At 43.1% G+C, this 72,089-nt stretch overlaps 1 protein-coding gene and 1 long non-coding RNA gene across 2 annotated transcripts; one reads left to right on the top strand and one right to left on the bottom strand.

Moving 5' to 3' along the window:
* Positions 1-18,324: 18,324 nt before the first annotated feature.
* On the bottom strand, positions 18,325-52,885 carry LOC121673434 (MICOS complex subunit MIC19-like; the record flags this gene model as incomplete). The annotated part of the gene is made up of 4 exons (XM_042046728.1): positions 52,706-52,885; positions 51,038-51,110; positions 32,944-33,028; positions 18,325-18,529 (listed from the first exon to the last, which is right to left on the bottom strand). Coding segments are annotated over exons 1-4 (444 nt in total), but the record flags the coding sequence as incomplete, so codon positions are not given.
* Positions 52,886-56,292: 3,407 nt separating this feature from the next.
* On the top strand, positions 56,293-59,169 carry LOC121673432. Its single transcript, XR_006019216.1, has 3 exons — positions 56,293-56,333; positions 56,811-57,057; positions 58,876-59,169. It is a non-coding gene; the product is annotated as an uncharacterized LOC121673432 (long non-coding RNA).
* Positions 59,170-72,089: the final 12,920 nt, after the last annotated feature.

Here is a 72,089-nt window from a genome sequence, read left to right as displayed (position 1 = left end):
AAAAAACTGACCCGGGAAGCAGCAAGCCGGGTGCTTCCTCACTCCCCTGCCACAGCTGGGGAAAAAAAGCCGCTATCTGTGTGTGACCTTGAACAAGCTGCAAACTGCTTTGAAAAAGTTTTGCTCAGTTTTTCCTTCCCCCTCTCAGGCTCAGTTTAGAGGCATAGAAAGGCACAAGAATTAATTTCTGGGCATAGGGCAGCGATATGGGGTACACATCAGAAGGTCACCCCAAGACAATTACCCATCTGTAAATGCATCCTCACACAGAAATGTATGCAGGAGCATTAGCACAGGTGTCCAATCTATCTCACACTTAATATTTTCACTATTATTTCAAGAATTCACACTTACACTGAGGAGTAAGTCTGAAATCTAAACCAAACCGCATTTCATTCTTCGAGTAAATTAAATTTTGTTTCACTTCACCGCTATGAATGTGGGGCTGGGAAGGAGGAAGATGTTTTTGCTGGAACTGAGATTGGTATCAATAATTTGGGCACTAATTGGTATTTTTTGTATTCCCAACACCTTTAACATCCTTTAGACTTCAGCAGAGTTCAGCATGCAGGTGGCAGCTGCTCTCAAAGAGAAAAATACATGAAAAGGCCATGTTTAAAAACATTTACTGTCCAAGGGAAGTGATAGAAGACATGGAAAAAAATCCCATTTTTTCATCTTTATGTCAATGCCTGTTTATTTTACATTGTTACCAATTTGGAAGCAGATCTTTCTGAGGCCAGTATTTGATAAAAACTTCACTACTCTAAGTGGCATTTAAAAAAGTATTTTAGATCAAAGCCTCAGAATAATTCAATTACAGAATCATTGAATCACTTCGGTTGGAAAAGCTTTCTAAGATCATCGAGTCCAACCATTCCCAGCACCACCAGGGCCACCACTGCCCGTGTCCCCAGGTACCACATCCACATGGCTTTAAACCCCTCCAGGAATGGGGACTCCAGCACTGCCCTGGGCAGCTCTGCCAGTGCTGGACAGCCCATTCCATGCAGGAATTTTCCCAGTATCCACCCTCCCCTGGCCCAGCCTGAGGTCGTTCCCTCTCTCCTGTCCCTGTTCCCTGCCAGCAGAGCCCGACCCCCCCGGCTGCCCCCTCCTGTCAGGGACTTGTGCAGAGCCACAAGGTCCCCCCTGAGCCTCCTTTGCTCCAGCCTGAGCCCCTTTCCAGCTCCCTCAGCCACTCCAGCCCCTTCCCAGCTCCGTTCCCTTCCCTGGACACGCTCCAGCCCCTCCATGTCCTTCCTGAGCTGAGGAGCCCAGAACCGGACACAGCACTCGAGGTGTGGCCTCAGCAGTGCCCAGCACAGGGGCAGAATCACTTCCCTAATCCTGCTGGCCACTCTATTCCTGGTAAAATCCAGGTGCCATCGGCCTCTTGCCCACTTAGGCACACCTGGGGATGTCCACCCACTGTCACCAGCACCCCCAGCCCCTCTGCCCCCAGCCTGGAGTGCTCCATGGGGTTGGTGTGACCCAAGTGCAGAAGGAGAAGCAGCCCCAGGCCCCACTTCATTCACTCTCAGATGCTGCTCCAGTCGTGTCCACTGACTCCAAGATAGGAATTTTGTGGCTGCACAAACCAGTATCACAAAGCTGGTCCCAAATAAATGTTGGCTGCTGCACCAGATCAGACATAACCCAAAAACACAACTGCCCAGAGCAGCATTATGGTAAAAAGCAAGAGGCTCACAATTCCCACTTTAGATAGAGCTTTGTCCTTGCCTAGGAGTCATCAAAGCTCCACACAAAGCTGCAGACCACGATGGATGTTAATTCCACATCCTCTGCTCAATCCTCAAAGCAATCCGAGCCTTCCCTACACTCATCCTGCTGATTAATTTTAGGCTGAGCTTATACTGGTATTCCTCTTTCTGTTCTAACACTCAGTCGTCGTGGTACACTGGATTTCAACAATAAGAGGACTGTATTTTTCTCATTTAACAGCAAAATTTCACACAGATCTTCACACCATAAATTGCTACTGTGTTCTACCCCAGGAAAAAGAAGATATTTCTGTGAATAGTGTGAGATAATGTACTTAATTATATATTTAACTTGCAAAAGCCCTTTGAGAGCCCCGGAGATAGAATTCATTCTATGGAAGCTCTCTTTATTAATAAAACTACTTATACCAATTACTTTGAACTTCTATAGACAGTGCCTTATTTCAAACTATTTTAATCAATCCTCACAAAATCTCTTGGCAACGGCCTGTAGAAGTACACAGAGGCAAGGGAGCCGTGGTGCTTCAGTGGAGCTACCAATTCTTTATGTTTATTATTCATCTTTACTATGCTTTTTAATTAATCACACAAAATAAAACCAATGTGGTTTGCCAGCCTCCAAGTTCTCCTTTATTAAAAAAGTGATTACATCTAGTAATCTGGAGTTAATATTAGAAAGACTTAGAGAATTTTCTAGTCTGTACTACTCACAAAGTAACTAATCATTGCAGGAGATTTAAATTAATTTGGGTCAAATGAGATTCAACATCATCTTCCAGGTGCAGCTGCTCCCTCTGCAAAGGTTACTGATCCCACTGCCACTGTTCTGGGGCTGTTCATGTCAATCCAGCAGCGAGGGAATCGGATTAGCTCAAACCATTCATTCCAACTTTTCCAGCAAAGGGATAATGCCCAAAGCAAATCAAGGAAGGGTTTGCATGAATGGCTGCTGGGCCAGTTGGTGAAGGACACTCAGCTCCAGCAAGGGGGAACAGGAGGAGCTGCTGGAGGCCTTCATTTCCTGCTCTGATGTTCCTGGATGGAGAAGGTGCTCACCAGAGCCCGGAGTGTGTGCAGACAGGAAATGATAGGGATGACTCTTCATTTCAGCTTCTGCCCTGTGATGTTTTGCCTGCCAATAATCCTGAAATTATGTGAATGGGATATGATTTCCTATAGAGCCAGGCTGGGAGAGCTGGGGGTTTCCAGCCTGCAGAAGAGAAGGCTCCAAGGAGAGCTCCGAGCCCCTTGCAGGGCCTAAAGGGGCTCCAGGAGAGCTGCAGAGGGACTGGGGCCAAGGCATGGAGGGACAGGAGCCAGGGAATGGCTTCCCAGTGCCAGAGGGCAGGGCTGGATGGGAGATTGGGAATTGCTGGCTGGGAGGGTGGGCAGGCCCTGGCACAGGGTGCCCAGAGAAGCTGTGGCTGCCCCAGCCCTGGAATTATTGAAGGCTTGGAGCAGCCTGGGATAGTGGGAGGTTTCCCTGCCCATGGCATGGGGGAACAAGATGAGCTTTAAAAACCCTTCTCAACCCAAACCATCCTGTGATTCCATGATTTATATTTTATGGAATCATTAATACATTTTACACAATAAATGACAAATGTCTTAAAAGCACCAAGTCATCTCTTCAACAGAAGTTTCATTTGATTACTTATCATAAAAACCAAAAAGAGCTTTATTTTACGAGCACCCGTTTTATCTCCTGCTGAGATCAAGTGATCTCGGCCCAGCCGTAGGGGTTACTCTGACTTGTTTATTCCATCTTTGGAGCCAAACCCAGCTTGAGGACAAGGAGCAGTGCCAGATTCTCTCCAGCTGACAGCTGATGTTAAGCTAAGCCCAGGCTGGTGTCCATTAGCAGGAAAAGTGGGATTGCTCAGGCTGAGCTCTGCTGGTGGTGCCCGTGTGGGAGCTCAGTGATTTAGTGAAATCACCAGCAACTGCTCAGCCAGTAATTAAACCATAAAGGCCAGAGCTGAAAGCTTCAGCCTTTTGAAAGCAATAACCATCAGAATTCCCAGCACCACTGAAACGATTCCCATCTTGGATCATCAGCACTGTCTGTGCTATCATTCACTCCCTTCCCGTGGCTTCAGCCAAATTACCCCCAGCTCTTTTACTGACTGCTCGCTCTAAATACCCATCCCTCAACAGATCTGCAGCTATTTTTTATCATGAGATGGGGATAAAGTTTTAGCAGCTCTGTTTATTCATTCCCAGCCTGGCTGTCACCAGGATACAAAAAAAAACCCATGTGAAGTCAAATAAAACTTGAAAGACTGGCCAATTGTTTTCTTCCCATTTTTTACACCAAAGGCTGCATTAGCTAAATTTCACGATTCCCCTAAGTGCCTTTAAAATTACAAGCAATTTAGACTGTGATTCACTTTCATGCAGACTCTGACTGCATGCAATTTCCCCCCCCCCCAATCTCAATTATATCTTAATAGTATGGGGGCTGAAATGCATTAAATAAATCATATTTCATAGTAAAGCAATAATACTTACATGTATTTCAGAAGAAATCGTCCTGCATTATAAATGTATTTATAATGTCATTACCTTATTTTCCACATTGACTGAAATATTAGACAGCAGCCACTGCTCCGAGCTACGGATGGAAGCTTTTAGCAAACCTTATGTTTATTCTGCTCTGGTAATTAGCTGGTTTAGTTAATATAATACAACGTTTACAAACAGCAATTTATCCAATATACAAACTCGCTCCTGTAATTAGTGAAACATTGTTATTGATTAAGATTTAATATGGCTGCTGCTGTTTCTGCAATGTACTACACAAAGGGAACCATCACTAATTTGTCCGAGGACAGTTCCCCAGTCAAAGTCATCTCCTGGCAGAGGACCATGAATTTCATTATCTATAAAATATTTTCTGTAATATTCTACTCAGGTTTAAGAGGTTTTAAAGGAGCAGGTAACAACAAAAAGAAATTTAATATATAATTACACACCCACTCTCTCACAGAGACCAAAACTACTTGATTATTCCTTTAATGCAAAACAAGTTTAAGGTGATACTTCTATTACTAAGATATTAAACCTACACCAAAATATTTTGAAGAACACACACACAAAACCCAAAAAATCTCTGCCACCATTTAAAATTCAACAGGGATTACACTATAACGATATTAAACACAAATATCAAGTGTTTTATCAGCACTATCAGTGAAATAATGAGCATTGGAACAGGGTGTCCAAATCAGGAGTCCCCATCCCTGGAGGGGCTTAAAGCCATGTGGAGGTGGCATTTGGGGACACTGGGCAGTGGTGGCCTTGGCAATGCTGGGGAATGGTTGGACTGGAGTATCTTAAAGGGCTTTTCCAACCTCAATGATTGTATTTTGTGTAGGAATATAAACATGAAAACTGATTTGTCAAAAAGAAGATTCTCTCAGGAAGTATTTGCAGTCGTCACAGGAAAGTAAAGAGTTGATGTTACCTCAATTCTAAATTAAGGATGAACTCCCACTACCAACACTGGAACCTGAACTGTAATTTCTATTAATGGCACTCTGTATTAATCCTTAAACCCAGCACTGCTACCGCAACTTAAATATAAAAACAGTCCTGGACACTTCCACTGCATCACTCATCTGATTTAAGAGTTCCTTTTTAGGAATATCACATTTTATACTTCCATTAGCAAAAGGAAATCAGACAGCTCAAAGTGAAGCCCCATTTCAGCCCCTTTAGGTTTTCAGAACAGGCACCACACCTCAGGAAAACACAGCACTAACGCACCAAAGCACTGTATAAAATAAATAGAACCAGTTCTCCACTCACACATTTATCTACAATTTTGAAAATTTCAGTCAGCTTTTAAAATTCCACATTTTAAAAAATGCTGTTGTCCACAAGACTTCAGTTTTGTTGTTTAGAATTTTTTTATTTCCAGGCATGTTTTATTTTGAGTGTTTGTAACTAATAAAAAAGAAGTTTTCACTGGCGAAGTAAAGGGTGTACTTAAGAACATAAAACAGTCTAAAAACCTTCCTTCCTGTATGTTTGAGAAAGTGTATGAATTACCTAAAAGTTCAGTGTAAAGTACAAAAATCATCAATATTCTGGTCTGGGAACAGAGACATCCTCGTAACATTACGTGAGGTGTTTAGACACTTCTGGCAATAAAAGAAATAACCAATATAAAATCAGAATATTAATTAAAATGAGAAAAATTATTACATATACCCTGCTCAAGTGGGTGACATCCCTGCCTAAAACAGTGGGGCTGGAATTAAATCATCTTTAAGGTCCCTTCCAACCCAAACCATTTTATAATACATTTTAAATCCATTCCTAGACACTTGTGGAACTCAGAGTAAGACTCAAGGACTCACTTTTAAATGTACTCTTATCATTTAACCCAGTTCCATCCATATAATGACCAGGGGAATACTGCAGGAACGAGGTTTCTGTTACAGGGAAAGTCATGAAAATGATTATATTCATTAAAATGCTCCGAAAATGTCGAGTTTATCATCTTTGCTACAGAACAGAGCAAGCTGATCATAAATTATTTATGATGTGTAACAGTTTAATGGAGTATAAAATAGCTTTTTTTCTTCTCCTGAGTAGTACAAGCCCTGATTTTTTTTGTTGTCAGCTCCACACTCGGCGATGTGCTCGACCCATTTACAGCTGTGACATGCAACAATTTGTAAAATTGTTCTATAGAAACTCTAACTTAAAGGAACGACTTACACAACCTATTTATTACTCTCTTAAAGTGCTATCACAGCATCCTGCCAAGAGCACAGCATGAAATTCCAGGAACGCACAGGCAGCTCGCCCAGAGATTTAGGGAAGCCCTTGCATGAGAACCTGCACCACAACACCAAAACCCCTCTGTGGGAAGGGGCTCTAAGATCCATTCCCTGTAGCCACATCCATAATTAATCCAGCAGGACATGCTCCAATCCCAAGGAATGTAGAAATGAGTAGAAATTTGTGATTACTCACAGGACCAAAGCGATTTTAAGGCCAATGAGCTAAAAATTACAGAACTATGGAGTGTACAACACATCCCAAAGGAAAAAGAGAGCCCAGTGTAAAACCCCTGACTCCCACCAATTCTTCACAAATGATTACAGAGAATAAATACATTCTGACAGAGAATCCTCGAATGGTTTGGGTTGAAGGGACTTTTGGCAGGGACACCTTCCACTGTCCAGGCTGCTCCAAGCCCTGTCCAGCCTGGCCTTGACACTTCCAGGGATCCAGGGGCAGCCACAGCTTCTCTGGGCACCCTGTGCCAGGGCCTCTCCACTCTCATCACATAAAATTTCTTCCTTCTATCCAATCTCAATCCATTCTCTTTCAGTTTCAAACCACTGCTCCTTGTCCTGTCACACAGGATGTTTCTGATTTATAATCCGCAGCTTTTGTGTGCCATGGATGTGGGGCCATGATAATATTTTTATCTTTTGAGTGAAAATCACCTCAGCTGTAAGTTGTCTACACAAGAAGGCAACCAGAACCCTTCAAGCCAGACAGGCATTTACAGAGACACGGACACTTCTTCAGGAAAATCCATTTCATCATAAAATTCACATCTGGAACAGCTCTGATTGCATTCTGAAAGCACCAGTTTTTCTTTAATATTAAAGAGATCTGCAGGTGTAAAGTTCTGGCACAGCTGACTACACCTGTAACCATCTGAAATGTAGGCAGGGAAAACGCTCCTCTGTTTGCCAATGACTGTGCAGGGATACTTTGGATTAAAGCTTTACAGCCAGGCCACTACAGAGAAAAAATCTAAATACTCAACTTTTAAGGCAGCATGAACTGGAGATTCCCCTGATCAGTTCTGTTCCTCCTTTGCGTAATTAACGTCACACCCTTGGAACCAAACATGAACAGTAAAACTGATTTTAAAAGCCCCTCTCTTCCTTCCAATTTATGATCAGGCTTGCACTGAAAACTACTGGGAAAATAGTTGTCTCCTTACTGTTCCACTGGTACAAAAACCTTGTGTCATCCTCTCCATAAAATACAATTACTTTCCATTCATTTTCCACTCCACAGACCCTCGAGCTGCAGTTCCAGAAGCAGGAGAGAGAGTTAAAGATGCTCCACACTTCATCTCCACCTTTTCTGAGGGCCTAAGCCAAATTCATTTCATCAATGTCAAAAGGAGAGAAAACCTTTCACTATAATAAATAGAATTTCAATTTCTTCTGCTGAGAACTTTCAGCATTCATGTAGTTTCCAAGGAATCTGGTTACTACCAGGAGAGAGGTGCCCACCATAACAGTTTTGGGGCACTTCCTCCTTTTACCACCAATAAAGTCAAATTGAACTTCACCATTTCCATAAGATCCTGGGGAAAAATAAAATAAAATAAAATAAAATAAAATAAAATAAAATAAAATAAGGGAGCCCAGAGACCTCCAGAGTTCTGTAGAACACACAAAGTCCTCCCAGGAATGCAGGGATTATAGGGAATTCTGCCTGCAATTATTCCTTCCAGCTCTGGAACACTGCAGCATCAGGCAATAGAGGCCAAGAGGACAAAGAACTCCCAGGCATCAGAGAGAAGAGGCAGAAGTTTGTCCTGAAAATATGGACAGAAGGATGTTGTGGTTCTTCCATAAGGAGAGGAAAAAAAGGGAGAGAGTTGGAGAAAAAGAAAGCAAAAATGAAGAACTGGGATGACCAAGGGCAGGAGGGCACCTCCAGGAGCTGGCAGAGATGGAATGCAGCAGATTCAAGAAAAAAGGGGAGGTATTGGGAAAAGTTTAGACAGAAACATGCCCCAAAAAAACAATTTAAGATCAGAATCTGTGAAAGAAGTAGCCACATTTAAAAAGAAGAATTAAAACTCAGATATGATCCCACACAAAACCAGGACTGATTCACAATTCCCAACTGTCAAAACTACTTTTTGTTCTCAGGACAACTTGGAAAGCTTAAAGAGAATGTCTGGGGTTTGCCTAGCAGTTCACATGGAAGAGAGTTATATCACTCTCCCCAATATCTAAAACATGATATGAACTTATCTGGACTTTGGAAAGATGAAGAGAAGGAAAATCTGATTTTAAAACAGATAAAAATCAGTGAAGCAAGCGACACCAAAACAACAAAACATGACAAAATCACGGTTTCAGGAGTCATTTTATCTGGTATTTCTTTGCTGGTGAACTTCAGTTCTGAACTCTGTGTTTATGTAATCTTTAAATCTCACTTTTTTATCACCTTTACCCATCCTCAGGCACCAGACTGTCAGCACTCTGAACAGATAATTACACACAGCTTTTTCCATGATATTCCACATCCAACTCACCACCCTCACAGGGAAAAATATTTTCCTAATACCTCATCTAAACCCATTCTCTGTCAGTGGGAAGCCATCCCCTCTCGTCCTGTCACTCCAGGCTCTTTTCCAAAGACCCTCTCCATCTTTCTTGTCGGCCCCTTTCAGGACCTGGAAGGCCACAATTAGGTGACCCCAAAGCTTCTCTTCTCCAGTCTGAATAATCCCAATTCTCCCAGCCTTTCCTCATGGAAGAGCTGCTCCATCCCTCTGATCAACTCGCTGGACCTTGGCCTTGATGAACCTCAGGAGATTCCACTTCTGGACCTTGTCCAGTCCCCTCTGGATGGCCCCATCCTGCAGGAATGTCCCTGCACCCTCAGCCTGGTGTCACCTGCAGATGTGCTGAGGGTGAATATCCCTTTATTTTCCTCAAGGTCAAGTCTGTTCATAGAAAAATTTAAAATTAGCTTTTCAGACCTATCAAAGGTTGCTATTTTTGTGCTGTGCATTCCCTCACTCGCAGGTAGTGGGTTCAAAGAATGATTTGCTCAAGTTCAGTATCTTCTTCCTACATCATTGCTTTGAAAAGGAACAACTACAAGGGTTTGGGGTTTTTTTCTCATGCTTCAAACAGGCTGATGAAAGTGAGCAGGAAAATTAAAATATTCCATGAGTTACTACGATGTAAAACAAAGATCCAGCTGACCTCTTTATCTGAGCACTTCTGAGATGTCCCTTTATGAAGGCAGAAATAACCCCCACTAATTATCCTTCCTTCCAGAGCACTACAAGGAAACCTGACAGTTATCCCATAGAAGTGTTTCCTCACACCAAAATATTAAGTACATGAAGCCATTGCTGTGAGTCTGCTGGCACGACTTGAATATTTGAGATATTGGAATATTTCAGTTGTTTTACACACTGAAAATGACTGGTTATTGCTGCACACAGTAACTCTCTTCCCTCCCAGAAGATTTCCAAGCAGCTTTCTGGCTCTGAAGGCAGAAACCACCCAGAAAAAGGGTGCAGAAGTCCCTCACTGGGTTCTTCACAGGCCTAAAGACATAAATAAAGTTTGAAAGTCAACCTGTAACCTCCAAATTACTTTAATTATTTTAATTCACACTCACACTCTTCATGCTACATACTCCAACACTTCGCTCAGCCCAAAACACTCACCTGCACCTCAGACTCCTTTCTCAAAGTCATGGCTTTTTGCCTTTATGGATTTTAAATACCCTGATTTTGGAATGCAAGTGTTCAAGGTGTGTTAATGACTCGGAATTGTGACAGCTGCTGCAGAAACAAGCCCTTGGCTCCAGCACAGCCCCATTAACCATCCATCAGAAACTACTCTGGATTTGCTCATTTATTACTCCTGCATGGCCCAAGGGGGGAAAAGGGGGAACAGCAAGACTTTCTTCCTCTGAAGCAAAATCATAAACCACTTACTTATCTTAATGTCATGATTCCCACTGTTCATCTGCATGATAATTAGGAAAATGAGAAGTAATGAAGTTTATTTATTTATTTATAAGCATGATTTGAATTCAAATATCTCTAAAAAAAGACACTGCAGTATCTTACTGTTATCAGAGGGGTGGATTTTCCAAACTCAACTAAGTTACTAAAAGTAACAAGACAAGAAATATTATCACTCTCTTTTGCCTCAGCTCCCCCAAATTTATGGTGACAAACTTCACCTGTGTGAAAGTTCTGCTTTCAAAATTAAAAGTTTCGTTGGCTACTTGTTGAAATCAGGTATTGTGCAAAATGGAAGGTGCCTCCTTGTCCTTAAATCTTTATATTATTTACACAAAGCAAAGTTTATTTTTGTTCTCCATTCAGATTCCCCAAACACCCAGCTGTACACACAAACACTGTCAGCATCAGGTCCTGGCAGGAGGTTGAATTGCCAGCTCCAAAGCCCCCTGCACTTTGCAGGGCTGAGGTGACTCGCTGTGCAAATAAAGACCCTCAGCCTTCAGAAGACTGGGCTATCAGGAGAATAACTCTTCTTACTCAACTAAGAAGGTGTTCTAACATCCCCAGTTTATTAACCCTCACATTAAACTCTTCCTTTCTTTAAAAAATGGAGGCAGGGTAGTTTTTTGTACAGGCACATTGTGGTACAGCTACCACAGAACAAATCATATGAAAAACACTTGATAGGACTGAAAAATTTCTTTACATTTATATAAAACCCCCCCAAACCTACACACTTCACCATGACATTCCACTTTTTTCCTCATCCTCTCCCTGAAATATCCTTTTCAATTGACTGGAGTACACCTGCTTTAGATGTAATGGCACCTATTGCTACAGCACTTGAGTACATCAACATATTCCAGACAGCCACTGATATGAAAAGATACTAAAAACATATTTTAAAAACCCTTAAAATTACATTAAAAACTCAAAATTACATTTAAAAATGACTTCTCTGAGGCTCTTCTCCAAGCTGAGCAAACCAAGCGACCTCAGCCACTTCTGCAAACAGCAGTAAAACAAACTGCCGATTTCCATCCCCTCTGTCCACCAAAACACGTAAATCTGGTAATTCAACCCAAAATGAGCATAACCAGAGCACTCGAAAGGAGCCACAAGTGAATAGATCCCTACCCAAAATCAGCTTAATCTCAGAGCAAAGAAATATTGAATAAAAGCCAGCCTAAGAGAGACCCAGGCGATTGTTTTGTTGAGTGGAGGAGCCTTGCCTGCGTCGTGCTTCGAGCCTCATGTCAAATGAACACGTTTTAATCCCTTGCATGTATTTGTAGCGTGTCACGTACAAGGACAAGCCTTGACAAGGCTTTGATTTGGTTTTTGTTGTGTCACACAGCTGGCAGGGTGTACATGCTCCGAAGGCCCACAAGTAATCAAAAGGAGCCTGTGCTGGAATATTTATATGCCGGCATCGCGCTCCAAGAACGGTATTTAAAACATGCTTTCCGTGCTACCTCCAGGGCAGAAACAAGACTGCTCCCTGAAAGAGGGAAGGTGTGTGGAAAAAGGGATTATTATCCTTACTTTTTGCCCATGCATGACAAGGAATGATGATATTCATGTGGGGAGATAGCACGGCAATTTTGTTACCATTCAATAAAAAGGGAGTAGCACGAACAAATTGGTTAATGAATGAGGGAGGAGAGAGCAGAGTATTATGCAGTGAATCTATAAAAATGAACTCAATTTGAATTCAACCCAAAGAACAAATTGATGGAGCAGCAGGCTTTGTAAAGCACTAGATCTTCATCTGAATGCCGAAATAACACAGTGATTAATTTTGCTTCAGTCAAATATCTTGGGGTTTGCTATATAAGAATTAAAAAATAACACGCTTTAAATGCTGCTCGACTATCAAAACACATTCACCATTCAAAAAGAAATCTTAAAGAGAATAAATGCTCCTTCTCTGTACTTTGCTTGCCTTCAAAATTCTCATTTTACCGTGTTTTTCCTGTCTGTCAAACTTTGACACGGAGGAAAAAAAAAAGCCATTAACTGTTACATACAAGAATTATAAAAAAAAATACATCTCTAACATGTTGCCAAGTGAAAAGCTGAAGGAAGGAGAAAATTATTTCTATTGTTCCAGTGAAACAAATATTCTGAATGTCAGCATGGACGTTGCAAAGGCAGACAGAAGAGAGACCCGGGTAAAGGCAACTTCTGGTTCCCAGGCCCTTCATGGCAATTTCAGAGAGGAAATAAAACATTTATTTACCATTTTATGTGACAAATCACACTGGGATTCCAACCCCAGCACCGAGGGTACCACCACCCACAAGCCATTTTAAATTCTTTCTACTGTTTACCTCTATCAAGGTAGGGGGGAAACTGTTCACTTATTAATTTTAGACATCAAATGGGTTTCACTTCTTCAAGGCCAGGTAAGAAAATCACTTATGATTTCACATATGTGATAGGCAGCCCCTTTTCTTACTGGGGGGAAAAAAAAACAAACCCAACTTTATTTGCTCAGCAAGAGCTTCTTGCTCACGTGGTAGTTTCACATCATTTGTTTAAGATCCCATAAAAGACCTACCCCAAACACCTTAATTTCTATCCCAAACCCTTCAGTGCTGCAGTAGAAATGCCAAAAAAAAAGAGGGAGAGAAAGAAGGAATGTGTGCCAGGAGAGACATAAACCAAAGGAGCAATATTCTGTTTATTCCAAGGAAAATTGAGCTCAGTCAGTGCAGGGGAGTTGTGTATATTCCAAGTATCAATGTCTTGCTGATTGTATCCCACTTCCTTCTCTAAAAAACAACCAGACCTCTTTACCCAAAACCAAACACACAGAAAAAGATAGATCCCATCCTCAGTATCCCAAAATACCTTCTTCCTCCTGTCTTCTATGACAGGAACGACCAAATCCAGGTTCCTCTTGCCCATAGCAAAAAGAGTTTTTGCTGCAACAGAACTGCTACTTCTAAGCCACAAAAACATCACAAAAATAACCATATACATAGGCCTAAATAAGATTTTATGAGTGAAACTCCCCAAATCTCCACTTTCAACGAGGTTTCATGAAACATTTCTGCTTTGTAAATCATAAAACTGAGGAACAAGAGACAAAACAACTGTCAGTAGATTTAATTTTGTGCCATGTGCTTCCCAAACCTTAAATCTCATGGTCTAAATGAGCCTTTAGTATTTTTACTGCCATAAATTGTGAATTACAGTCTCTGCTCGTGCTGGTACTTCTCTAAAAGCCCTCCCTGCACCAAGCAATCCTGTTTAGCCTCAGGCTGTGTAGTTTACCTCAAATTATTTCAGAATCATCTAAAAAGATTCATTTTTCTATTAAAATGATGAATGAGCTAAATGAGGTATGTAATAAATACCGCAGGTTTGTAAACAGACTTTTCTCCTGAGAATTAATGCCTTAACTCATTTAGTGATTCTTCCCCCCGGTATTTCCTAGTGAAGTCATCCTGAAAATATGGTTTGTCCAGGTCTGGTTGGGAAGAGCAGGAAGGGTCAGGATTTAATCTGTTTATGGAAAATAGGGAATGTCCTCTTGACAACATTAATGAATTGAGGACAGGAGAAATAAAGGCAGCCCCAAAGAGGAGGTCATTGCCCAGCACTGACTGGGACCAGTCACCCCAGGATGATGGGGAAAACACCAAACCAGTTCAGGCACAGAGGAGCAAAAGACTCCATTTTATCAACCTGTATTCAATTATGACAACAGGTCAAATTTCCTCCTCACATAACTCAACACACTTCAGCTCTGATAGGGCCAGGAATGTATTTTGTCTATTGATTTCAGGGCTCAGAGAAGTAAAAGAACTTCACATCTCAAACAGGATTTTGCTAAGGAAAAAATCTGCAATAATCTGATTATCACAGTGACCTAAAGTGCAAAAAAAGTGCTTTTTAATACAAGGATACTTCTACCAATCGATTTTTTTTTTTTTTGAGCAAGGCATTTTTTGATAGAACTTCTTGTGCAGAAAATTATTTACAAAACAACGAGATTCCTCAGCACCAACAGATTCCCCCTCAAACAGGTGCTTCAATGAAAGCCTGGAACAACACACAGGGAAATAGATATAATTGCATTAGTATGGATACAGACTTCTAATGATAGCAATAATCAAATTTTAATGTTCTGGTTACAGCACATGAACAGAACAATATTTCTGTGCCTCTTCAAAGGGAAATGAGACTTTAATGTCATTGGCAGCTCAATAAAACCATTTTCTAACATGCACGCTCCTAATGACAACTCGTTTCAGTCCAGACAGAGGAGCAAATGTGTTCACAGCAAACTCCAGGTCATTATCAGGAGATGGAAATACAACAGGTCCCCTGCACTTTGGATAACTATTGATTTTTTACTCCATATTCTCCTCATCTTACCCTGACTTTCATAGTGACTCAAGTGATGGAACATCAATAAACTATTTATGGCAAAGCCACCACATTGAAAGCCGCTTTACAAGACCGTGCCCAACTCAACTAGGCCCAATTTTTAGATTTGCAGCAAAAATCTCCAATAATTAATGTGGCAAAGAACAGCTCTATGTGATAAAATACAATAAAAGTACTGTTGGAGCCATCGTAAGGACCTGCAACTTCACCCTTTGCTGCAGAGAACCACACCAGCACCAAAATTCTTTATGGCTGGGCTGAAATCAAAGATTTGATTTATTCTGAAGCCCTCTTTCAAGAGGGATGGGCAGAAAAAAACCATCGTATCCATGCTAAGAGTGTGTGGGAAAACAAATAATTATTTTTGACCAGCTGCAGTTCTTGAGGATGACTTCAAGCACTGGATGCACTTTGGTGAAATCACACTGACATCTTTGCAAATGTCACATCTCCGGAGCAAGGAAAGCTAAAGATACAAAACCACCTTGTTTGGTGGCAGGGCCAGTTCAAGCAGTTCTCATTTTTTCCCCCCTGACAATTGCCCTCCACACACACACTGCCATTTCCCCAGTGGAGCTGCTTTTGGAGTTGTTACAAAGCAGATTGGCTGCATTTAGAAAAGGCTCCGGGATGGGTTTGTAAAGCAGATCTGCACTGACACGACAGAAAAGGAGAACTGCAGAGAAGAAAAGAAAGAAATTCTTCATCACCAAAGCACCCCTTGCACCCAGCCCTGATGTACTGGGAGCCCTGAAAACATGCCAGGAAACAGCCCTGCAGACAGGGGGGAAAGCAGAGGGGGCAAAACCCAGGATTATAGAATGGTTTGGGTTGGAAGGGATCTGAAAAATCATCTCATTCCATGGACAGGGACACCTTCCACTATCCAATGGTGCTCTAAGCCCCATCCAGCCTGGCCTTGGACACTTCAGGGATGGGGCATCCAGAGTTTCTCTGGGAAAACTGCCAGGGCCTCCCCACCCTCATTCTTCCCAGGTCTGCTCATTTCAGGATCAAACATCCCACAGGCAGAAATGGGGAGAAGCCAGAGGAGATCCAAGACCTCCCCTAGCTCTCCCAGCACCCAGAGTCTCCCTGGCATCACTTTTCCAAGACACAACCCCAAAGCTGTGGGATAAGGAAAGCCAGGCTGCGTCCAAAACACTCCCAGGCAGTGGCATTTAAAGGATTGCTACAGGAATTGACAGCAGCTGCCTTCATTTCTGCTGAGTTAAGCACCAACAGTTGATTCAGTCCTCCCACTGACTCCACAAGGGATTTCCAGGGTTTGGATTGGGGTCTGGAAATTCAGCTCGTAACAGTAATTCTGAATTTTGCTGGTACAAATGTCAGAATCACTGCTTTGCAAACCTTGGATCGCCCCAAAATACGTTTTTGCAGGAGCTGACATGCCACCAGCCACTCGCCCGTCCCCCTGAAGTGAGGGCACTTCCTGGGACACGTCACAGCACAAAAGTAGCTCAGGTATTAACGCATCATTTCATCCTTTTTTCTTCTCATTTGTATAAAGAGCTAATTCTAACTTTTGGGATGTTAACACTACAAATTTCTTCTTTCTGAGATTATAACCACTACAGTCTTAAAAGTTGTTTAAGAACGGAAAATATGACTTCATTTTATGTCTATTTATTAAAACCTGAATTAGCACCCTTTACGAAGGAAAACTAAAATTCTTCCTTTCTCACCACAATTTCTTTTCCTTTGCACTATTTAAACAATTTAGCAGCAGCAAAGGAATTTATTTTGCTACTGACACTTCAGGAACACTTTTGTTGTTCTCCAAAGAGAGTCTGACAAATCAAATCTGGGCTACACAAAATACAAACCTGATGTAGCAGTTTACCAGAACACAGAATTACTCACAGTACCTGACAAAGGATACACAGAGATACATTTCCCTGTGGTACAGATTTTAAATTCAGCTTGGATACAGGAAATAAATGCACAGGTAGGGTAGGCAATGAAGCCAAAGAAATAAAATCTGACCAATTACAGGAAAATAAGGGAGGTGACTCATAGGATTTGCAAGGAAGGTGAGAATTACTCAATATTTTCATATTTAAGGAAACAAACAAAAGCTTCTTGCTATTTTGATATCTTACAGTAGGCACTTCAAAGAATGAAAAGCTACAGTGGCAATGGCAAATCTGCAGTGGTGATAAATTTGCACCCAAGAACCACCAGGTATTTTCAAATTTCACAGATGGAAACAGGAAAATTGATCAAAACTAAGATGACAACTGCTAACTTTGATATTCTAGAGCAAGTGAAAATTAACCAGAAAAATAACTAAATAAAGCAGTTTCATAGCCATAATAAGGAATTTCTCTTGCATTTGGCTCAGGAGGAACTCATCTTGTGCTTCCCAAAATCACAGAGCTCACCACAGCAGGGAGAAAAAGATGCAAACCCCCAGTAATTATGCAAATAATAGTCCCCATTATAAATCTTCAGCTCCTCATTAGCTCCAGGCCACAAAACCCTTATCTCTCCCACACAATATTAAGAATCCAAGGATTTAAGGCATATAACTGAGGCTGTACCTTGGTCATAATTCCTTTCCATTCTCCTTTGTTCCCATGTTTTACAATGACAAAATATTAAGCATTTGTTTACAACACTGAAATTATTCTTGAACAATAACGTTACCACAGAGGTGGAAAAGCATTGAGAAATGGCTGGAAAAGATACCAAGACTGAGGTGGAATTGGTTTGGGTTTAAATTGGGATTTGGAAAAATAACATGAACATCAGATTTTAACTCCCTCAGCACAGATGAAGATTTGCCTATTGAAGTGATTGATTACTAAATCACCAACCCATAAACTTAAAAAACCTTGGATTTTATTCCAGATTTAAGAGGGCCCAACAAATATTTATCTTGCTGCTGACATAAGTAATTCCCATTAATTTTCATAGCAATGCTCACATAAAGTATTTAAAACGTCTTTTCCTTGTAAATACCAATTTCTTCAGTATTTACACTCAAGTATATTTAGATTTTTAAGGCATATTCCCACCTCAGAGAATAATGATTATTGTTAGAAAGAAGAGTCAATAGAGGCTCACTACAGCAAGCAAACACTCTATAGAAGAAGTTATAAATCTGTCAGATTTTTGAAATGGACTGAAATGTATAATGTCAGTTTTCTGAGGAAAACAGCCAACCATATGTTCCAATTTCCTTGTCAGGAAGGTTTGATACATCAGCTCTAATGAGAGATGATTCTTCTGAACAGAATTTTCCACTGAGCTGGTTCCAAAGTTGGAAACGATCAGCAAAACCCTTTAAAACAGGGAGATTTGACCAAAATAAAATGACACGCTGCTACCTAGTAATGAAAAAATAAAGAATTAATGAGAAGATATCTGCTTTCCTCTTCTACCAACAGGCTTGAGGAGAGAGTTGCTTGGAAAATCGGAGATTTCTGTAAAAGTCTGAGGACTTACAAAGCGCTGAGCCTTCTGCCGCTCCTCCTCCGTGGCCGCTCTCTCCCTGAGGATGGCTCGAGTCAGGTGCTCATTTGAGGAGATCCTCTCCCGTTCCAGGAGTTTGCCAAACTCATCCCGAACGTACATTTGTTCTTGTTTCAACCTACACGAGATGCAGGGAGATCAGATACAGAGATTTAGATAAATTTAGGAATTTACTTTCTGGATGTAGTTTCAAAGTAGAGCAGTCACTTTAAAAGCGGTCGCAGAAATAGTTTACTCTTGGCTTTTTAAGACACAGAAATACAAATATTCACTAAAAGAATCCAGAAGTTTATTTCATATTGAAGTATCAAAATCTGAATACACAAAAGTTACAAGTCTTGCTATCACTATTCATTAAATCATATAAATTACAACTGATGCAAGAACATATATTTCTAACTAACATTTAGAGAACTCTCTTGGTTGGCTGGGTTTTTCTCTGATTTTATGGAACCATTTTTTCCAGGCAAATCCTTTTCCCACCAGCCAGCAGGTACTCAATTTCTACCTAAAAGCTTTCCTGCACTGAGAAAGTGCCTTCCTCCCTCTAAACACACCATAAACTCAAGGACTTCATCTATTTCCCAAGCTCCAAAGAGATCGAAGAACCATAATCAACCTTTCTCCCAGCAATTTGAGAGTAGGAGAGAAAATAGTTATTGAACTTGTTGCAACAGAGTTGATAAAGGCAGCTTCAGGCCCAGAAAATCCTCAATATTTATATGTCACAAGCCATAAATAGATTTGAAACCTTCAGTGGAGTACTTGAGACAAGCACACCGTGTCTCATTTTCATGGAAACGTTCCGAAATCGCTCAGTGCATAAAACTTGTGTTGTGATACCGAGCACGGAACTCAGAGCAGTAATGGAGCTATGAAACACTGGGTTTCAAATGGATTTTTTTTTGAGAGAGAGAGAGAGTGATGGAGAGGAAGCTTCAATATTCTCAGTGCATTTATCTGTTGTCAAGGGAGCTCTGGAGAACAAATCCTAATGAGTCGGGTCACTTTGTAAAAGGTACCAGCATTAGAGTACATTAGATTCTTCCCCAGGGAACACATTTAAGTGAGGTAGGGAGGAAAAAAGACAATTACAAGATGTATTACTTCTGTGCTCAGCTCCAACCCTCTGAAACGCAGCAACCAACTGGGAATCTTTATAAAAGTTTATTAAGCCGCATCTTCAATTACTCCAGCAAAAAAAAAAAAAAGAGTCAGATTATGCAGACATGGACCAAATTCCATTAAGTGATTTCCCAAGGTCCCCCAAATTATTCCAGCAGGATTGATATAACAAATCCTTCATACAATCAATGGCACAGTCAAAACATGCTGGTTGTCTTTTGGATTGGAGAAATCATGTTTTGTCTAAAAAGGAAAGAAGTGTCAAAATAGAAGTCTCAGCAGCTTTTTCTGGTGAGCAACAGAGAGAGCATTTAATGCTTCTTGAGACTGAGGGAAGATCCTTCCTCATCCTTCTTGGATTTGACCTCCTGCAAGTGGTTTTCCCTTAAAAATGTCTCTTATTATGCTGCTGTACATAGCTGAGCAATTAAAGGATATGAAATATACTTTACATAAAGAACAGCTGAAAAATCCAGCTAAAAGTTTCCACATTATAAACCCTGAAAAATTAAAAAAAAAAACAAAACCAAACCTCACAAACAAACAAAAAACACCAAAAAACCCCAAAACAAAACAACCCCACAACACTCAGATGTCTACATTTAATTCTTCTTTTTATTAATTCTTCTTCACATCAAATTAGGTCTTTACACCTTCTTCTTCCTAATCTCTCATTTAAATCTAGCTCAGGACACGCAGGGCACCTCAGTCAAAGAAAACTCTACATCACCCATTTTACTGTTTGGGCTTTTCCTCCCTTCCCTTCCCTTGCAGTCTATTATAAAAGAAAACTAAACTATTTCATTATCAAATTTTATACAATTTAGGCCAAAAAGGAACTTTTTTATGCCCAAGACTGTCTTGCTCCTGGCAGCACCTTCAAGTCTTTTTTCACAACTCTCACCCTCACTTGTGTGACCACGATCACACAACACAACGAGTTACATTCCTAAAGCACCCACCAAACTTTCATTTAAGGCAACTTTTACTCACCAAACAAAATTCCTAAACAGTCATCTCAACTGATTGAAATTCAGCAGAGTTTTTAACAAAATAAGCGGGATTTTGAAGTAATTTTCATTTATTTGAGTTCGTAATTGGGTGGCTTGTAGGAGCTTAATGAAACAAACACTCGGCAGATCCCGCTGATCGCAAACACTCGCCTGCATCAACCTCCAGTAGGTTTTTTTCCTTGGCATTACAAATTCATTTTTCTGGCATTCAGCATGTACTGAATAAAGGCAAACATCAGCTGGATCTACAGTAATGAATGATATTATCTAGGCCAAAAAAAAAAAAAAAAATTAAAAATAAAATAGAGAGAGGCACCTCTGCAATTTGTGAGGAGTTAAACAGCACAATTTGTCACTACTCCAGGAATTCCACAGGAATTCTTCAAGTGACATTTTTAATTACAGCAGATATAAAGGCTCAAGATAACTGTTCTCATGTTTGAGCACAGAACTCCAGACAACAGAGAGTGTTCCACTGATCATTTATACAAAAAAGGATGTTAAAAAAGGTGCTGAAACAGCAGAAAACGCTGCTGGCTATACATTTTCCCACACAATTGATATCTTTTTGAATAAAATCCTTCTAAATAATTATGAAATACTGCTTTATGAAGTGTAGAGTGGCTGATTTAATGAAGTGTGGCATGCAAGGCAATCACTTCTCATGGTGCTATCGGAAAACACACATAAAGCATTAAGAAGCAGCTCCAGTTAAAGTCTGCGTTAACACTTCACAATATTTCATTTCTCAACTGGTTTATAGCACACAACCAACACAAAAAAAGCAACAATTCCTGCCTTTCCCTAGCACTGTCACAGAGAACTTCAACACTTTTAACTTAATGCTGTGAAGAAAATTTATGTATCTGTATTTTTTTGTAAGAGGCTGGGTAAATCCTGATAAACCAACCACCAAGGATTTAGGGATCTCAGAAGATTTATTCCTGTCAGAGGGGCATAACAAGAATGTGGGCATTTTCGTTATCACATTATCATATTTAGGCTCCACTGTAAGACAAATTTTTGACTGTTTTAGTCCTGAAGTCGCTTTAATCAAAACAACATTTGCAGTACATTTCAGCTCTAAATCAGATGAGGCTCACGCTGAACACAAAAGCCACCGTGTCATCTCAAGGAGCAATCACACAGCAAAAAGAATTCTGGAAGATACTCCCAGATATATATAAATATGTAACTATATAAATCTGTAATTACATAAATATATAAATATAGGCCTACTTTTGTTAATTTAGATTTTTTGAGATGTGGGCAGGAGGTACAGAGTGATACGTGTGATCAAACCACCCATTCCAACCACCTCTCAAGCAGAGCTTCAGACTAAAGACAAAATACTTCACCAGAGTAACATTTCTGCCTCTACATTCCACCTTTTTATTCCTATCTTTTCCTTCCATAAAAGCAGGGAATGTGGGATTCTAGTGGCATTTGTTATTAACCAGCTTTTGAAGTAAATATGAATGTCCTACATGCAACATTAAGCAAAAGAGAATCTACCCGTGACTACATCAAATATTTCTGAACATTATCCAAGACAGCCTGAAATGCTTAACCCACATCTCTTAAAAATCAAATAATAACAGCAGCATAATAACACAAAGCAAAGCAACAGGAAAAAGAATTTCTCAATTAAGCAATGACTTACAATTCATAACTGACAACCCTGGTATCAAGTCCAACAAGAGAAGCCAAATATAGACTGGCTCCACTTTCCAAATAGAAATTAGAATTTGAAACATAGAAATAGAAATTTAAGACCCAAACAAGAAAGCATCTCTGAGGGCCAAGAAGTTTTCTCTATCACAAGAAATAGAAAAATACACTCTGATAAAAAAAGACTGATAAAACTGCGCTGCACTCCAAGAAGTCTCCATCTTTTTCACATGCATTTTTAAATTAAGTTGAAGAAAAGCAAATTGTTAATTTTGCCATGTGGATTTATGGCCCAGGACTCTCCTTCTGCCCAGCACGACCCCTGTTAGCCACAATAACAAGATGAGTAATTTAATTCTAAACCCACAAGAATTCCCTTTTGTTTACTTGAAAATATCCATTTCTGTTGTTCTTGAAAAACACCTGCAGATGTTAATTAAGGAAAAAGCACCTTATAATTCAGAGACAACAGCAACACACTGAGAAAAGCTGAAAAATATTAGTTTTGTGCTTTGATGGCCACTTCATGGTTTATTCTACATTAATCAAGAATCCGTAGAAATCCAAAACAGGCAAACAATGCTCTTAGAGAAATATAGTGATTTGTCATTTCCAACCCTTATTTCCAGATATTGGAAATTTATTACACTATCAAAGCCTAAGCATTTTCTTTTTGCTATTTTTTCGGGGCAATGATTACTTGCCAGTTGTTTTATCTTTATTACAGTCTCCCAGCTACACAATCTGATGGATCTGTGGCGTTCCAAGATAAACTCACTCAAGCCTAAAGCATGAACCATGTCATTTTTCTTTACTTCCAACCAAGGTAAAATCAAAATATTCCCTGTTCCAAAGTCCACTATCAGGAAAATCATCCTGTCTTCTATGAATTAGGGAAAAATTTAATGAGGTATCATTCTATACAGAACCCAAAAACTTACTCCAACTGGAGGTAAGACAGAACATAAGGAAGATTCAACAGGTTTTCTGCTTCCCTGGACCCCAACAAGCCATAATTCCTCCTGACAGACTCGCAGAAGATCCCAAAATGTTCCAAACAATGTGTTTAGGCCACGTTGCAATATTAATGACCGAATAATGTTTCTGAGTGCTGAGTTTCAATATTTCATGAGCACAACGCGGGATGTGCCACGAAAAGCCGCCGCTGGAAATCACCGGGGCTGACGACGGATTTGAAAGGATGTGAGAAAAGTCAGGAAAACATCTCCAAGCTGAGCTGAGCTTTGAGAGGTGTGAAATGGAGATTTCTCTGACTCCATTTCACCTGTCTGCAAAGTCACAAAAACTAGCTCAAGTTCATCTGATTTTACAAAAACATAACTAAGGACAGAGGTGGGGAAACAAATTACCTGAAAGGTCAAGTCTCAGACAACACAAAAAATTCTTCAAAACTGAAGTTTCTACCACTGTTCACTCATTAAAACATTATTCTCCACTCACGTAAGACTTTGCACAGCACAGGTGACAGGAGCTGTTCCTAACATTAGTAGCAACCACATTCTGTTCTAAAATTCCACTTTTAAACATTTCAGATCACTCAAATATTAACAGAAAATATAGTTTTTCTTCACCTTAAAGCCATGGTGTCAAAAGGGCATTTTGCCTTCAAACTTTTGGTGCTCCTGTTGCTCAGCCTGGAGCAAAGGAGGCTCCGGGGGGACCTTGTGGCTCTGCACAAGTCCCTGACAGGAGGGGGCAGCCGGGGGGGTCGGGCTCTGCTGCCAGGGAACAGGGACAGGAGAGAGGGAACGGCCTCAGGCTGGGCCAGGGGAGGGGCAGGGTGGATATTGGGAAAAGTCCTTCATGGAAAGGGTTGTCCGGCCCTGGCACAGCTGCCCAGGGAGTGGCGGTGTCCCCATCCCTGAAGGGATTTAAACAGTTTGAAGATGTGGCACTTGGGGACACAGTTTAGTGGTGTCTTGGCAGTGCTGGATTAATGGCTGGATTCAATCTTAAAGGAATTTCCAGCCTAAAAGATTCTCATAGAGATACAGCAAGGCAAACCCCAAATGCTGAAGCTTTAAAATCGTAGGGATATAAACTCAAAATAGATCACTCTGCTCATCAAACCCAGATTTATCATCATTTCATGAGGGCTTAGTGCAAAACCAGTCAAATGTGACGACAGGGACCCAAATTGGCCCTGCTTTACCCACCACAACCAGCACCATTAAAACTCTCTGACAAATTCATCACAACTGACCAAGAGTTCTCATGACTCCAGTGCAGGCAGGAGAGGGAAGGGATCACACTTTTGAGCAATTATGCTTGAACTTCACATTATTAAATTTAATGAGAACTCTGCTGCTTTATTCCATATCCACTTCTTCCTCAGGGTGACTGCTCCTCCTTAACATTTGCCATACATGCATATGAATTAGTCCTTGATTCATTACACATGGTACTGAGAACAGTAAAGTGATTCCAACACTGATCCCTGAGCTGCCAGTGACCTTTTCCCACCACATTAACTCCTCCCTCAGCTTTGGTCCATCCCACACTGTCAGACAACTCCTACAGGAGAGTTTGGGACACGTCCAATAGCAGTGACAAAGAGGGCAAGGGATCAGGGGATTCTGATCTTTCTTTTGGCTGAACTCCCACCTGGAGTTCTGTGTCCACCTCTGGGACCCTCAACATCAGGAGGACGTGGAGCTGCTGGAGAGAGTCCAGAGGAATCCACGGAGCTGCTCCCAGGGATGGAGCCCCTCTGCTCTGGAGCCAGGCTGGGAGAGCTGGGAATGTTCATCTAGAGAGGAGAAGGCTCCAGGGAGAGCTGAGAGCCCCTTGCAGGGCCTAAAGGGGCTCCAGGAGAGCTGCAGAGGGACTGGGGCCAAGGCATGGAGGGACAGGAGCCAGGGAATGGCTTCCCAGTGCCAGAGGGCAGGGCTGGATGGGAGATTGGGAATTGGGAATTGCTGGCTGGGAGGGTGGGGAAGGGCTGGGATGGAATTCCCAGAGCAGCTGGGGCTGCCCCTGGATCCCTGGAATGTCCAAGGCCAGGCTGGACATTGGGGCTTGGAGCAGCCTGGGACAGTGGGAGGTCTCCCTGCCCTTGTGGAATGAGATAATCTTGAAGGTCCTTCCCTCTGGTGGCCAGTGAATCTAAGTTACAAGGGACAGAGAGATTTCAGTAAGAAAAGTCCCCAGTACCACAGGAACCACTTCATGTTAGGGTGGCCAAAAAGGCTTCTCCTGGGATACTTGTTCTGTTCTGTTCGTCTGCCCCAGTTTGGATTCCCCGGCTGCTGTCAGCCTCTACCCCTCGTCACTCCCCAGAGCTCCCCATTGCTCCCCGTTCCCTGCTCCCGCCTTTTCCCTGGATAAAACTGTGAGCTTTGGGATCACGTTGGTATCTGCCTCTGCACCCTTGGACAGTGTAGCAGCAATAAATGCTCCTGGCAGAACGCACACAAACGCCCTTCTGGACTCTTTGGTACCGACTGTAACACTGAACCCACCCGTGCGGCTGTGGGGGCACGCGGGGCCCCGCAGAGCCGGGCAGGGACGGTGTTACACACCTCCCAACCCAAACCATCCCATGATTCTACGATTCAATGATGTCTGTTCTCAAACCCAAGAAAACACTGAAAATACAAATACAATTTTAACAATATTTTCCACCTTGTCCCACACAGCCATCGCTGCCTCAGTTACACCCTGTTTCAAACACCAGACTTGTCACATGACCCGAACACTGAGTCCAAGCAACACCATTCATCCAGCAGAACACCCTCATTGTCTCTTTCCTTTTCCCAGCTGCTTCCCATCCCCAGCATAACATCTGTCAATGGAAAAATCCTTGTGAAAGCCACGTGATTTTATGTGCCAGTCCTTGATCAGAAGATCCAAGACACTCATTTCAAAACTCAGTTATGTACTCAACTTACTCCAACTAATTCAATTTATCAACAGCACTCCATGGACAGCTTGTGAACACTCAGAGTAACAAGGACACTGACTCTCGGCAATGGTTGAGTTTTCCTGGAGATTCCGGAGTTGTGGGGGTGGTTTTGGGGCAGTGTTTGGTGTTGGAAGGAGGAGGGGTAAGGTTGGTTGAGGGGATGTTGTAATTACACTTCATGAAAGTGTAAATTTTAAAATATGTGCATATAGATCAGTATTACAGAGACAAAACCAATGAGCCAATTCCTACCTTTATGCCAGAGGCACGTGGAGAACCTGAGTCAGAACTGTAGAACTGCTTTACATAATTTGTGTATGTTTAGCTATCCACATAACTCCACTTGGAATTACTTTCCAACTTAATATCCTTCCCCTTGGGACCTGCAAAAGCAGTCCTGGAATTATGACAACATTAATTATCCATTAAAATGAAGTGACAGTTAGAAAAATTTTTATTATTATTTTTAAGTGTTTCTCTGCTGTGTCTGCTCATTTGCTGCTTTTCAAAATGAAAAAGATCAGCAGTTTGAAAGCAAAGGTTTGTTTAAAATTGCCGGGGGGGGGAATAGTTTTCGTCCTTCCTACCTGAATCTGAAACTTTGAAGTAGGATTATTTTTGTGGATGCTCTCTTACTGGCTCCAAGTAATTTTCCCATCTCTCCTAGAAATAAACTGATCAAGATGAAGCTCGGTATCCAAGCTGTCAACTGAGATGGCAGGTTTTAAAATCCAAGTGAAAAATAATCCCTTGAAAATTTGGGTTTATAAAGGTAGGAGTGAATTATAGCTCTGCTTTCTCCAATTTCCACCTCCCATCTCCAAGATTCATCTCTCCATATCCTGAGAGCCAGACATAATGATATTAATGGAGAATCAGAGCAGGAAATCTTGGAGAGTAACTCTGCTGTTGCCAAACACCTTTTTTCTTCTGAAAACAATAAAAGTTGAACAGGCTTCTAAGGCAATTTGATACTTCCCAACTTCATAAACATTTTTATGCCTCCTTGGCATTTTGCAGGTAAAATTCACACACTAAACTTTCCTGGTTTTAAGAGCTGGAGGCCCAAAAAGGCATCAGCTACAACAGCTCACCTGCTCACTGTACTTATTTTACAGCTGAACCTCTGTTTAAATCCCAAATTCCTTCACACTTAATCCTGGCTTCTTTCCTCACCTGCAGAGGGACAGCCCTGCCCCAGCCTGACCCTCCTTGTTCCCTCTTTTCCTGCGACACAGCAGGAATTATCCCATAATCCTACAGACCTCAGGAATATCATGGCTGCTGAGGAATAAATCCACTGCTAAATCTTTTACTGAGTGTAAGATCAGATGAGGGAAATGTCTGCTGAGAGAGGAGAAAAAATGTTGGGGAGATGGAATGGCTGGGAAGGACGAACAGGAGGCACTCAAGATGGAAAAGTGATGCCAAAATCTGCTGCTGTCTCTGCAGCCCTGAGGCTGAAGGGGCCCTTTGGACATTCCAAGGAAAAAGGTTTTATTTTACATTTTTATAAAATGAGTTGCCCCTATAAAATCACCTCGCCATCCTCAGTGGGATTATCAGTTGGGATCTCTGGTTTTACAAAACCAGTGCAGCTTCTCTTGTCAGGAGATATTAAACTCTTATTTTTAACCTACCTCAAGTCAAAACAATTACAATCACTTTTACTGCTTCAGAGTATTCCCAGCTTTCTCTCTATCAGCAGCAGAGAAGATGGAGTTTTCTAGACTCTTTTCCCACTTAATCCAAACAATACCAGCAAGTCCCTGTGGCAGAAGACAAAATAACAACTATTTCCTAAAAAGGAGCTTTTTGTTCCCCCTGAGGACAATCTTACAAGAAAAAGCAGGTTTCCCAATTCAACATAGCTGATTATCTGGGAAAACATCATCATTTAGGAGGAAAAGAATACTTTGAAGAAGTTTTCACCCAAATTAATTCACTCCTCCTGAACTGCAATGTTCCTCACACCTTTACCTCGCTGAAATATTGAATGAATATTGTAAATAAATCCATCATTTTCTTTTCCCCTTGTTCTCCATACCTATGCCAGGAAACTGGAATAAACATGCCATTAAAACAGAAATCAATAGGAAATTTTAAAGTATACACTAGCACAGAAAGGTCAAGCCCCAGTATTGATTTTAATATAACAATTTTGGTGTGCAGTTTCCCGAAGGCTTCTTGTGCAATACTCTTCTTCATTCTTCTCTCACTTCACATTTTCACATTGAATAGGTTCTGCACCAACTCTTTACTCCAGGTTTACTAAGAGCTCATTGTTTATGCAATGTACTGCTGAGACATGACAAAAAAAAGGTTGGGGGGAAGCACTCAGAGCATCAATGAAACCCCAGAGTGATAAGCAGTTATCTCCAGACCCTCCCTCCAGCACAACAACAAAACAAACTTTTAAAAAATCTAATGGTTACAATTTTAATAACCCACCACAGAGAAACTCTGTGCACCAGGGTGGAGACAAAGCTGATTTAGAGTTTAAAATGATTGTCCTGAAACAGATGAGGATGTCACGAATACAGGTTGCAATAAGTTGTCCAGCTGATGACAGATAAAATGTCCCACCCTCTGGAGCCCAGAGATGAGAATCCAGCAATTCATTGCCAGGGAATGCTTGATGAGCTCTGGTCTGCATTACTCAAGGAAAGGATTTTTCATGTGCTTTTCAAGAGAAAAGTTACCCAAGTTTGACCATGTGGTCACAGGTGATGAGATGGTAGAGACAGAAAAAAAATCAAAAAGTTATCAAAAGCCATCACAGAATCCTGGAGTGATTTGGGTTGGAAGGACTGTAAAGTTCATCCAGTGCCACCCCTGCCATGGGCAGGGACACCTCCCACTGTCCCAGGCTGCTCCAAGCCCCAATGTCCAGCCTGGCCTTGGCCACTGCCAGGGATCCAGGGGCAGCCCCAGCTGCTCTGGGAATTCCATTCCAGCCCCTGCCCACCCTCCCAGCCAGCAATTCCCAATTCCCAGTCTCCCACCCAGCCCTGCCCTCTGGCACTGGGAAGCCATTCCCTGGCTCCTGTCCCTCCATGCCTTGGCCCCAGTCCCTCTGCAGCTCTCCTGGAGCCCCTTGAGGCCCTGCAAGGGGCTCTCAGCTCTCCCTGGAGCTTCTCTTCCTCTCTGTCGTACCTTAAACACTTTTAGAACAGAGCTGGCAACAGAATTACTGAAGGGCCACCAAAGCAAACCAAAGTCTGTTTTTAAGCCCTTCCCTGCCTTAAAATTCCTCCTTACACCAGGGATTTTCCTCTAAGAAACAAATCCTGGAATCACAGCACATCATAGGACAGTCATGAGCAAACAGCACAGGGACAGATTTTTGGCATGCCAACAAAATTCCAGGGATGAATATATTGAAGCCTTGAACAAAATACACTTCCTGCACTATTGAAGGCACTACCATGCAGAGCAGTTTGCAAAATCACCTTGCTCTACATAAAATTAATATTTGCCCTGTGCCAAATCATATTTAAGAAGTGAAAGCTGGAAAACACTTGCCAAGCAAGAAACTGAAACCCCTCTCCCAAATATAATTAGCCTGAGTTAAATGATAGCAAAATAAATAAGACTGGAAATCTCTCTGATTTTCAAGAGGGGAAAAAAGGCAAGTCATCATTCAGGAATGTTCAATTTCCATGGGAAATCACATCCATCACTTGCCTCCAAAGCAGTGGTTTGTATATTTTAGTGGAGGAATCCAGCACTCTGATGAGGTTGGCAATACCTAAAATTTTATCATTATGTTGATGATAGAAGTTGTTCCTTTTGCTGTCTCAAAAGACTTTTTCCTTTGCCTGCACTTTTCCTAAAGCAAACCTGAAAAACAGATTTACTGAGCACCATCAGTGTCATGGAGCCCAACAAATGAACAGCTTTACATCCAAGGACAAAGTTAATGGATGGAGTGGATAAACTTCCATTCAGTTCTCTGATGGGAGAAGGAAAATTACCTATTTCCCTCATGCCTGTTCTCAAGGCCAGAACATTAAAAATTTTCTCATTTTCTTGGGAAATTAAAAAAAAATGCTAAACATTTGCTGAGCTTGTCTAGAATAAGCAGAGAAAAGGCAAAATTCAAGTTATCACCTACTGGTCCATTGAGTCGTGTGGATTTCTCTTATTGTTCATAATTCTTCTCTTAATTATCATTTACTGCCTGCCACCACTGTCAAGCTCAAGTTTTTGTGTCCATCCCCTCATTTTTATGTTACCTCGAGTATCACTTAAGGCTGCAGCTCTGACACATTAACTGCTCACAGTTACTATTGCAGACACTGCAAATTCTGCTGTAAATCAATGATAATCAATTTTCTAAATGAACTTTTCAAAATGAAAATGCTTCTCAGATGAAACATTTCAAAATGTTCAAAAACCAAAGTGAGGAACAAAACTCGGGCTGAGACAAAGGAGGAGTGAAGTGGAATCAGTGCAGAATTTTGGATATATATTCTAAGGTGGGTTTAAACTACTACTTTATCAATTATTCCAAGTTCTGTTTAACAGGAGCTATAATTGATGTATTTTCAGTGAGCTGATGGCATTAAAATACAATTTAAGAGTCATTCTTCAGCTCCAATCCCCAAAATAAGCACAGATTTTAACTTTATATAGAGCAGCCCATCTGTACTGTGTATGGATGTGTGAACAAATAATTTATCTACAAGTTAAGATTTCTTCCCTTCACAGTCTGAAATGAGTAAAATACATTTTGCAATCAAACCCAAATGTGGTCATACAGTGCTCACGGAATAGCACCAAAATCAGCTATTAGGCAGTTGGAATCAGACAACAAACAGTCCAAAGTTTCAGATATTTTTATGTTTAAATGTTATTTCATTTAAATATTGGGAAAAAAACCTGGTTTTGAGAAAGGAGTGAGAATATAAACATGTAAAACACACCATCTATGGTAAAACAATCCATAAGACGAATGTGGAGGTAAAAACCTTAATTTTTGTGTCACATCCCAACAGAATCTGTCTGCAAAGTAGTGGGTTATGAAATGAAATTGTGAATAAATCACAAGTGCAAGGCCAAGCAGTTTAATGTAGGATATTGGGAACTCAGGTTTTTGTTCTGTTTTCCAACACTGCATCAATGTGTTTGTATTTATATTACAAATTCTTATGGTTTATATTCCATGTTTCTTATTACCTGGAACATTCTGCACATGCAAGACAAAAGAATTTATCTGAACAATGTGAGTTTCCTGAATGTTTTTAAAACACAAACCTTCACCAGAATTCAGCCCGTGAAGTTTTACTTATGAAAAACAACCTGCATCTTTTACAGTTGTTTCATCCAAGACAAAAAAAGCCTCCATGCTCTGTTTAAAACAGATTTTTATAATTGTAAATACTGTATAAAGATTATAATAAAAAATTCTTGCTATGGCTAAAAAACAACTAAATAAATCAAAACTACAAAATAACTAAAGCAGTAACAAGTTTTTGATATTTGTCCTTTTTTTATCATCATCATTACTCATTTATTTTGATATTTTACCCAATCTGCTCCCTTTTTTTCACAGACCAATGCACAACCCCTGGAAGCTGAACTCTGGAAGGTACTGAAAGCGGCACGTGACAAAATGCTGAAGTTGCAAACCAAACATTTCCATGTTTTAATTCCATTTAGCTGAAGCCTTGAGCACTCAAGAAGCTCAAAAGTAACCCAAGTTTTCCTGTCAAAGCCCAGCTGAGGAGAGATTTCACTGTAACTTATTGATTTCCTTTATTGCTGATGCAAAAAAAAAAGAGAGAAAAGCCTGATTTTTTTTTCCCTGGGACATTAATGTAGTCCTATCTCATTATATACTCCATCAGCCTAACTCAATTAAATAACAGAATGCTGGGTAGGAAACAACTGAGATCTATGCAGACAGTTTAAGTAGTACTAATTACAGCCTAATTTTTTTTAATCCATCATAATGAGCCTTTCTCCCCATTTTCAGTGGAGGACAATATGCAGGTTCATATTTATACTCAGGGTGTTGTGTTATCTATTTACAACAATCATCAAAAGGCGAACTAAACACAGAAGTTCATCAGACACTAAAATTTCTAAATTTAAAGAGGAATTTTTAATTGCTAATAATGTCTCTGCCCAGGCTTTCACAGTCACTACAATCTCTGAGAAAAAAAACGCCCAAGAAAGGAATATATCAATATAAAGAAAGGAATATTTCAAGAGACAGAAAGGAATATTTCAATATAAAGAAAGGAATATTTCAAGAGACAGAAAGGAGTATTTCAAGAGACAGAAAGGAATCTAAAGGGTTTTACTGGTGTAAACTGGTTTAATACAGTATTTCACATATTCAAAGTACCTCAAAACATCCTGCAGCTCCCAGGAATCTCCAGAATTCCCAAAAACCTCCAGAATTCCCATTTCTGCTGCTGTTCCAAGGTACCCTTGCTCAACCCCCGGGGTCCCAGGGACCCCACCCCTGCTCTTTCTGTCTCTGCAGCACAAAATGATTATTTGGGCTCCAGAGAAATCAGCAAAGCTTGAGCTTAAAAGGCTGCAAAAAAAGCCCCACTCAGGAGGTCAGAAGGGATTTAGAGCAACAGTTTGGATCAGCTCTTACAAGGAAATTCCAGCTCATTTGGTGCTGAACATGGATTTAATATCCAAACCCGCTGCAGCCCCCAAAGCTCTCACAGCCAGTTTGTCTCGGGGCACAGAATTCAGCTGTTTTCAGCAAGCAGATAAATAAAATAAAAGCATTAAGCCCAAGTTTGTTTGAAATACTGTTATTAATGAACCAACCTCCTCTTCTGAGCTTCAGGGTCTCTCCTGGCTCGTTCCAGTGCCAGTTCCTCAGCTATTCTTTTCTTCAGCTCTTCATCATTAACTGCAATTAAAAGAAAATTCAATGAAATGTTAACAGAACACAACTTATTCCCAATTACAGAAACAACTGCATAACACAGTGCCCTCGATTGTTTCTTTTCTTTTTTCCACACAGCAGTTGGAGTTGCTTTCTTGTGGTTTAACCATCTTTGACATTTTAGCACACCACCAGTGAGCCTTTAAAATTTTTTCTTATTAAACAGCTTTTCAATTAGTGCAATCTTTTGAAATTTGAACAACATGGACTATACGTTAAATTAAATATTTTTCTTCAGAAATACTTCTTTGTAAAGTAAAGTAAAACCATGGGGGATGAGAGAGAGACATAAACAGTAAAGTCATAAAATGCTGCTTTTCATTCATATAGAACCAAAAGAAATATCTTTGTGTAATGACTCAAGCATTTTCAGATGTATTTTATACAACAAAGCTCTTACAACGTCCTGAATATCCATATTTCTAGCTCCTAGACAAAGATTTTGCCCCAAATTCTCCTGATTTTGTTTAATCAAGCAGATATGGAAAGAATGTTTCTTTCACTTAAGATTCTGTCAGATGAATCAATGAAAGTCTGGTTAAAAACAAAAAAAGGAGGGAAGCAACTTCTTCAAGAATATGAAAAAAGAGAGAAAAGCTGGAGAGCCACCAATCCTACAAGGCTGAAAGATATCTACAAAACACCAAAATCCAGCTTAATCCTAATCCTGCCTGGAATAAAGCCCTACCTACACTGAGCTGAACCTCTGCCGTGCTCTGGATTTCCAGCACAGACACCAAGGTAATTCCCTCATTCCTGGCTCAGTGTCCCCTCCATGGAAGCACAGAGCTCCAAGATCTGATCCCACCCCAAAACACCCAGGAAAACAAAGCTGCTGAATCCCAGAAGGTGCCACAACCTTTGGGGCAGTGACAAAACCACTGCTAGGGGAGGTCAAGCCCAGGGAAGTTAATTTCAGGCACTGCAGGATCTGCGTCTCAATGACCTCACCTCCAGGAGCTGGATTTATCTGCAAAGATTATCCAAAATCATTATTCCACATTCCCATTATAGCTCAGACTCACAGCAATTCTACTCATCCTAAAGCAGCCTCACAAAAGAGTTTTATGAATGAATGAAGCAGCTTCATCAACTTTATGGGAGTCTTAGCCAACTAATCCAGTTATAAACATCTTAGGAAAAGCAGCAGGAATCGATATCCATCGTACCAGGCCCAGGAAATGCTGAGATCACAGAAACACAGGGAAAAGTGGGGGGAAATCTGTGAGTTCCAAGTAAGACCCCAGCCTAAAAATATATTAAAATGAAAATGCAGAGGGAAATACGAACCTTTGAACAGATCTCTACCACAAATCTGGGTGAAAAAGCAAACACCCATTTTATTGGGATTATCTCAACTGACACGACGACATTAATTATCTTTTTCACCAGCATCTACATCATGAAATTTATGGTTCTGGTGTACAAAAATGAGTACAAGAACTCCAACAGACCAGAGGATGGTCTATGTCATAATGAGGAAAGATTCGGGCACCAGCCAATAAAGACATTTGACCTTAACAATCAATTAGGCTGCCCATCGATCAGCCAAATACTAATAGGGAATAAAAGTGGAGCTATAGATCATTCGATAGAATTATTGTAAGATATAATTGGGTAGCTCCCAAATGGGAGCTTTATGATGTTTCAGTTTAAAAAAAAAATAATTGCAGTTCTACAAGGAGGAGGCATTTGTTCTAGGGCAAGAAGCATTTAAAAAGAGAAAAGGTAATTTATTTGAGAGAGGATCAGGAAAAGACTGTTTCTAGATAAAGCAGTAACATTTCTGACGGCCATCTCTGCTCACACTACTGGGCATTACAAACACACAGCTGACCACTGAACTACTGGAGAATGTTAAACCTGGGGGGGGGTGCAAGACGGCTAAAATATTAATGTATTATATTAAAAATTAAATTGTTATTGCATAGCCATTCCCACCACCACCCCCTTTAATATTTGAAGCTCTTCAGGATACTGAAATCAGCGCCAACTTCATCCCAGAGCAGACAAACGGGGAAGATTTTCAGGCAAGTATATTTAGGATTTACTGCATCCCTGCTCCTAGAGGAGCACAAAAAGTCACCCCCTGAGTGTGAGAGTGTTTAATGCACAGCTCCCATCACAAACCAATCTGGAGAGATGGGCAGTAATGGGAACACACTCCAAACCCCACAGTGCTGCAGCCAGGAATAGCTATTCTGTCCCCTCAGCACGCCACGGGGATGGGTGTCTGATTGGCACCGTTCACCTGGGATAATGGGAATGGAAAACCATGGGGATAATGGGAATGGAGCACCCCCAGCTGAGGCTGCACAACGCTCTGAGAGGCACCAAACTGCTCTGTGGAACAGCCCAGACACAGAATGGCTGTACTGGGTTTGTGTGGGCAGGGTTTGGTACCAGGGGCTACAGGGGTGGTTCCGGGGAGCTTCCTCCATGTCCAGCAGAGCCAATTCCAGCCAGCTCCAGGATGGACCCACCAGGCTGGGCCAACCAGGAATGGCGGTGATGCCTCTGGGATAATGGATTTAGGAAGAAAAAAAAAAAGTTTTGTGCAGCTGGCCAGAGCAAAGCAGGGTGAGAACATGAGAGGAACAGCCCTGCAGACAGCCAGGGCAGGGCAGGAGGGGCAGCAGCTGCTCCAGAGCTGAGATTCCCAGGAGATTGGGAATTCTATTAATTCTATTTTCTCTCCCCTGTCCAGCTGTGGAGGGCACTGAGGGAAAGGCTTTGGAGGGAGTCTCGAATCCAGACAGGGTCAAAAGTGATGAAAACCAGAAAGCTCCTGCCAGGATCTGGGCAAACCAAGCAGGGACGGTACAGGCACAAGGTTTTGCCATTTTGGTGGCCTCTGGGATACAGCACCCTGACTTATTCTTTAGGAAAAGTTTGAAAGACAATTCCTTCCTAATACTGAATGTAAACCCACCCTCCTTCAGCTTCAGGCCATTCCCCCTTGTCCTGTCACTACATGCCCTCGTGAAAAAGCAGATTTCAACACTTGTCCATTCAGTCTTCTCCAGACAAGAGACGAAGATTCCAATCCATCCAACATCCGTGGGCAAACCTGAAAAAGGCTTATTCCACCACCTTTTTAAAAGGTCACAAACCCTGATTTCCATTAAAAATATATTTATATAGAGTATGCAAAGCCATTTGCTCAACCCTTTGTATTTATTCTCCCACTTGTGCTTCAAAATCAGGCAAATAAGGAACCAGAAATCCAATGTATTTCCCCAGGGTCCAAAAGGCTTTGGATAGTTACAGGGACAACTGACAAGGACAGAGGAGCAAAAGAGACTGAAGGACTTCTCACTTCCCAGCAGTTCCTGAGGTTTCAGATGCATAAAATGTGCTCTGCCTTGGAACTCCAAAGATCACCCATGGGCAGGATGGGAGCAAAGCTTCACGTGATGCTAATTCTTGAGGAACCATCAGCAATTTTATCCTCCAGGTCTATGACAGGTTGGTACATAAACTCTTGTAGTATTTGCCTCCAACTCCTCAGCCCTTGCTAATCACAAGATCCAAATCCATATCTTTTTTCCTCTCTCTCTAAAGCAGTAGCTTCACGGAAAAGAAACAATCAGCAGGATGTCAGGATTACACCCCGAGCAGTAAACAACAAACCTCAGGGAAAGAAGACACCTGCAGCCTCAGAAATGTTAGCCTGAGAAATCAGCAATGTGATATGGACAAATTATTCAAATAACTTCCAGCCTGCAGAGCTGGGAAGCTGCCCATTAGCTGGGCGTTTGGAAAAAACCCATTAAAGTAAACAGCATTTATTAGCAGGCACCTTCACTAAATTCTCTGGAAAGGGCAGGTGCATTAAGTTATTAATGAAGAGACACTTAGGTTTGATACAATCAAATGCCTTTTAGAAAACACTTAGCTAGGTAATGTTCAGAAAATGAATTAAAAAAACCCAAAAAACAACAAAAACACAACACAAAAAAACCCACCAAGTTTTGTTTTTCCTTCTAGTTAAGCTTGGCTATTTAAAAGAAAAATGCTGGCCAGTGGAGATCCTTGCAGGATACTGGAAGGTCGCTCCAAGATCTCCACACAACCTTTTCCTCTCCAGGCTGAACAGCCCCAACTTTCCCAACCTGTCTTTGTAGCAAAGGTGCTCCTTATCAAATTCGTGGCCTCCTCTGGATTTGCTCCACATGAGAAAGAAAGAAGGCTGAAGGGGAAGAGAGGATGTAAAGAATTAAAGAATATGGAGTATTAGTCAAAAATGAGGCACCTCCACACTTCCTCCAGCACCGTGTTCAATCAGCCTTTCCACACCACACTTCAAGCCAGGGTAAGCTTTGCTTTTACTCTTTCAGTTCCGCCAAAATTCATGGACTCAATACCACAAGCCCTTTGAAGCATTTCCCTTGAAACGTTCCCCAAACAGAGAACACAGCTCCAAGGTATCTCCCAATCACTGCCAGCCACAGGAAGACTCCTTTTTGTGCTGGAAAAACCAATTCCCAGTGAATTCCTGCAGTTTCTTCCATTCACCTCTGGCATCTGGTATTGACAACAACATCAGGGCAGTCAAACCACGGATGCCATCCAAGGGGAAGTTCTCCCATCACTGTGAGTAGGACCATTACCCAGCTCCTTTGGGACAGGGCACCTCAGGGCTGCCTTCAGCCTCATCATCGGCCTCAGCTGCTACAGCTTCGGAGGAGTTAATGAAGATGTCACCAGGAAAATTCCTAATTGTGCATTAATGCTCATAAATATTGGAGCAGGAAGCCCACGTGCCTGGTGCCTTCGCTGCTCACACTGGCGGCTCACACTGATCAGAGGTCTTCCACAATTAAAATACTTTCCCCACATTTCAACTTAAGATGTGTAAAATGCAAATATTATAATATGCAAATTGCCTTGATTTAGTCTTTCTGCATAATAAAAGCGCCGGTTTGGTCCATATCTAAATTCCACGGGTCACACAAAAATCTTCAATATCAACAGGAAGAAATTCTTTCCTCAGACATTGGAAGAGGTTGCCCGGAGAAGCTGTGGCAGCCTGGGATTATCCAAGGTTGGGTTGGATGGGGCTTGGAGCAAGCTGGGAGAGCAGAAGAGATGATTTCAATGTTGATTAAAGCTGTAGAATATGTACTTGGTGTGTTTAAATCAGGTGGGAAGACAATGACACCATGAAATCTACTCTGCTTTCCTTAATTTTTGGTTCTCAAAGAGCCCTGGATTTGCTGGGAGCAGCACAGGAGAGGAGACAGGAAAATGTTGTAATTAAAGTGCATCAAGTATTGCTGGGAGATAATTACTTTTTAAATTTAGTGGGTTTCAAACACTGTTGTACCTGATCCTTAACCTTAAAAATAACCCAAATTAGCCTTGCACTCAATGAAAACAATAATGAACCATCCCTCCAGCCCAGCAGCAGAAAGAAAACCCTAAAAACATTTAAAAAGTCATTTACGTGCTTCAAAAAGCAGCCTTTAAACTGTTGTGGGTTTTCTTAAATATTATTAAAGAGCATTCTGAAGAACAAACTCTACTTTCAGACTGATACAAATTTAACTACCAACACACCCAGCAACTTCTCCACTGAAATCCCCAGTTCCAGAAACTTCCTCCCATCAGGAATTCAGTACAAACAAAGCTCCCCTCCAAAGACAGAAATTTGTATTAACTGTTAAATATTAGTAATGTGCAGGAATATTTCAGATGAGTTCATAGGATAATGAAATACAAAAACAATGCAATTAAGTGTGCATAATTTAAAAATATTTAATATTTTACTTTCCAAAGGCGCTCTTGCATAATTACATTCTCTATTTTCCAATGTAAATGTGGATATCAATCAATTTATACTAATTTCAATTAGAAACAAGACAGTGCATGGTCTAGAAGTAACAAAACAAAGTTATTTCCTATTATATTTGGAATAGTCTCCTTTCAATATCCTGTTAATATTGGGATAAAGCAAATCACATTGGATTTATGAGGGGGCTGGAAAAAACAGGATTAGGAGGTTTTCCCCTGTGATTCTTTGAATTAGGTTGTACCTGCCTGTGCTAACGGCTCTGTTTTACAAAAATAATTCATTTCTGAGATTCACACTACCAAAAATACGTGGGTTTGACATAGTTCTGATATTTTGAAATATCCTGTCTTAGAGGACTTTAAATTTGATAAACAGGTGACAGATACAGGGATGTTGTGCAAGAGTAGAAACATGAAATATCTTCAGTACATCTCGAAATACGTGAGAGCCCATAAAATCAGGTATTTCCCACCAAGAAGTGCACTGAGTTTAAAAAGCCAGTTAAAAATTCCCCTAATTTTTAGTTTCTGCAGGAACTCCTGCTGTGTGGATAAATGACTTCACAGAGTTTTAATGTTACTTTTTCCATCGTTCTCAATGGCCCTGGAAGGGAGGGAGTGATTTCAACCAAACCTTTTTCATAACCCATCTTTTTCCCCCACCTCTGTAATAAAATAGAGAGATAATAACTCATTTCAGCAGCTATTTAGCCATAAGTCATTCTGCCCTCCTGTTAATTTGAAATAATTAATAAAAATAATGAAACAGAAGTATCACACACCTTTAAAACACTATCCCTGCCTCAGACTGAATACAGCAGTGGAGAAAATTCCCATTTCAGCTGTTTTAGTAATCCCTACTCCACACACACTGGAAGGCTTTTTTCTTGTGGAATACAATGGATAAAAGAATCAGGATTCTGTAATTCAACATTAAAAAAAAAAAAATAATCATATTGTAAGCAATGATAAGAAGGATTTGATGATTCTGCTTTCAAGAGGATTAAGCATGTGGTGTCCTTTCAGGACAATTTAAGTTGTCCAGTTCCTGATCTTTATGGTTCAGAAGTTTATTGTAAAGCTACTTTATCTGACAGTGCAGGGAAATTTACTGGTGTCCTTTTCATCTTCTTGGACAAAATCTGTTTTAAATTCTTTCACATGTATTTCAACAAACTCCTTCTACGAGTGCAGAGGACAGGGAAATAATTATGTATTTTTACACATAGCAGGTGAGTAAAAAAGGGTTTTTTTAACTAAAACATCTCTTAGAAGTCACCACTAATGGCAAAGAATTGCCAACCACTCCTGCTCAGTCCAACACTCCCAAATGGGCCTCCCTGCACTGCCAGGGCTCCAAAAATAGCAAATTTTGATGTTCAGATCATCTACCACCATCACCTCTAAGAAGGAAACTCCAGCTGTGATTGTGCACTATCGGTGGCACTGAAAAGTCAATTTTCCCCAATTTCAGCTCTGCATTGGAGCTACTTTGGGCAGGAATAAGGAAATCACAAAGCTGCTCATCACTGTCACAAAGGCCTTGGAGGGAGGTTATTTTTATACCTTTCCATGGGCAGGAACACAGGCTGCAGGCACAGAATTTTACTGTCAAATGTTCCCGTTCCAACTGTTTGTGGAGCAGGTGGCTCTGCTCTTCGTATCAGCACACCCCAAAGCTGCACCCACCACTCATTTCCACTAATGTTCATTAAAGCCATTCATTAAGTGCCACATCCAGTTGTTCCTTGATGTCACAGATCAAACGTGCGTGACATAAATTCTTTATTTAAGGTGGTGACATTGGCACAGATTTCCCAGAGAAGCTGTGGCTGCCCCTGGATCCCTGGAAGTGCCCAAGGCCAGGCTGGACAGGGCTTGGAGCAGCCTGGGATAGGGGAAGGTGTCCCTGCCCATGGCAAAAAATGATCTCTAAGGTCCTTCCAAGCCAAACCAGTCTTTAATTCCATTATCTTAAGGGTCTCTTCCAACCTAAATGAGTGAAGAAATCCAGCAAGAAGGAGGATGGAAAGGATAATGTAGAATTTTAAAAGCCCTGATAAGGTAGAAGGGGAAGCAGGTGGGATTCAGAGAAGCAAATCTGCAATTAAACCAGGAAAAGACAAGAATGATGCAAAGAGCAAGTGGACAATAATGATGGAAAAGGTGTTTTAAGAGAGACTTTTGTAACCATTCTGCAGCAGATCCACGTCCACTATGAATTTTCCCCATCTGTCCTGAGCAAATCCCTCTGAGGAAGTTCTTATGAATTCCACAAAACTCTACAACAGTGCCATTGACACCAACCCATTGGCAAGATTTAAAAAAACATGTGAATAAATTAATTGTCCTTGAGAAATCTACCTCTAAAACTAATTATAAAAATATTCTAGGAGAGAAGGGAGAGGAAAACGTAAGAATCCATAATCCTGTGAAAAAAACAAGCAGTGGAAGTGTCCTTACAGGTAAAGGTTAATGAAAGAAAAAAGTGTTTCACCCAAAGATAACACTCATCAATACCTCTGCTGATCCCATTAAACAGATTTCTCAGTGGCTGGAGTCGCATGGGAAGATCAATCAGGGTATCAAACTCCCACACTGCACATTTAAAGCCATTTAACACCCGAGCACTAAATTTTAAAGGGATTAAAAAATGTTCCAGTAGAACCTGAATATTGAGCAAAACTAGAAAAGGTGACTATCTCTGTATCAAGTCCTGATTTCACTTATCGATGACATGGGCACCGAAAGGCTGCACAAAATCTGAAAGCAATCACTTCATCTCAAATTGGGTACAAAGAAAGCAGAAGTGAGAAATAAGTGGATCTTTAGCAGCTGTTGTGGTGTGCTCAATCTCATCTCCTGTTCATTCAGACAGGTTATAACAAGAGGCTGCTACAAAGCATCCATCGGAGCAGAGAAACCATAATTGCAGAATTTGTTTATTCCGCTCAGATGAAAACTCCAGCACGTTCAGGCTTGGAACTGCTGACTGGAATTTCAACATTTGTACAATGTCCTGGACATGGGAATCCCTTAGAAAAGGAAGTACAGGAGAATTTCCAAGTATTTCCTGATGCCTTGAGGACAACGTTTCCAGATTCCGACACCCCATACAACAGCTTGTTTATTTTGGAGAATAATCTGGAAGTTAATTTAGTGCCCAAGTGGAAAAACATTTATTTCATGTAATATGACCCAAGAAGTCAGCTTAAAAATAGCCAATATTCACATTTCAAACATGTGCATCCTCAATAACTTGGTGCACAGGCACAAGCATTCATTTCTCTCAAGAAAAGTGACTTACACACATTTTGATGCTTTTTCTCCAACTCCAGCAAAACCAGCTTTTTTTATTGAATTATCAGCACACAGCTCCAGTATTGTCAACTTTGAATGTGTTTTCAGCCCAATATTCAGCCCTGTAATGCTGCTCTTAATAATAACTGAAAACAGGCTGTAAACAATGTGTAATCATGATGTTTATGGTTACTTTCATTATTCAGAAATTGTTTAAAAATAAAGGACAACACTGAAATGCTTGAAATTCTCACAACAACATTAATCCAACACCTGCATTTTTAATGATTTGCAATGAGATCTGCTAATAAAAATCACTTGTACAAATGACTGGTCTCAGCTGATGCAATGCTTACTACAAATGGTGGCTTTTTAGTGCTGCAAGTTGTGAGCAGACAGAAAACCAAGGTACTACAGGGAAGAAAAAGAGGCTGCAAGAGGTGAAATATGAAAATCTCAAGGAGAAAGAATAATGTGATTATCCTGAAGATGCTCCCGGAAAATTGAGGCATTTCTGAGGTTCACTTGGAGTAGAACATTCTCTTTTCTTCTGCAAACAGAGAAGAATAAAAGCAGAAATAAATGTGTTCAACACTGGCACAGAAACACAAGAGCCACCAAGTTTTGACCAAAGTGATGTGATACAAGTGGTGCTCCTCCAAAAATTCCAGCTTCCTTAGGTTTCTGATTAACACCAAAATCACTCTTCTCAACAACCGCTGCCTTTTAATTTTTCCTACCCATTTCTCTGGATATTATTATTTTTTCTCCTTAAATTTCCTAAATTGGTGCCATCTCCTCTTGTTGAGAAATGTCAATTAGTAGCATCAGGGATAGTTGAGAGCTTTTTCAAGGATAAACTGCCTCCCTCTCATGAAAGGAGGAAAAGGGGGAGGAAAAGGTAAAAAAACAAAAAGTGAAGCATCTTGGATAAACCATTCAACTCCTTCAGTAAAAAGTTCCAGAGATTAAGGGGAAGCAGAACCTTTCTGGGAAGAACCACCATCTCCCACCCTGAAAGAACAGCTGAGATTAAATGCTTGTTTTTTGGTGATTAACAAGAGGTGAAATCAAACATGGTTAATGAAGCTAAAAATGAGTATCTGATAAATTGGCTCCATGAAGCATTGCCAGAGGCACACATCAAACCTTGAAAAAATAGGGAAGAAATGTCCTTTCCTTACTTCCTAAATTTAGATTTCAACCAGCAGCTAGGAATAGCCGAAGCCCAATTTTCAGCCTGGTGTTGCTCAAAACTTTTAATATGACACCATTGAAAGTCAAAGAGTTCAGAACACAAGGAAAGCAGGATGGGGAAAAAAATTGTGGCAATAATTTATTGTGGCAATAAAGTTTTTCCCATTCCCTTGAGGCTGAGGAAAAGGATTCTAAGTGGTACCTCCTGTTTAACTAAACAACAACTGCACGAAGCTTTCAAGCAGCAGCACCAACAAAAAACACTTAACCTGCCTCAGCTGACAAGTGAGGAAGAGCTTTAGGAACACTTTGCTGCAGCCTGAAGATGAAAGAATAAAACAAAGTGTTTCTTTTCATCTTATGCAATTAAATCGTAGGTTTAAAGTGTTCTTTTGTACCACACCGAGGAGTCTCTCGCTGGTAAATAAATCGGAATGGGAAGAAAAGTAGCAATTTACTATTAAAACATAAAGGTTTTATTACTTGGAGGTCTCCTTGTGCTGCTGAAGTTGTGTTACATCTAACAAGTGCTATTTTTCAATAATACAAAGGAAAAAAATGCACTTAAATTCCTCTGCTCCTTCAGTCAGTGCAAAGATAAATTTGGATAAGAATAACTATTGTACTGTAAAACCACAGAGGATTCTACACAGCAGAATGGCAATTTCCTTGCTTGGTGCTATCAGGACTTGTGTTGGTGAAATCAAACAGCTCTAATTTACTCATTGGGTTTATCTCATTAAAATTGTCAATATTTTTTATTTTGTTCTTTAAGATAAAAAAAAAAAAAAATCATTCAAACTGCTCCAGATGACTTCTATTCCAACAATCCCTTAAATTACAAAGCTCTTTATCTGAGCCAGCTATCTGGGCTTTTTGACCTATAATCCCAGGAAGGTCTCTGAAGGACAAGAGAGGAATAGGACAGAACACAGACAATTCTGCAAGGACACACATGGGAGATTTCTAACAAAGACCACGACAAATGTTCCCCAAACAGCATTTTCTTCCATCAAATTCTGATTTCTAATGGAAAAAGTAAAATTAAGAAAAACTGAAAGAAAAAAAAAAAACATGTTGCTAGATAGGTTTTTTATTAATTTTAACACACATAAAAGCCCCAAAACTCAAAAGCCCCACCACACAAGTCTGGCTCATAAAGAGTGGATAAACTCTGGCTTCATCTCAGCAAGTTCAGCCTAAGGCCAGGCTTAAAGTCCTAAAGCTTTTTCCAGGATTTAACTACAAAACAATTTACTCAGAACTAGTAAAAGGCAATGGCACCACTTCCATCCATAAATGCATAGATTTAGGCCTTAAAAGTCATTATTTCCTGACGTTTTGCAAAGGGCTCCAAGAACTGTGCCCAGTGCCTTAATTCTCCCTCCTGAATTGCGCTTACTAGAAATTAATAGAAGAATCACACACCAGCCACCAACAGTTGTTTTCCAAAATGATTTTCCTGCTAAGTACTGGAAGATGATGCTTTAACAAGCACAAATCTCGCGCTCCCACATTAAAAAGCAGGAGGTTTTAACTTTTAACTCACAAGCCATTGCTAAGCAAGTACTTTGGATGTGCTTGTTAAACAGCAGCTACGACAAAAATCCCTTTATTTGTGCACTACACAAGATTTGGAGAGCCAACGCCTGCACTCAGCAAACCCTAAGAGAGCACAGGCAGCCTAAAGCAGAATAGCATGAATTTAATTTCCCCAAATCCATCAGAGACCCAAAAAGCACGTGGAAGGCAGTACATAAAAAGTATCTGTTTCTAAGAATAAATGGAAACAAAAAGCGACACTTCTAAATGAAAGCTCCTTGAAAAATAAATTCTGCCTCTCTGCAAGAAGCCACGCACAGAAAATCATTTGTAAAAGGCAAAAAACTGCAGAAGAAAGTGACTGTCACTGCAGTGAGTGTGCCTGAGACCTATTCACTTCTACGTATGAGGACAGGACCTGGCACATCCAGGGCTCTTCCTTTAAATTCCACCTGGAATAGCCCAAGTTCTCCATCAGTTGTAAAGTGAGAAACCTTTAAATCAATTTAATGTCCCCCAATATCTGACAATATTCGTGGGATAAATTGGCTTTTGCCCTGGCCCTCATGTAGGGAAACAAAACAAAACCACAGCTCAATCCCACTGATTGAAAAACTGAATTCCTCCATTTGCAGAACCCTTGGAAACCTCAGAGTTCATTTCTTTAGTTCCCTTCCCAACACTGAATAACAAATAAAGCAACAGTGGGAGCTGAAGGGGGGCTGGGAATCACTCACTGCAATTTCAGCCTTAAACACCTCCCACACTGGGGCCACTCTTCCCATTCCAGGTTGAACGGGATTGTTTCATTCCAACGAAAGAAACAGAGGGAGAGAGGAAGGGAGAGACAGAAAAACCTCTCCTACATTTGGCCTGGCCTTTCAACTGCACAATCACAGCAACACAGAATCCCAGAATGGCTTGGGATGGACTTTTGACTTTTCAGCTCATCCAGTCCCCCCTGCCATGGGCAGGGACACCTTCCACTATCTCCAGGTGTTCCAACCTGTCCTAGGACACTTCCAGGGAATCCAGAGGCAGCCACAGCTTCTCTGGGCACCCTGTGCCAGGGACTCCCTGCCTTCATTGGTAAAAAACTTTCTTCAACCAACCCAAATTTGTGCCATGTCAAACTCCAGGTTAACGTTTACACAAATGGCATTTCTTGGAGCATGTTTAGATATACTTAGTTATAAATTGTTCTTGTAGGAGTTTCTGGGTTTAGATCACTGCACACCCCATCAGGATAACAACAGACATGAGCAGATGAGGTTCATGGTAACATCAATTATAGGTTAAAAACATCACATTCACACAACAGGACATGTTCCAACACCTTTTGCATTTTACTCCTGCTTGCCTTTAGTGTAAAATGCCTCATTCCATGGAATGTCTCAGCACTTAAAAAGCAACTGAGCCATGCAGCCCAGAGGTGCAGGGCTGCTGAAATCCCAACGACAGTGCTTCAGTGGAGATCCAAAATACTGCTTTGGAGTGAAACAAATGTTGGGAATATAGCACAGGAGAGCAAGCCAGCACATTCCAGCTTTTCATTCACACCTTGCAAGGTGAAAATTCATCCGGTTCTAGATGTTCATGGAATGGTTTGGGTTGGAAGGGACCTTAAAGGTCCTTCATTCCCACCCCCTGCCACACCAGGGACACCTGCCACTATCCCACATTGCTCCAAGCCCTGTCCAACCTGGCCTTGGACACTTCCAGGGATGGGGCATATTCCTTTTCCACAATTATGGACATTTTCCATGTTCAACTCCCATGATTCACCAGTTTTTCACAGGAATTTCAGCACCATTTGACAAGGCCTTACCAAGCCACCTGAAAGCACCCACAGAACACCCTGCACGTCACACAGACAGCAAAAACTTTAATTTCTGCAGCACCTCCTCCAACTCCCCTGCATAATTCCATCTTCCCTCTTCTGCTGCAATCCAGTGACAGGAATGTCAGGCTCCACTAAGGATTTGCTGTTACACTGACAGCACTAAAACTCTGGCACCTTTAGCAATCTGGTGAGTTACAAGACGTTTCACCTTTGGATAATAAAACACTTCCATCAACACCTTTAACCCAAAGGATATCAATGGACATCACTGCAAAGAAAAGTCATCTCCAAGAAACTGTGTGACTACTAAGTAGCAAGATATTACTAATATTAATTTATAACAAGCAAATCATGGCCTTCCAGGCCATCAGTGATCCACCTCAGTGTTGCCTGAGGGTCCCTCTTGATTTATTTCAGGTTTCCAGTACAAGTTTAAAACACTTTTTAGAAAGACTTCCCAGAGCCGCAAGTAGAGGAGGGCAAATAAACACAATCAAAAGCAGAACCCAAGCTCTCCTGGCTCCTGGTGCAGGAAGGAAGGTGGAAAATCCATGTCAGGAACTGCCTGAGCTTTCCAGGTGTCTCACAGCAAAGGGAATCAACCCAGGCACTGCCAAACCTCAGGTTTTTTCCTGTTCTAAAAATAAGAGGAATTCTAGAAAGTAACATCACAAATGTCAGTTCATTTCATCTTTCAGTTCATGCAGAGAAAAAGTACTGTTGGAACAAAAAGGTGGATAGAAGCAATTAATACATTAAAGGACAAAGAACTGCCAGGGTTTATTTGCAGAGGATTCTTGCTTACCTGGCAGAAGTTCAGCCCAAATTTGTAAACTTCCAGGTGCTCACAAAAACTGACAACACAGAATAATTCTCACAAGGAATAGTGCAGAGCTGCCCACAACATTTCTCCTGAGACATTCCAATTTTAATGCAGTTTTTCATGCAGTATCCAACTATCCATAGTTACTAATCTCATCAGGATGTGCTGCAACTCTTCAAAAACATTCAATTTTAAAAACTTATCTTAAAAACAAACAAGGAATGAGGGCAATGATTCTGCCGTTAAAATTCTCAGCCACGTTCCCTTGGCTGCACAAATCCAAGTGATCACAGTGGGCCCTTTCCATCTTTTAAGAATTAAAAACGCTCTGTGGCACTGAGCAAATGGATTTGCACACCCAAATCCTAGGATCACAGAATCCTTCAGGGTGGGAGGGGCCACAGGAGTTGTTTCTAACCAGGATACAGGAATATTGGGAGGGACAGCTGAACTCCTGGCTGAAGCTGAGGTGAATGACACCTCTACCTTCTGCTGACCCCCAAATCCCCTCATTTTCCAGTCTCTCTCTGCTTCCACCTCATGCTGGCCTTATTTTTACCCTTTTAACCAGACCAGCCTCACAATGGATCCAATAATTTTCCTGAGTACTGGAATGTGCTGTTCATGCACCAGGAATAGGTTGTCCTTAAGGATCTCCCACCTTCCCTAAAGCCCCCCAAGAGCTTTCTCCTATGTGACCCCACAACCAAAAGGTGAAGTTTGTTCTCCTAAAGTTCAGCTAAATCCTGGTTTTGTCTCCAGTTAGAACCCAACACTTGAAATCCTCATTCCTGAACATCCCAGTAACACCTTGGTATGTTTCTGACAAGGTATCGAGAGCCACTGAAATTGCACCCAAAACCAGACAGCAACACAAAAAAAGACACCAATCCACAAGAATTAATCCATGAAAACAAGCAAGGTGTAACCCAGCTCCTGAGGAGGCACAGAAGGCCTCATTTTACTACACCCCTGCCCAATATTTTGTCACATGGGGCCTTGGCTGATTTCTTCTCATGAGAACAGAATAACAAATGCAGTTTAAAAAAAAAAAAGGAGAAAAAAACCTCTGTGTCCTTAATAGAACCTGTTTCTGCAAATGGGAAAGAAATGGCTGGCTGAGATGCTCAGCCTCTTAATAATTTAAGCATTTCTTCTTCTTTTTTTTCCCTAATAAACTGTTAGTTTTTCAATATTCACTAAGCTAAATGAATTAAACCATTCCCTTTGTCTGAAGTTTTAGGTATAAAACACACCCAGGGAAAAAAAAACAAAACCTCATTGTCTGACCGAGTTGCTTCCCATCAATATTGCTTTAGGAATTACAGACAGACTTGAAAGATTTTACACTTGTTAAATATTTTAGTGCATTTAATATTACTCAGAAGCCAGCAGGTGAGCCAAGCAAGCTGGGATGCTTTAAGACATTGTCTTTAGATGTCAGATTTCAGTGTAAGTGGATGTAATTTCATTTTCTGACCCCAAACTGAAGTGAATAAATTCATCATTATTGGCAAGCAACAAGACACAAATTCTTTCACGTAACCTAAGCCATTATTCCTCCACCAAAAGCTATCAAAGGCTTGCCTTGAAGAAAGGGCTGGGTTTAAGAGCTCTAATGTTTCTCCCTCTAGACATCTTTCCTTATTTATGTAAAGTGTTCTTTGTCTGGGATACAGAAGCACTTCACCAAAACCACAAGTTCTTAAAGGAAAAATACTCCTAAGGTTTTGCAAGCTTGAGAAGGTCAAGCAATTCATGGAATCCTGGAATGGTTTGGATGGGAAGGGACATTAAAGAGCTTTTAATTCCACCCCCTGCCATGGGCAGGGACACCTTCCCCTATCTCAGGCTACTCCAGCCCCAATGTCCAGCCTGGCCTCAGACACTGCCAGGGATCCAGGGGCAGCCCCAGCTGCTCTGGGAATTCCATTCCAGCCCCTCCCCACCCCCCCAGCCAGCAATTCCCAATCTCCCATCCAGCCCTGCCCTCTGGCACTGGGAAGCCACTCCCTGGCTCCTGTCCCTCCAGGCCTTGTCCAAAGTCCTTCTCCATCTTTCTTTAGGCCACAATGAGCTCACCCCAAAGCTTCTCTTCTCCAGGCTGAACAATCCCAATTGTCCCAGCCTTTCCTCATAGCACAGGTGCTCCATTCTCCCCGATAAACTATGGACTCATTCCAAGTCTTTCAATAAATAAAAATAACAAAAAAAAAAAAAAATAAAATGCACTATTTCCCAAATAGAAACAAAAATGAAAGCTCAAGATATGCAACAGTGTGAATTAGCAGAGAATTTCTGGGGTATCACAGCCCTCACCTCCAGTCCCCACACCCCAAAATCCCAGGATTTTCCCGTAACTCACATTTAAGGATGAACAGCAAACACCACAGGGAAAGCAGTTAAGACATGCAAGTGTTGTTCCATAAAAATCCTCTCTCTACAATAATTTCTTCACCACAGTGAAATATAGGAACACAAGGAAAAAGCTACTATTTAAAAAATTTTTAAAAAAGAAGATTCCCTGTCCATGGTTCCCTGCCCATTGAAGGGGGTTGGAATGAAAGCATCTTTAAAGTCCCTTCCAACCCAAGCAACTCAGGGATTCTGGGATACAGACCCCTCCAATTAAGCAACAGGAAACCAACTTTATGCTCCAGAATGAAGAAAGATGCTAAATTCTGTTTACTCAAGTCCTGCTGCAAGGCTGCCACAGGACAGGTGTTTAATCAGTGCTGAGTTTGCTGGGGTTTTCTCTAAGTATCAAGGCAAAAGGCCCTTGGGGAATTCTGCTATCATGAATATTTCTGGAGCACTGATAAGAGCCTTACTTGAACTTCCCAGGTTTCAGGGAGTCCACAAATCACCTGTTCCAATCTCTGCCACTGCTCCTCGCTCCTGCAGCAGCTGCGTTGTGCTCGCTGTGCTGAAGGATTTTAAATTAGAGCAGAGCATTCCTGGCACGAGGTTTGATGCATTTCAACAGCCCTCAGTAACAAAATATAACAAGTTAAGAAAGCCATCGATCTATGTGAGCTGTAAATCACTTACTTCCACCATTCCAGGGTAGGAAAAGAGCACATTCTCTTTTTAATGTTTGCTTAAGTGTATTTCAGCAGAACCTCGCTAGAATAAAAGTCAGTTTTGATTAAATAACCAAGAATTTGCACTTCAGAACTCAAGACATATTTGGGTATTTGCTTGTTCTGGGGTGTTTGGGGTTTTTTTTAAGTCTTTAACAATGGATAACAGCGTGGAAAGCCAAGTCTAATTTGTGTGTTACACTTGAATGTCAGCCAGAGGAAAACAAAGAGGAATTTCATTCCTCTAAAAGTCTGCAAAGCTAAAGATGAGCCAAAAAGTTAATGTCAAAAAAATCATCTCAGCAAAAGGGCAATGAGTTCATTACAATGCTCTGAAGGGCACATCTGATTCCTGTTTTCACATTAAAAGCAGAAAACCAGGAGCAAACCTGCACCTGATCCTCGGTGCTGTCTCCCAGGTGAGGAAGGTTCCTTCATCCGATCGATGACGCTGTCAGACAACTGTAAAACACAACAGGGTCACACTGCAGCTTCTTCTTTTTCCCCATTTCCCCTCCAAATGGAATGAAGCTTTTTAAAAATGAGCCTGGAGCCTCTCTGTAAGACATGACAGCTGCTAAAATTCAATCCCCAGCACAAAACAATCCCCTTACTTGTGAGGTGAGTGCTCCAAACAAACAGAACAAGAAGATTTTGGCTCTCTGAGAGGATACAGAGAAGAGTAAAGGAAGTAACACCTTTGGGCGTATTGCTGGTAATTAATCAGCATTTTTGCCTTTCTCAGTGATTTAATTTGCCTTTCTCAGGTGCAGAGCACTCAACCCAGGAAGAATTTCATCCTGGGAAAGCCCTCAAAGGACTTGCACAACACAAGTGGTCACAGTTGAACACAAAGTTCAGTTGGATGTTGATGCAAGCACACAGAAAAACACTGCCCCAAACTGTACAGACTCAAACAGAGTAAGAGCAGCCTCCAGTTTCAGATCTATGGAAGCCCTGGATAAAACTAACAAGAGTAAAAGAATTATCAGCATAAGAACTTTCGGTTTCTAACTTCTGTCGTCAAATCACAGAATTATTTGGGTTGGAAGAAACCTTAAAGGGCTTTTAATTCCACCCCCTGCCATGGGCAGGGACACCTCCCACTATCCCAGGTTGTTCCCAGCCCCATCCAGCCTGGCCTTGGATGCTTCCAGGGATTTAGGGCCAGCCACAGCTCCTCTGAGCAACCTGTGCCATGTTTCAGAGCACATGAACTCTGCTCTGTGTGGAATATATAAATTTATATTACATTTATATCGCTGTCACCTATTTACTCAAGAGCATTAAATGACCAGAAATGAAAATATGAGTTTGCTGCAACAGAATGAACTCTCAATGCTCTTCCTGCACCACTCCTCCCTAAAAGCAGCAATAAGTGGTAAGTTATTATCACTCCTGACACGAGCTACATAGTGTCTCCCATGGAAAAATTCCTAAGCTGCAAGAATTCCCCAAGCTCCTTGTGTCACAAGTCGTATTTTGGAATATTACAGACGACAGGGGCGGCATTCCCGCCACCTGCCCTGGAACTGAATGTGGCTGCCCCATCTCTGGAAGTGTTCAAGGGCAGGTTCGACGGGGCTTGGAGCAACCTGGGGTGGTGGAAGGTGTCCCTGCCATGGCGGGGGTGGCACTGGTGTTCTTTAACGTCCCTGCCAACCCAAACCATGCTGGGACCGCTGATAAACAGGGAGAGACGGAGAGCGGCTCGGGGCGCACAGGAAGTTGGACACTCAGCGTGAACGGGAGCAGGACACGGGAAAGGGAGGAGCTCCGGCATGTGGAGGTCAGGGAAAGACAAACCGAGCTCCTGTAGTTACAGATTTCCCCTAGAACGGGTCACCACGCGGGGCACACGGCTCCTTATCCCAGCTGGCCTGGAGAGAGGGGAAATCACTGCGGGAGACGGAGGGAAGCGGGACAGAAGCAGGGACAGAGGCAGGAGCAGGGACGCGGGCGAGGGAGAAGGGGAGAGGCAGTGAGAGAGGGAGCCGGGGCCGGGCCGGGCCAAGCGCGCAACGCCCCGGCGAGCCCCGGGCCGGCCCCGCGCTCACCCGCACGCCCTTGACCACGGTGATATTCTCATTCTCGTCCGCCTCGAAGGTGACGCGCCGAGTGCTGCCGCCGCCGCCCATCTCGGCCCGCGGACACACGGACGGCCCCAAGGAGACTCGCCGAGCGCGCTGCCAGCCCGCCCCGCAGCAAGGCGGCTCCTCATTGGCCCGTCGCCCTCCCCCGCCGGTAGAACGCCGCTCCCTATTGGCTGCGCGGGCGCGTCGCCATGGAAATGGCGCAGCCCCCCTGCGAGGAGCGACAGGTACCCGGAAAGGTGCGGGAACTTTTTCGGGACGAACTTCACATGGGGCGCGAGGACTACAAGTCCCGTGGCGCTCCGCGGAGGGAGGGAAGGAAGAGGCGGGCGTGCCCGCGCGGTGCGCGCTGGGTAATGTAGTCCGGTCCGTCCCTGAATCTGTCGGGTACGTGAGCGCCTGCCAGCACCTGCGGGGTGCTGAAAATCCTCTGAGGAGCGGCTGAGGGAGCTGGGAAAGGGGCTCAGCCTGGAGCAAAGGAGGCTCCGGGGGGACCTTGTGGCTCTGCACAAGTCCCTGACAGGAGGGGGCAGCCGGGGGGGTCGGGCTCTGCTCCCAGGGAACAGGGACAGGAGAGAGGGAACGGCCTCAGGCTGGGCCAGGGGAGGTTTAGATTTCGGTAATGGGAAAACTCCATGGAAAGGGCTTCCCAGCCTTGGCAGAGCTGCCCAGGGAGTGGAGGCATTTAAAATCCATGTGGATGTGGCACTTGGGGACATGGCTCACTGGTGGCCTTGGCAGTGCTGGGAATGGCAGTGCTGGGAATGAGACCTCTCGATGGTCTGAGAGGGCTTTTCCAACCTAAACATTTCCATGATTCCCTGGTGTGCTGTGGGGTGAGTGCTCCAGGGCCTTGCTGCAGCCCTGGGCTTGAGCTGGCACCTCATCCCCTTTTTCACATGAAATTCCCATTAGCACAGCCCCTTTGGGCATGTAATTTTCCTTCCAATAGATAAATAATGTTATTAACGAATAACACATTGTCTTCTCAGCCTACAAGATTAACTGCCTCTGGATCTGGCCGTTCTGGGGGCCTCTTCTTTTACCTCCTGAAGTCCCAAACCTTCTGTTGGGTCAGATAATGACAAATAACAACCACCATGATATTTGGGAAACCTCCTCTTTGGTTCTTTTCCCCCTTCCAAATCCTTCATTTCTTGCCTCTAGGAGGGAAAGCCTATTTGCACCAGTGACACCCAAACCTTCCCGTCCCCTTTGTCCCAGCGTGGGTTTTGAACAACAATCACAGCAGCTTTTTGCAGCCTGTGTGAGCTGACACATCTCATTTCTCTGCCTCCATGCAAACCCCACCACCAGCATCAACAGAGCTGCTCGTGTGTCCTTGATGTATTTTCAAGCCATTTTTATTTGGATATAAACTATCTATCAGCCAACATTGCAGCGGCGTCGGCCTTCCTTGGGGCTTAAGATATTGCTGAAGCCTTGGCTGATGGCCACTTTGCTCCCAAATAAAAATTGCTGGGGAATATTTCAAGGACACGAAGCTGTTCTCCTGAGGGGTGTGTAACACCATCCCTGCCCGGCTCTGCGGGGCCCCGCGTGCCCCCACAGCCGCACGGGTGGGTTCAGTGTTACAGTCGGTACCAAAGAGTCCAGAAGGGCGTTTGTGTGCGTTCTGCCAGGAGCATTTATTGCTGCTACACTGTCCAAGGGTGCAGAGGCAGATACCAACGTGATCCCAAAGCTCACAGTTTTATCCAGGGAAAAGGCGGGAGCAGGGAACGGGGAGCAATGGGGAGCTCTGGGGAGTGACGAGGGGTAGAGGCTGACAGCAGCCGGGGAATCCAAACTGGGGCAGACGAACAGAACAGAACAAGTATCCCAGGAGAAGCCTTTTTGGCCACCCTAACATGAAGTGGTTCCTGTGGTACTGGGGACTTTTCTTACTGAAATCTCTCTGTCCCTTGTAACTTAGATTCACTGGCCACCAGAGGTGTGACATGATGTTTATGGGCTGTTTTTATAGATGCTAAACCACTTTCTGTGAGGGGGCACTTAAGAATTCACCATCCCTGGAAGTGTGGTTTCTTTAAGGGAATAAATGTGGATTTCTCTGTCTTGGTTCTGAGCACCAAAAAACTGATGGTGTTGAGTTTTCTTTATTTTTCTCCACTGGGAATGTTTTTGAACGGTCAAACTGTGTTTATTCAGTGAGTGATGGAACTTGTGGAAATGCTCAGCTCCAAATCAGAAGGAGCTCTCCCAATATATTTGGCAGAGTCCAGACACAACCCTTACCTTGCTGAACAGAAAGATTTATATTTAGAAATTAAGGTTTTAACAACAGCTCTTTCCTACCAGGGACTTTTTATGATTGTTTTGTGTGGCTGGCAATTACAGAACATATGCAGAGATTTCAGCAGGAGGAGAAAAAAGGGACAAATGGGCAGAATTAAATCTTAAAATGGCTTTGGGTCATTTTGCTGTGTCTGGGAAGTTCAGTGGCCGTGGAAAGAGCAGGACTGAGGTACCCCAGAATTTATGGCTCCCCTATAATAGGTGGAAATGAAAGACTCTTTGCTGCAGGCCAGGGCTATCTATATGTCAGGAGCTTCTCTCTGTGGACTGTCAGACCTATTGGAGAGCTCTTTCAAGGGTATTGCTAGATGGAAAAAAACCCAACCTATTAGAAATTAATGTTGGAAAAAGCTACAACAAATTTGCAGTCCAAAAATCATCTGTTAACAACTGGTAAATAAACTCATGTCCAGCTCACAGCTCTCAGGAGCAATTTGCAGATACAGAGAGAAGTTGTGCTGTGTAAAAGTGGAACAATTTATATGTTCATATAAATAATGGGCTAATTTTAAAAGCAGTGTAATTGTTGTATATGGGGTTGTAGGAGTTCCATTCAGTGATTAGTAGAGAGTGCATTTCTACCAGGGAAAAAGACAACAAAAAAAGCAGAATGGGAAATAAAAGTATAGCAATCAATATACAGCTATTAATTGCTTCTGATCTTGATTGATCTGAACCCACTTCAGACATGTGTAAGCACAAAATCCATCTCAAACTGGTAAACTCCAGGTATTTCATTGAGAATCTGGAAAACCAGCAGGAACTTCAAATTAGAGAATCACAGAATCATTTGGAAAAATCCTTTAAGATCGTCAGTTCCAACCATTCCCAGCACTGCCAAGGCCACCACTGCCCGTATCCCCAGGTGCCACATCCACACGGCTTTGAAACCCCTCCAGGGATGGGGACTCCACGCCTGCCCTGGGCAGCTGTGCCAGTGCTGGACAACCCTTTCCAGGAAGGAATTTTCCCGATATCCAGCCTGAGGCCGTTCCCTCTCTCCTGTCCCTGTTCCCTGGCAGCAGAGCCCGACCCCCCCGGCTGCCCCCTCCTGTCAGGGACTTGTGCAGAGCCACAAGGTCCCCCCTGAGCCTCCTTTGCTCCAGGCTGAGCCCCTTTCCAGCTCCCTCAGCCACTCCTGGGGCTCCAGCCCCTTCCCAGCTCCGTTCCCTTCCCTGGACACGCTCCAGCCCCTCCATGTCCTTGCTGAGCTGAGGAGCCCAGAACCAGACACAGGAATTGAGGTGTGGCCTCAGCAGTGCCCAATACAAGGGTGAGGTTATTATTATTATTATTATTATTATTATTATTATTATTATTATCATCATCATTGTCATTATTATTACTATTATTATTATTATTATTATTGTTATTATTATTTTATTTTTCGGTTAAAGGCTTTCGCTTTTTAGGCTGCCATGTGCAAAGTTTCCACATTTTCCATTTTTATGGCCAGTTTATAAATATCTGATTCTTTGTTAAAACACAACGCTCTTGTCCAATCCACTTTGTCCTTGTCTGCACATACTCCTTTGTGGCAGAAATATTCCTTCTACCACTCAATACTCAGTTTTTCTGATGTACTCAAGCAGTACTGAAGGACAGCATTGCCAGGCATTCCCAAATAAATCCTAATGAGCCCAGGAACCACTCACTATTAAATTTCAGGCTCTTGTGTCAGGAACTGAAAAATGCCATGGAAACCCTGGATAGGTGAGGTGCTCACGGCTCATTGCACTCCTGCTGTCAGGTTTTGTTCTGTGGAGGATTGTCCTGCTCAGTCACTGTCACGCTGAGCTCGTTCCACCGTGTGACTTTGCCAGCGATCCCTTGGTGGTCACTCCATGGAAATGTTCAGCATGGAAGGGCTGGGATGGTTCCTCGGTTCCTCCTTAGCAGCACTGAACGTTGCAGCAACGTCTGCAAGGTCTCACAGCATGGAAACAGCTCTTTCCTGTGGGATGGAACGCGGAGCCTTCTGCTGGAAATGGGATTCCGTGAGTAAATCGTGGAATGTGTCTTCAGTTCATGCAGACAGTCAGGGGTGGTTTGGGATGGAAAGGACATTCGAGCCCATCCAGTGCCACCCCCGCCATGGGCAGGGACACCTCCCACTATCCCAGGCTGCTCCAAGCCCCATCCAGGCTGCTCCAAGCCCCATCCAAGCTGGCCTTGGACACTGCCAGGGACCCAGGGGCAGCCACAGCTTTCCCGGGCAACCTGTGCCACCCCCTCCCCACCCTCCCATCCAGCCCTGCCCTCTGGCACTGGGAAGCCATTCCCTGGCTCCTGTCCCTCCATGCCTTGGCCCCAGTCCCTCTGCAGCTCTCCTGGAGCCCCTTTAGGCCCTGCAAGGAGCTCCGAGCTCTCCCTGGATCCTTCCCTTCTCCAGGGGAACATTCCCAGCTCTCCCAGCCTGGCTCCAGAGCAGAGGGGCTCCAGCCCTGGGAGCAGCTCCATGGATTCCTCTGGACTCTCTCCAGCAGCTCCACGTCCTCCTGATGTTGTCCCCAGGGCTGGATCCAGCTCTGCAGGTGGGGTCTCACCTGAGAGGGGCAGAGGGGCAGAATCCCCCCCTTCCCCTGCTGCCCGCGGGGGATTCTGGCTCTCAGTGCCCATGGCCAGGGCAGGTCCAGCTCTCACCCACCAACACCCCCAAGTCCTTCTCCCAGGGCTGCCCTCCATCCATTCTCCCCCCAGCCTGGATTTGTGCTTGGATTGCCCTGACCCTTGTGCAGGACCTTGGCACCCACCCCTGCCGTGCCAAACCCTGCTGCTGTTGGTGCTGTTGGCACAAGCTTCAGTTCTTGTCAGGTTCGCACTCTGATCTACAATGAATTTTTCTTTCTCTGAGCAAAAAAAAAGAAAAGGTGAGTTCAGTGCTTAGTGTGTTACATGCAGGACCCTTGGATTTACCTATGGACTTCAACGTGTGATATATTAACATAATGTCACATTAATCTGTGATTATTTATGTTGATATCCTTTTATCTGACTGGTGTGGTTCCCATCACCAGCAAGTGAGCTGTGGGATTTGTAGCCAGCCCGACTGTCATCTCCAAGACCAGATTTGATTCATGGTCTCATTTCCTGTTTTTTCCTCCCACTGCTCACAGACCTTTTTTTTCCTTTCCTTTTCCATGGTCCATTTATTAAATGTAGAGTTAGAAACACAATTAGAATTTACTCAAGTCTATAATGTCTGAATATTAAATCTTTGGAGCAATAAAAATTCTTTCCCAAACGTTTCTTATCTGTGTTTTCAGCTGATGAACTCAGGCCTAATTACTGAATGAGTAACCAAAAAAGAAGGACCTGATTTGGTCCATTCCAAGCAATGACTCTGTGAATAAACCTGACATTCCCAAGCACAGATAAAGGTCCTCTAGTCTTAAATTAAGCTTCATTCCAGCACCCAAAACCTGAACCATCTTTAGGGATGACTCCTCATCCGTTCCTCAGTACAAATAAAATATAAATTAAGGTGGTTGTGGTCATACAGAGCGCTTTTTGTGTATTGGGGTTTTCGTCTTGTTAACACACAAAAACGACCAAGGCACTTCCTAAATGCATTTTTAAGTGGATGTTTGCAGCAGAGTGGATGGATTGCACTGGACTGGATGCCACAAAGGGCTCTGTGGTTCAGGTGATCCCTGAGGACAGGGATTGCCTGTCAGGGCTGGTCACCTGTGCCGGGGTAAATCCAGGAGGGCAGGGCTGTGCACGGAGCTGGGCTCCAGCTGCTCCAGCACAAAAGCAGGAGGATTTAATGTTTAACATCAATGTCAGCTGAAATGTTCCCTGACCTTCACCAGGCTCTGCCCCCGTGGAGTTTTTCATCAGAGAACGTGGCTGGGCTGGAGCATCGTCCAGGACACATCCGAGAGCTTCCTGCAGGGAGCATCAAGGGCTCGGGACTTAACATTGAGAGTTGCTGGCCTCACTCCTGGTGTTGAGTCATGAGGCTTGGGAGCTGCGCTTTCACCATCAGGCTTTTGATCATTATCTGTCCTTTCTGCTGTGTCTGAACAGAGAGAGAGAGATTTGAAGTTATCTCAGTTAATATTCACTTTTTCACTGCATCATTAAACGCCTCCCTCCTTCCCTCAGTTGTTTTTGGTTTTTTTTTTTGTGGGGGCTGAACTGCAGAATTCCCCTCTGGAAAACATTCTTTGATATTTCTGTTTATTTTTTGTGCTTCCTCAGCAGGCAGGAAGGCCAGGCAGAGTCTGCACATGGGAGCACATGGGAAAGAGGAGCATGGTCATGGTGAGCTCCATGGAAATGTGGAAGAGTCACTGGGAGGGGTTGGATGTCCACAGGGACATGGACATTGCTGAGGAAATCAGGCTCAGCCCAGGGGTGGTCTGGCCACCAGGAAAAAGGCACAAGAGGGAAAGAAGAGAAAGGAAAAATTAGAAGAGAAATTACTTTTCCAATGTGCGAGAGGGGATCTCCTTGAGGGAGCGTGTGGAGAAAAGCTCCGAAGTCACAGAGGATGGGGAAGCCTTTACTGTCCCCAGCAAGAGAGGGAAGGCAGTCTGAAAAAATCAGGATCCAAATACTTGCTTGGATACAAATACTAGCAGTCTTAACCCTCCTGTAATTAAACTTTCTGTGCCTTGTCTCTTTATTTATTAGTACGATGAGGGGATCCTTCTGCTTCCAGGCTGCTCTTGTCCTGAATCCCATTCCCAGTCCTTCCAGCAGGCGTGAGAAGAGTCCTCCCATGTTGGGACATCACCTGCACTGCTACTAAAATAGGCTTTTTTTCTATGTTACAGCTTGTCCTGCCTGCCCAACACATCATCCAACACAGTGCGAAACAGCAGCTCATAAACTAAGTAGGAGACTTAAAAATGGTGTAGGATGCCACCTAAAAATTGTGTAGGATGCAGCTTAAAAATGGAGTAGGGTTCATGTAAAACTCTTCAGAGTTTTTAGTAGTTTACTGTTCAAAAGAAAAAACAATTAGTAGCAGTCGTGGATATTCATTCACTGAAACCCCTCCATTTCCACAGGGAAATTTGAGCCTCAATCTTAGGGTTGATCTTTGGGGGAAAGTTAAACCCTTGGGTAAATCCAGTGGCCTAAACTTTATTAGAGGAAAATGGCTCAACATCACTTTGTTCCACATTGCCTAATGCCAGAAATATTTTATTCTTCAAGAGACCTTAATTTCATGTATCCAAACCCAAAATGGAGAACAGGCAGATTGTTTCTTTACACGATTTTCTTGGAGAGCTTTCCCCAGGGAGATCGTGGTTCTTTAATTGAAATGTGCCTGTATTTCCTTCAGCTCATTATAGGAGCTTTAAACAAGACAGGCTGTGGGAATCAGCAGGGAAAAGTCCTCTATTTGCCATCCAGGTTACTCCACTGACACTGTTTGCTTTTCCAATAGTAAATTTTCCAACAGGCTGACAGCTCTGTTGTTGAAGTGCCATAATAATTAAAGAGGAGATTAAACAATTCGGGAGAATGGTGACTAATTGAAGGAGGAGAATTTCCCTCTGAGTGCAGCATGAGGGACACCACTGATGACATTCTGCCCCACAAATGTGTTCCAGAGGTAGGTGCAGTGCGGATACGAGTCCAGGAAACAACTCAGTGGTTGAAATAAAGCTTGACAGTGAGGCAGGGAGTTCAGTGCTTCTGCCTTGACTGAAAGATGACTGATGGGTTGATTACAGAGCTGAAACGCTTCCACAAGGAGGAAATATTGGAGTTTTCAACCTCAGAGAAGGAAGTGTAACAGAGGATGGGTGTTAAAGGAGGAGAAATTCATTTTATGACACAGATCTGCAAGGATTTGGGACAAACCTGAAGGAAAAGTAAACCCTCTGTGTCTTCCCTGGGTGCCTGGAGCAGGGTCTCCTTCAGGAGTGTTGGCAGGGGACGGAAAAGTCGTGGCAGGAGGGCAAAGTGGATTAACTGATCACCTCCACTGGTGTTAAAAATCCTGTCCCTGTAGCTGCCAAGGATTTCAAGATCATCAATTAATCTGCATATCATGGGCACGTGGAAGATCCGGACAAGGAACAGACTCTTGCACTGCTCTGAAAACTCAGGTGTCTGCTCACATCAGGTTGGGGACATCCTGTGGGAACAGCAGAGGGAATTAGGGGAACTGTCCTGTCTTACTGCTGGTGTCAGACACCTCCGTCTATGCTAAAGATGTGATTTTAGGAAAAAATTCTTTGCTCTGAACATGGGGACACTGCCAGAGAAGCTGTGGCTGCCCCTGGATCCCTGGAAGTGTCCAAGGCTGGGTTGGACGGGGCTTGGAGCAGCCTGGGACAGTGGGAGGTGTCCCTGCCCATGGCAGGGGTGGCACTGGATGGGCTTTAAGGTCCCTTCCAACCCAAACCATCCTGGGATTCTGGGATTCCCAGAAATGGGAGCTGGCTGCGACCCAGATGCCGCAAAGCCTCCTGTCACCCCAATTCCTCCCACCGAGGCTGGAGCCTTCAGTGTGAGGTGGACAAAATCTCTGGTCCATGGCTGAGTTTGCCTCACTCTGACAGGGAGGGAACAGTGGCGCTTCCATGATGAGCTGAAAATGGGAAAACAGCATAAAAAAGGATTATGGGAATCAATGTGGAAAAGATCTTCTGTTGTCCTTTCCTTTGGCACAACCTTGTGCCTTTGCTGGTGCCTCAGCATATCTAACAGATTAAAACTCAGCATAATTCTAAATTATTTTCTTAATTAGATTCTTATTAAGATAAAATAAACCAACCAAAACTGAATATTTTTGTCCATAGCAGCTGTTGTGGCCAGGTACTGGGGAAAGCTGGATCGTGCCATGTTTCTGCAGACGTTTGATCCTCTTTTGAGCAAGGTTTTTATCTCTAATGTTCCACTCGCACAGCCCAGTGCTCTCAGGTCTGTGTGGGGAGGTCGCCAGCTTCTCCAGAGGTTTGTTCTGTGAAATTTGCTCTTTTCCTTTCTGGAAGAAATCCTGCAGTCAACTGCTCGTGTGTGCGACCGAGGCAATCCAAGCAAAACCCAGAGTTGTGTGTTATTTGCCAGGATGATCAGCAATGGTGAAACAGCAAACTGATTAATTATGCATGACCCAAGCAGATTATTTACTCAGCCAGACACTAACACAGGATCTTTTGTCTTGTTTTGAGTCTTGCTTGCTAATCTGTTTGATTTGGCAGTTTGTAAATAACTGGTTAATAAAATTTGGGAATATTAAACCTGAGTGGTGAGCAAAGGGCAGCCAATGCTCACATGAAAGGGCAGTGAAAGAGACGGATCTTTTTTAATCAGCTGGAATGGGAAAGAAGTAACAAAGCAGGGAGAGGGGAACAAAGACACCCAAAATGCAGTTCTGTGACCCCACCTGGGGTGCTGTATCCAGGTCTGGGGCCTCTGGCACGAGGATGTGGATCTATTGGAGTCCAGAAGAGGCCACAGAGATGTTCCAAGGGCTGGGAGAGCTGCAGGTCTTCACCTGGAGAAGAAAAAGCTCTGGGGAGACCTTAAAGCCCCTTCCAGGGCCTAAAGGGGATTTATGAAAAGAGATAGAGAGGGACTTTTTGCACAGGCAGATAGTGACAGGACACGGGGAATGGCTTCCCAGTGCCAGAGGGCAGGGCTGGATGGGAGACTGGGAAGGAATTCCTGGCTGGGAGGGTGGGGAGGCCCTGGAATGGAATTCCCAGAGCAGCTGTGGCTGCCCCTGGATCCCTGAAGTGCCCAAGGCCAGGCTGGACATTGGGGCTTGGAGCAGCCTGGGATAGTGGGAGCTGTCCCTGCCCATGGCAGGGGTGGCACTGGATGGGCTTTAAGGTCCCTTCCAACCCAACCCATTCTGTGTTTCTATGATTATAATTCCAAAAAGCTTTAATTTACACTGAGAAGTACACCCATATAACATATAAATATAAATCAGTAATTGATATTGAATAACATTTGGCTCACAAAGGCATTTGGAAAATGAAGCACCTTTATCCCTATTTTGCAGGTACAAAAAGTGAGGCACAGAGCAGGAGGGTGTCTGGCTCGAGATCACACAACCCCTGGCAGAGCTGGGAGCTCCTCAGGGTTTACACTCTGAGGAGATGGGCGCTGTGGAGCATCCTGGACATTGTGTGTGATGCCCACCCCAATCCCATCCCTGCTCCACGTTGATTTCCAACTCCGTGGTGTGCTCCACAAGGTCTCTGACCCTGCAGGGGAGCATCTGCTGATCCCTTGCTGTGCCTGTGCTGGTGGAATGTTAAATACCTGATCCCACAGAGATTCCTCCTGCAGGACACATCCTTTCCGTGCCCAGGATAATGGGGTGGCTCTGATGAGCAGCCATGGGAGGGGTTTGTGTCCACATCCTGGGGCCACATGCTTTATTTCCTGCACACTCTTCAATCCCAGCTCTCCAGGCAGTGATTAATGCTCTCAAGGACTTCTCCATGGCAACAATCAATCTGGCATTCCCTAATTTTCAAGTGCTTTGCTTTGCCACATTAACAGTGTTTCCTGTTAAAGGACGTGTGTTGTGTCCTGTATGTTTTTAATGTGGGATTTTAGTCCTGAATGGGAAGCTTAAATTTACGTATTTCCTTTTATTCCAAAGATTTCTGAGGTAGCAGCAGCAGAGCGCTTTTCCCTCCATATGATGTGGTCACCTGTGATAATTGGGAACATCTTTGTCCTATATTTCTGTCTAGGGTTAGTAAATAAATGATTCCACACTGCAGAGATGCAGAAGCTGACAAGAGCATCAGAATCCATTGGAAGAGGGAGGCAGGAGGTCCAGACAGACACGAACGGGAACAGCAAGAAGCAATTTCCTTCTCAATCACGGAGCCTGTGCCCAGCAGTGTGTCCTCAGCAGAGTCCAGTATGTAAATTGGGTTTCTATTTTCGTGGCTTCGAGGTAACCAGCAACAGATGGTGTTTTGAAACACTCATAATTTTGGCTAATAGAGTCACTGCTGCCAACTGTCCTGTCCTCCAAGCAGTGATTAATATATTATTAGTAATAAATAATACCTAATGATGATACAAACAGTCCAAACCCTGGAGTCCTTAGTCCTGAGCAGCTCCCACACTCTCCAAGACTTTGTGCTCCTGTCCTTGGATCACAAAGTGTTTCACTTCTCCCTCCTCTCCAATCCGCATTCCCAATCCTCATTTCTTTAAAACACATCCTATTGGCATCCTCCAGATGCCACCTCTCCAATGGGAATTCCATCTGGCCATTAGGAACAGAGCTTGCTCATGCAGGACTCTGCCATGGAAACTTTGATCAGAACTTCCATTAAATCCCCAGAGCACAAGAGCCAAAAAACTCTTGCCGGCTTTGTGCGCTCGGATCCAGATGGTCCCTTCCAACTCCACAGGAAGAATTTGAAAGGAAAAGTGAAATCCCATCTTTTATGGTTATTGCAATAACCTGGACATGGCTGGAAGGAGAGCCAATCACTTCTACCTGAGTGAGCGAGCAGTGTAAGGCCAAACTTTCCCAACAGAGGAGCTTCTTGTATTCCTGACGGTCTGGAAACAGGACAGAGCACATGGAACATGCAGCAGAAGGTGGGAGACAGTCCAGCTTGTGGCCAGGCTTCAAAAAAGGGAAGCAGGATAACCCTGGAAGTCATTGTGCTGTAAAAGCAATGCCTACACTTAAATGAAGGGGAAGAATAATGTGAGGGGGAAAAAAGCACTCAGTGTTATCCTGAAGGATCAGGGGAGAGCCAAGAGAAATGGAGATACTCGAGCTTGGAATGACAGGGGCAGTACCAGCAAAATGCATTCTATTGTATTAATTATATACATTCTATCATCTTATATTTATTATATTATTCCAAGTGGAGGGACTCAGCTAAAGAAAGGTGCAAATGCCTTGCATGGCCGTGCAGCTCCTAATAACCTTCCCAAAACCAGCATCCCAGGAATATTATCCCTCTCTCAGAGAAAGCAGCAGCATTTCAGTTCTCTCCTATTTAGCACATCCAACATTTTTAGGCAGCTGCTGAAATAAAGAACTGCCTGCCCTGAAATTCCTGGATTACTCTCAGTGCCCAGGTGGGACATGCTGCTGTTCCCTGGAGTCTTGCTCCTACTTCTCTCCACACTTCGCTCACCCACACCGATTTCTCCGGCACTTTTGCCAGAGAAAGGACTGATGATTTAAAAACTTGGCCCCAAACTTCAGAGCAGCAGTGGCAATAAACATTAGTCACTGTAGCAAACTAATTTGTTTTCCATATGGCATTTTCAATGGAGTGTGGAAGATTCACAAGTGAAATAATAATTACAAATGAGGAATACTTTGAAAAAAAAATGTGTTTTTCTCCCAATGCATCACTTAAAAGGGTTTCTAATTAAGTCAATACTTGATTATGCTGGAGATGACATTGGCTGCCAAATTACAGTTTGTTGGGTTTTGTTCTCAGGGAAAGATTGTTCCCAAGGGCAGTAAAATTCCTGCATCTGCTCAGCCTGCGGGGCTGCTGAGATGTGAGAGAGGTGAGAGAGGTGTTTAATTCCCTTGGGAATATCAGGAGCTGAACGTTTTCTTAATAACACTCCTCCCTGTAATAGAAAATTCTGCTCAGCAAGACAAGGGTCTGGTATTACTGATTCAGCCAAGTCAAAGACAGATGCTCTGAGATACCCTTGATCTGTACCTGGCAAAATCCAAATCAGAGCTGGGAATTATTCTCCAAGGGAAAAGGGACAGAGCTTCCTGAGATCTCAGCCCTAAGATAACAAAAATGCAAAACCCCTTGTTCTCCTTCCAAACTCTGGTTATGGAGGGTGGCCACCACCCTGAGCTCTTCCCTGCAGGGGTGTAATGTCCCTGGGGGAATTCCTCCTCACTCCGGGGTGTCCCCAGGGGTGTGTCCATCCCCCTGTCCCCACGCAGGGCTGGGGTTTGCTGGGCAGTGGCCATAGGGGTGTCCTCAGTGCTGAGCTCAGGCACAAGGCCCTTGTTCAGGGGATATTTGTGGTCAAAGGGACACCCAGCTCAGCAAGTCCAGAGCTGTCCTAGCTGAGACCTTTTGGTGTTGGGTCAGTCCACGGACTTCTGCAAATGATGGCCAAAATCCCATCTATCAGGGTGCAGTTTCAGCCCAGACTCTGAAGCACTGGCAGCTTTGGATCTGGAGATTCAATTTTAAAATATAAAAAATTTTGATGAAGATCCAAGATCTGTTTCAGGTCTCTGTTCATTTTCCAGCCCAGTCTTGTAAGGACATCTTTCCTGCAGGGAGTTTTGCAGAGATTTTCTACCTGTAAATAGGAAGAAAGGTAAGAGTGATTTGTTCCTACTCCCTTGTAACTGAAGTATTTGATGAGTTTTACTCCAACATTCATTTTCCGCCTCACAAAGCAGGTTCAGGCCAGTCCTCAGCTCTGATTTTCACTGCCAGTCAATCAGGGAACTTGCAGAAGTGCCACAGCCACAGATGACCGAGCCTGTGCAAAGATTTAGACCTCGTGACTGCTTTTTTTCAGTAGTACAAATGCTGATTGTGCTTTTCTTTCTTTCATGCAACTTGGGCCCTGTCTATTCAGATCTTTATACAAATTTCGATTGCAGTTCTTATCTTTTAATGGTTGTCCAGCACATGCACAGAGCAGCCGTGGCAGGGCCCTGCTCTGGAGGCAGAACATCCTGACGGCAGCAGAACGGGGCTGGATTAATTAAATGACCCTGACTGAAAGACAGCCAAGGCCTGAGGCCTCACATCCCACAGGGAAATGTCCACTTCTGTCACATTTGTTGTTCAAGGGCCTAAAATGCTTTAGAGGGTGAGATTTTTCAAAAGAGCCTGTGGAGAATGTAATTCTTCCTTGGGAAGTGCCCAAACCAGACTTTTTTTTTTTGGGGTCAGGATTATCCCAGAACAGGCCACAGGCCACATTTTGCTACAGTTGAATTTGGAGGAACATTTTCTCTTTTGCAAATGTGTCCACTCAGCAGGAAGCGTCAGGAGAAGAGATGGAAAAGTGAAATCACAGATTCATGGAAATGTTTGGGTTGAAGGGACCTGAAAACCCATCCAGGTCCACCCCCTGCCATGGGCAGGGACACCTTCCACTACCCCAGGGTGCTCCAAGCTCTGTCCAACCTGGTCTTGGACACTTCCAGGGATCCAGGGGCAGCCACAATCTTGATAAAAGAGGTTGTATGATAACAGGGACTGGAGAAGGAAACACAAGATGTCCTTCCTCACTGTGTAACTGATAAACAATTTCCTCTCATCTGCACAGTTCAGTCCACGGCCCAAGCAGCTACACCAAAACAACCCAACAGTAATTTAGAACTGTTAAATATTTAATGATGGGAGGGGGAAAGCTGCTAAAAACATAAAGTATTTACAGGGTGATGTCAGTTGTATCAGACAGAAATGGTGCATTAGCAGAGATGATTCTGAGCTTTAATATCTGATTTGAGGCGATTCCAGGTTTGGGAACATGCAGCGCTATTGCCATGGAAATTTATGAACAAACTCCTGAGGCCACATTTGTTTTCTATTTATTGTTTTTCCTTGACTTTCATGACTCCAGGGTTGCCAGTGCTGGAGGATAATTGATGTTGATTTTTATCATCTGTTGTTGTATCATCACCATTTCCCACCTGGGTTTGGGGATTTTTTTCTTTTTTAATTTTTTGTTTGATGGAATTCTAGGATATCGAGAAACTTGTAAAAGTCAGAGCGCAGATGACTCTAATGTGACTATCAGGGATATTGTCTATAAGTCATTTCCATCTGCCCTCTCCCCATTCTCCTTCACTGGGATTATTCTGAACATGACAGATTTGGTACATAAAGTGCCTGAAGTGCAGGGAGGAGGAGGAGAGACTATTACCCCACATCAGAATATGCAACTGTGAGCAGAGGAAAAACCCTTGCCCTCAGGAGAGGCATAATAAAATTAACTTACATGTCAAGATCCCCACTTTGAACACAAAAAGATTCACATCACATTTAAAAGATGTCAGAAGAGGATTCAATTGTGTCATTGTGCAGTTCAAGTCCTTAAAGAACGTTGCCAAAATTGTTAAGATTCTCTTCATCCTTGGGTGTTAATTAAGTGCGACAATGCAGGCAGTGTTCTGGTATTACTGAGGTTGCAGCGTTTGAAATGGTCCCTGTCAGCTGCTGAAAACTCTGCCAAAATATTGCTTTGGGGGTGACATTTTTCACGAGGTTTGTCTTCAGAGCAGGGGCAGCATCTTGGAGTTGGGAAGAGATGCCTTGGCATTATTTTGGGGAAGAGCCCACCTAGGAAAGGCTGTTGTGCACGAGCCAACCGAGATCCATTTAACTCTGTGCATCAACAGCTCCCGGGGAACTGTGTTAGGTTGGATATCAGGGAAAAGTTCTTTATCCAGAGGGTGGTGGGGCACTGAACAGACTCCGCAGGGAATGGGCACATTCCCAAGGCTCCCAGAGCTCCAGGAGCATTTGGACGACGCTGTCAGGGTGGGATTGCTGGGGTGTCTGTGCAGGGCCAGGAGCTGGACTGGATGATCCTTGTGGGCCCTTCCAACTCAGGATATTCTGTGATTCTCTGATTCTCTAATGACAGAACAGGGGATTATATCACCCTGGAACTGCGGGGTGGGGGATTTGAGACAGAGATCACTCGAGCTGGAGTCCAGCCAGGTCACTGGATTAACCCCCTGGCTGCTGGGAAATGCCGAGGGGTCTTTCATGGCCCAAAGTGTGGAGGAGCTCGTCTCGCACGTCTCGTCTGCTGGCAGGAGAGAGGGGAATTATTTACTCTCTTTAACACTGGGCTTCTGTACCGCAAGTGTCACAAAAGATATTCCTTCGCAGGCAGATGTTGGCTGCCAGTGGGAAGCTGAGAAATGCCAGCTTTAATTAAAAGCTTTATTTTCAAATACAATCCAGAGATTATAAGCGGTAAGAGGGACTTCTCCGCTGGGAGGCTTCAATGTGCGGCCCTGAGCAAAACAGCAGTAATTGAAAGACAAGGCCTAATTCCCCTTCTCCCAGCTGGGTCTGAGCATGAGGCAGGGACATCAATCCAGCCCTTGAAGGAGGGCTGGCAGCATCTCGGATTTGTCATTGCCTCTGTTGTCAGAGGGAAGGCAGCCAGAGCAAGGCTTTACATCCTCCTGTCCCTTCTCTCTGAAGTCGGCTTAGGAAGGAAAACAAAGGAGAGGGGCAAAAAGGAGAAGGCTGTGCAGATTTCCATTAGAAAATGGTGTTTTCACATTATTTTTGGGGCACTTGCACCCATTTCTATCCATTGATGGATGGTTCTGGGTCACAGGAAGGCTTTGCTGGATTCAGCTTGGTGGGGTGAACTCACCCATTTTCCATCTCAACTGAACACTTAGGAAAAATGGGGCAACACCAGACATGAGCACTCTGTGCTGCCTTTCCTTAGATGGATAATCCCCAGGGCTTTTATTGGCCACTTTTAAAGGCATTCACTTCTATTCAACAAAAAATCAGCTCATATCAACAGCTCCATCTGTTCTACAAATCAGCCTCAATGTACCCACTCTCTGTCTTTGGGTTTTTGTGGTGTCTGCACATCAACTGATTCCTTGATGGGTCTGTTCTGCTCCCCACCTCACTTCCTGAAAGTCAAAATAAAGAAAACAGAATCAATCCTCTCCCTTTTGGATGTAATTCCTACTTCCAGTTATCCGTATGTCATCCTTTTGTCCTGGACAGCAGTGGCCAAAGTTTCTCTGCAGTCTGACATAACCTCTGCTTACCCAGCAGTAAATTTTGGTTGCCACTCTGGGTTCCTCATCTCCATCCCTCAAGTCAGAGCAGAGCAATGCTCACAATTGGTATGTCCAGTGAGGAGAAATGGAGCTTTGACATCCTCCTTGTGGCAGCAGCTATGTCTCAGAGAGTCCCACAGTCTTTCAGAGCTGTGGATTCACAGGAACATTCAGAGGGAAAAGACCTGAGGAGGTCTCAACCAACCTCCTGCTCCAGGCAGGATCACCCTTAAGATGAATCCAGGTTCCTCAAGGGTTTCTCCATCCACACCTTGGAGACTGCACAGCCTCGCTGGGAAACTTCTTCCAATGCCTGACCAGTTTCATATCAAAATTTGTCCTTATTTCCAGTCTGAACCTCTCCTGCCTCATTGTCCACTCTCTCCAGTTCTCCCGCAAAACATCCCCATGAAGAGCCTGGTTAAACTGGTCAGGAATGATTTATGCTTGGTAAATCCATGCTAACCCTTCCTGATTATTTATTCTCCTTCTTGTCCCCAAGGATATGTTACAAGAAGAATCCCACCATGGTTTTCCCAGGAATCAAAGTGAGTCCTTTACATCCCCAGATCAGCTTTTTTGGCCTTTTGTATTTTTTGTCAGCCTAATCAAAGAATCCCAGAATGGTTTAGGTTGGAAGGGACCTGAAAGTTCATCCAGTTCCACCCCCTGCCATGGGCAGGGACACCTTCCACTGTCCCAGGCTGCTCCAAGCCCCAATGTCCAGCCTGGCCTTGGACACTTCCAGGGATCCAGGAACAGCCACAACTTCTGTGGACAACAATCTTCATGGAAATTCAGGTTACTTTACCTAATCAAGTTCTATTAAAATATGAAAACAGGTTTAATAACAACAAATGAAGGATAATGATGCGCTTTTTATTGAAGTGATGAAGAAAAATGGGTTTGCTTTTAAAAACGTATTTTGACCAAAATTGCAGGGAAATCCAGAGCTGAAAGCATGAACTCTAAGGGCTCTTCATAGAATCACGGAATACACTGAGTTAGAAGGGATCAACAAGGATCCAGCTCCTGGCCCTGCACAGACATCCCACCCTAGCCCTGGGAGCGTTGTCCAAACACTCCTGGAGTTTTGGGAATGTGCCCATTCCCTGGGATCCTGTTCAGTGCCCCAGCACCCTCTGGGGGAAGAACCTTTCCTAAAATCCAACCTAAACCCCCCTGGCATAGCTCCAGCCATTTTCTGGATCCTGCCACCAATCACCAGAGGGAAGAGATCAGTGCCTGACTCTTGAAAGACTTAAAGATCCTCAGGGGAGGCAGCAGGAGGGTCAGATGTGCCATGGATTTCTGGGATTTCTGGGAATGTCTGTCCCAGGTTGGGCTTCCCCTCACCTGAGATAAAGGTGACCCTTTTGCCTAAATCCTTGTTCTTAGTTTATCATGGCCTGAACTTGGAAAAACCCTAAATTGGGGCAGATCTGCAGGGCTTTTCCTCCCCCTTCCCAGACGTTTTTTCCGTGCCTCCCCCAGGCCCCGCCGCTGTTGTACTCTATCAAGTTCTGTACATATATTTAAATGTAATAAGATAGATTACAAGAATTGATTTTCCCCAGGGTCAGGTCGATAAGGCTGTATAAGCAGGGAATGTACAATGGATCAGGAGGAGCTGGCTGGAGTAGATTAATTAATGAGATGCAGGATAGAAACATCCAAGGAGCCACGGCTCCTCTCGGCTCACCTGAGCTATTAACGGGAATCTCTGGCGGCATCGAACACTCACTGCCAACCCAACAATACACAAATTTCTCTTGGAGTAATCACAGCAGTGACAGAGCTTTTGAAGATCCAAAGGTTACTCTGCCCTTACTCTTTCAAGGAGAAATCACAGTGGGAAGTAAATAAACTTTTGAACAGCACAGCGCTGACCTACCTAGTCTTTATTGCAATCTAAGGGGGAAAATAAAGAACCTGCTGTAAATTCTGAGCCGCTTCTTGTTTTCCCAGAGATATTCAGTGTTTGGAAACAACAGGGGGAAAAGGAGAGAAAATAAAAGAGATGCTGCTTTCTGGCAGCGTTGGGAAAAACATATTGGGTTCTCTGTATTGAGTAATTTATTTTTATTCATAAAATGATAGAATTGTTAAGGTTGGAAAAGATCATTGAGTCCAACTGTCAACCCACCACCGTGGTCACCATTAAATCATGTCCTCAAGTGCCACATCCACACAATTTTTGAACACTTTCAGGGAGGGAACTCCACCACTGCCCTGGGCAGCTGTGCCAGGGCTGGACAACCCTTTCCATGAAGGAATTTTCCCGATATCCAC

The sequence above is a fragment of the Corvus kubaryi genome, unplaced genomic scaffold (genome assembly GCF_017639235.1).
Source record: "Corvus kubaryi isolate FWS band 111438036 unplaced genomic scaffold, C.kubaryi_AGA036_p1.0 65431, whole genome shotgun sequence".
Classification (NCBI taxonomy): Eukaryota; Metazoa; Chordata; class Aves; order Passeriformes; family Corvidae; genus Corvus; species Corvus kubaryi.
This window is presented reverse-complemented; position numbering and strand designations above follow the sequence as displayed.